The 72,089-nt window shown below is 43.4% G+C and overlaps 2 protein-coding genes across 3 annotated transcripts in view; both read right to left on the reverse strand.

The window, feature by feature from the left end:
* LOC311146815 (protein patched homolog 1) overlaps positions 1-7,143 on the reverse strand; it is a 28,471-nt gene extending 21,328 nt beyond the window's left edge. Inside the window, exons 1-2 of the mRNA XM_084183414.1 lie at positions 6,629-7,143; positions 4,806-4,998 (exon numbers count right to left, since the gene is read on the reverse strand). Coding sequence (XP_084039540.1) covers positions 4,806-4,998; positions 6,629-6,775 — 340 coding nt within the window. The 5' untranslated portion in view covers positions 6,776-7,143. The remainder of the gene's footprint in view (positions 1-4,805; positions 4,999-6,628) is intronic.
* A 6,688-nt stretch (positions 7,144-13,831) lies between these two features.
* Positions 13,832-58,308, reverse strand: LOC311147150 (translation initiation factor eIF2B subunit gamma-like). Of its 2 annotated transcripts, XM_084183783.1 has the most exons (12): positions 58,015-58,308; positions 57,528-57,689; positions 56,044-56,201; positions 42,605-42,764; positions 42,124-42,235; positions 32,037-32,126; positions 24,267-24,400; positions 23,901-24,091; positions 23,512-23,574; positions 22,218-22,366; positions 18,294-18,397; positions 13,832-14,049 (listed from the first exon to the last, which is right to left on the reverse strand). In XM_084183783.1, the coding sequence occupies exons 2-12, from the start codon at positions 57,673-57,675 to the stop codon at positions 13,997-13,999; spliced, it is 1,362 nt and encodes a 453-aa protein (XP_084039909.1). In that variant the 5' UTR covers positions 57,676-57,689; positions 58,015-58,308; the 3' UTR covers positions 13,832-13,996. The 2 variants fall into 2 exon arrangements, with proteins under 2 accessions (XP_084039909.1, XP_084039910.1); XM_084183784.1 differs by lacking the exons at positions 13,832-14,049; positions 18,294-18,397 and adding an exon at positions 18,805-20,309 and having other exon boundaries at positions 58,015-58,307.
* Positions 58,309-72,089: the final 13,781 nt, after the last annotated feature.

Genomic DNA, 72,089 nt, shown 5'->3' on the forward strand with positions numbered 1-72,089 from the left:
AAGAGGACACTTTGAGGTAAAAAAAAAAAAAGTGAGAGGATGAGAAATGATTGAGAGGAAGAACTGTAAAAATACCATTGAAAGTAAAAGGCAAAAAGAATCAGCTTCAGTTACAATCTATTCAGATCTTGATACTTCTGTCAGCATTGACATACATTTCCACTGGTGTTGGCATTTAGGCACTTCCCATTTCCATATGTATAGCCTTGCCTGTACTAATTATGCTAATCATCCCTAGTGTTGGCTGCTGCGAAAAATAGTCACATTAGGCACTCCACTGGCTGCTAATGCATTAGGCACTCCACTGGCTGCTAATGCATTAGGCACTCCACTGGCTGCTAATGCATTAGGCACTCCACTGGCTGCTAATGCATTAGGCACTCCACTGGCTGCTAATGCATTAGGCACTACACTGGCTGCTAATGCATTAGGCACTCCACTGGCTGCTAATGCATTAGGCACTCCACTGGCTGCTAATGCATTAGGCACTCCACTGGCTGCTAATGCATTAGGCACTCCACTGGCTGCTAATGCATTAGGCACTCCACTGGCTGCTAATGCATTAGGCACTCCACTGGCTGCTAATGCATTAGGCACTCCACTGGCTGCTAGTGCATTAGGCACTCCACTGGCTGCTAATGCATTAGGCACTCCACTGGCTGCTAATGCATTAGGCACTCCACTGGCTGCTAATGCAGCTTAATGTGTGGTTGAAACATACATTCATCCCATGGTGAAAGGCAAAAATGTCCCAAATTGCTGGTCTCATTCAGCCTAGAAATACATTTATTGAGCCCAATGACCATTTCTCCCCCCCTCCACCAAGTCCCCCCCCACCCCCCACACACACACCAAGTACAAAGAAAATGTTTTTCTTCATTCTTCTTTTTCCAGAGGGGGCAAAAGGAGAAGAAAATGGGCTAACTCTACCCAAAAAGGTGACTGGTGTCACTTTATTTAAAGTTGACCAAGGAGAACAATCTCTTTTGGCAGGATATAAGAATCTGTCCAAGTGAATGAAATAGAGATTATACAGGAGATGTGTGAGACGGCTTCCAGGAGGTCTGTAACAGAGATAGGCCTTCAGCACTCCCAAAAATGGACACCAGTGTCTGCAATGACTTTCAAGCAACATCAAATACAGGACGCTAAACAGGTCTACAGTTACATATAGTGCTGAAATGTAATGTACAATTATAAATGTAAAAAAGCCAAGTACAAATAAACACTACATAACTTGAAAAGATACACAGCTATGAGTCACTGCTTTAATACTGTAAATATCCAAAAAGGATATACACTTAGAAGCACTGTATATTATAATTCTGTCCACAGTGGATGGTTAATGGCGACTTCAATAATGGAGGGAGCTGGTGAGGTTTTGTATTCAGCTCATGTGTCTGTTCCTTGAGGAGAGCAGGAGGACTGCAGAGTGGTGGGAGGTGTGGGGGGAACGAATGAAGGGAGGGAGAGGGTTGGGGGGGTTGAAATAAACATTTTCAACTGACCCAGGTTGACTCTGGCCTTGTTTATTCTCTCTACTGGTGAGGTCTGAGGCTCAGCAGTTGGAGTTTATTTATTTAGCTGGGGCACTGTGGCTTGCCATTCACCTCCAATAATGCCTCATAGAGCTTTCTCTTGTAGCAGGCCCTGAACTGGAAGACTGTGTATTTTCTGATGAATTATAGCATTTACCTTGCATTTTTGTTTAGATAACTGTTCCAAACACTGAAACGTCCACATGTTCCCCTCGTGCTGCTAGGGCTCTGGAAGGTACCTACTGTTCGCCATGTGGAGTAGGTCATTCATGCTCTCTGTATATGTTACTTTCCCCACTTCTACACAGTCTCTTTCTAAAACACATATCCCAAGTCACTTTGCAATATTTGCACAGCTTGTCTGTGTGTACATGTCTGTCAAGATCACCAAAACTGTGTCAAGAAGGATGGGTTTAGTTAATGTGGGCTACAAGTACATACTTGTACATTACATGTAAACATTTATTTTCCACTCTAAATGCTCTATTCCAAAATGTTTGCTGCTCTTTGGTGGTATATTTTACCCACTACAAAATATCCAACCATTTGGGTAATCTACTGTTGCCATAGTAATAACACACTATAGCTAAACTTATATTACTTCCAGAAAAAACTACTCCCTACCCAGCGAATATACTTTTTCTTCTAAGTCCTGCTTGAACTGGTGAGAGAAATGTGTCCTGAGAGAGAAGCCATACTGTTGTTTTTAGGGAATGGGAAAGTGTATACCCCTAAAACCTTCACCCCTAATGCTCCCCACCCCCAACCTCATCTCCCTACACTTCACTTTATTATCCCCCTTTTCTTCCTCCAGACAATACACGCTAGGTCACATTCTCCCCAGGTCCCACCTATGACTGCTAGGCCCCTTTCCTGTGTTGTTGCTTGCTCTTCATTGCATCTGCAGTAGCAAAAAATGTCCAAAAGAAAACAACATATGACTAACAAAAAAAGGTTCCTTAGCTGAATTGAGTGTGTTTTATTAGTCTGCAGTGGAAGTAGTCTGTCCACCTAGAGACAGAGCCGTTTAGGCTTGTATCTGTCACAACCCCATATGAACACCTTAACTACCACACCTTTCCTCAGATTGAAGCAACCTTCTCCCATATGTTTCTGACTAGAATCAACTACTGGTTTATCTACCACCAATAGTCTATCAACATTCAGAACAGACAAACTAGTCCCAGCTAAGGCTGTAGTGACAGTGTACAGCATGGTTTGCATTATTAGGGTCAGAAAATATATTATCTCCAAAACACTATTTTCTACTGTCCTATGGCCCAAGTGTTAGCACATTATCCTGGGATAGGTTAGGGTTGGGTAGAATGAGGTAGGCCAGGTAGGGTAGGCTAAGGTAGGTGGGAGGAAACAATTCACAAGAGCCTGGTGGTCTGACTTCACAAGCAGCAGGACGTCTACACTAGCTCGGTGGCAAACATCACATTTGGGTGGGGGTTGAGTTGGGGACAAATATGGCCTGAGGATATATGACGGGGAGCATATGCTCTCAGGCACTCACAGCTGGCCAAGTGTGAGTCCATGAAGCCTAGTATCAACACCCTCATCTCTCATATGTGGTCAGAATACACCTCTGCATGTGTTGACAAGAAGACCCTATAGACGTACGTTCTGTATTGAGAAAATATTAAGCCTTCTACACTTGCTATTTTGAAAGTTTGAGTCCCAACTGTAAGCTGTTGAATAAAATAGTTGTTAACATGCATGTCTTCAAAATAAAAAGATACTGCTATGACTACTACTAACAAAAAATACTGTTCTCTGGACACTCATCTTTTCTTAGAGAGCAATGAACTTCTCTGTCCTATTAGGAAATATTTCCTCCCTTTTGTGAAAGAGTCTGTGTGTGTGTGTGTGTGTGTATGTGTGTGAGAAGAACTAACCTCTCCTTGTTACCAAACCACTTACTCTTCATTCAACTCTGAGCAGCTTTGTCAATGGGCTATTGGGGGAAACAACACAGGCAGAAACTTTAGAAACATGGGTACTGCCTCTTAAAGGAACAGCGTTCCTTTTCAGCATTTGGGCATTTCACTCTTGGAATGATTCCATGATTAGGCATAACAAACCCTATGGCTACATCTAACAACCTCCTTTCAGAAGACCAACGGTTAGCTTATTTAATGTGTATGAAATACACACCAGTACATTACCAAAACACTATGATCATGACAAATTACACTGCGATAATTTCATATCTTGTTTGTGAGTCAGACTCAGACAACTCAACTACAATCTGACAAGTAAATCTGAACATCTTTGGCTTCACCAATCTGACAAAAACTCAAACACAGTGTGTCAGACCACAGGCATTTCATTGACAACAACTGAGTAGCCCCCTTCCCAGCCAAAGTTTTGGGAAGGAATAAAATACCCAGATACTGAAAGATACAACCTTTAGGGAGTGTTTATACTTCAACTGCTGTGACTCTTTATAGAATGTGCAAAACAGGTGGGTAAACTTCAGTTGTATTAACATATTTTTGTAGGAAAGGGGGTGCCTTTATTGTTGAATGGAATCCAAGAATAGTTAAGGACCACACAGGGAGCTAGGGGGAGGGTCAGCGCCTCAAAGATGGCTAACGATTCACACAGCCCATCTGCTCTTGGGATCAGGAGTGCGGCAAAAGCCTAGGGGGCTTAAAAGGAATTTGGCAGTGTGAAAACCAAATAAAGCTGCCCGAATACGCACAGATAACCCAGCCTGCGCACAGAAAGGACGTCAAATAAAAAATGGAACATGGAACCACCATGGCAAACAACACAAGGCTGATGAGAACTCCTTGTTCAATAAAGTTGGAATTTCTTTAACCATTCTCCATTCCCAATGCGAAGCAACTTTGGCATCAGCAAACAACACACACAAAAGTGCAGAGCTTACAAAATATCACCACATTCAATAAATAAATAAATTACTAAGAAAAAACAAAACATTATTTTTATTTATCACCCAATCATGAATAACAACTTTAGAGCATTGTCTAAAAAAAAAAAAAACAGCCATCTCAACTGCTGATCGACAAATCAGTCAGACAGCACCCATACAGTTTCCTGTGCCCCCTCCAGCAGTTTAGATGGCAAAATGTCTACAACAAATTCATTTGGGAAAAAAAAGACCCTTCTCCCCTTCCCAGACAACCCCCCAAACCATATCCTCAAACTGAAACGCCGGACTCACCTTCCACCCATAGTTGCTCCATCCCAGACAACCCCCCAAACCATACACCGAAACTGAAACGCTGGACTCACCTTCCACCCATAGTTGCTCAATGTCCGTCTCAATGGCAGCGACCCGCAAACCCACAGACAAGGCACCGAACACAAGCAGTCCAATGAAAAGGACTTTTCCACAATGTCGCTGGATGTGACAGCCCAAAGAAAATAGAAGAGCCTGGAACCGCGCCCGAACCCACAACGGGGCTTTCTGACCCACAGCCTTCCCCTAAAGAGACAGGAGGAACATGGAGGGAGAGAAGTGTTATTACATTGTTATTACACATTAACAACAACACATAGCAACACATGAAATGTATGGCTATGGCATAGACAAGTACAAGTATTCACTAATGGAAGACTACATTGTATCTAACTGTAAGATTTAAAAAACTGTCAATACAGTGGTCTTTCTAGTATTACTAAGACTCAACTACAAGGGCAGAGAATGCTATGCTAATAAGATAGCCAACTTGAGTATGACTTTCATTGTGATAGTGTGGCATACTTAAGGGCATGTTCAACATTACAGTATCTACTGTATTAGTCAGCTACGTGATATCTTCATGTCAGTTGTCCTGTAAGCAAATCATATCTATGTGAAATACATCACCTAGCTAATGTCAGATCTAGAGACCATGTGAATATCAGAATTTAACCAGCCAGAACCCTAATTGATAGTAGGTCATTGAGGGCCCAACATTAAAAAGGGTAAAGCAATGGCCAGTCTTTGGAATGGAATTGGCCCTCACAGTTGGCATAAGCGAGGTCAGGGTGCCACTCATCACTAGAGGCATGGGGGTTTGCTATGGAATCAAAACCCATGACTTCACAATTATGGTTACATGGTTTGGATTTAACAAAAACAAACAGCATAGTTGTCAAATGGGATATCAAGTAATCTATGCTGTTCTGGTGTAGCCTAGTACACATGAATTATACACTATTAACAACTAGGATTAAATAAGCATCTACTAGGGGCTATCTATTTGACAACACATTTTTTTCATGCTCAGCCAGCTGCCCCTAACAACCTCCTGGTAAAACATATTAAACCTAATGCTGTTGGCCACTAATGCAACTCCTAGTTTTAAATGGAAGTTGAAAGATTACAAGATTGCACATATTTGAGTCAGGAGTGATGTAGACTATACCATAATTTCCTTTATAGGCTACATACCTTCTTCCAGGCTATGCAAGGATTTGACAATAAGCAGTTCCTATACCAAAAATCCCTACTCCTATAACTTAAAATTCAAACACTGTCTGAAGACCTTCTACTATACCCATTCAAACTTTACAAACAATGTCACTAGTCTAGTAGAGACACTGGACAGATGTTTTGGTTTCACTTAGGAGTTTTGACACATTTCCAAGCGTTCATGCAGTCCAGTGAGGCTTTGTCAGATAAAACTTAATCAGTGAATTCCTCTGTAAAACCCACTGCATTTTCAAACAAACTAGCCTAAAACGGGGACCCTGAGTCTAACTTCTTACAAATAGCGTTTAACAGATCCCACACACTCAGAAATAACTAGTGGGACTTCTGTTGCTTCTACAAATGAATGGAGAAAGTTATTCTCATTCATAGTGGGATCGGGGCTGGAAGTTTAAAATCAGTGCGTGCCAGTGATTCGTAAATGTTACAATGTAACACCGAAATATCACTAGAGTGTAATCCCTCACCGCGGCATATCACATTGAATGACATTTTGACATAAAACTCCCTCAATTGATATTCCTCCATTCGAGTAGTAGTAGTAACATCAACGTTTCCGCAAAAGTACCAGAACATAACACTCATTCACAGAGACGATGAATGAAACAGTAAGCATATTCCATCGAAAGCATTTCATCACCTTAGAAATCTGTTTTAATGCGAAAGCAGCGTGGCAGTAACTGGGTCTCCGGAGAACATCTGAGTTTACTGGCGGCGGAGAACGCATATAACTTGGGGGTAAATCTCCAAAAACACCGGCCCCTGGGACTCTGGGATCCGAGGCCATAGTCCAAACAAGAAAACGAAGCACAGAGCAAAGCAAGAGAGAAACAGTGCGAGTTCAGCAAAAGCGGCAATAATCCAAAATAGAATACTAGCGCATCCACCGGGTAAAAGTTTGGATAATATATTCTAGTCTTTCCTTGAGCCAAAGTCTTGCAACTCCATCCCAACATTATGTGCCCAAATCCCTATAGATCCTTCAGTCTTCATCCGTCCTAATAGCTTATAAAACAACGTTTCGAAGTAGGAAAGTCTCGATCAGATCTCTAAGTCTGCCTCTGATCCCGTAGCAGTAACATTTGGAGAAGTTAGCCCCTCTGCAAATCCTGAAAAGGGTGGTTTGATGGAAAAGTGCTCTGGTTCTCATTGGCCAAGGAAGAGGCAAATTACTTTGCAAACATCTCCTATTATTAGCTGCTAAGCAACAGCTCACCAAAGTGGAGAGAGGGGGAGACCACCCAGGCAGCCCTTCAAATCGAGGGGAGGGGGGAGAGCGAGGGGGCGTCGGAGAGAGGAACTCTTTCAATAAACTCAGCACACTGCTGCCTGCCCTGTTCTGCACACTCCCAATTGCCTTATCTCGGTTATAAGAAGCAATCACACATGCCATCTATTGATAAAAGATTCCAGAGTCGGATATAAACAAAAGTAGAAATTAATCGAGTAGTTTCTCACACATAAATACAAGGGACTGAATAGTCTAAATTGTGTAGTAACTAGCTTTATTTATTGGCATGAGGGTTTTTAACTTTATAAAGTAAACCCAGTATTATTAACTGTAAAACATTCAAGGTTACTTTTAAAGTAGGATTAAACAAATTCTAGAAACAAATTCTAACTCTCAGACTATGGTTCACACATTTAAAGTGAATTCATTTGCTTGACTTAGGCCTATACAAATCTCAAAATTTCATTAAACAAGGTATAATCCGTTTGTTACTGTACTATGTGTGCAGTGGTCTGTCTATTTATACTTAATTGCTAAGGATTTACAGACATGTTTAATTCCACTGTGCTGTGCAGTTGACCAAACAGCTGTGACGAGTGTGTGGTGTTGGTCTTCAACATTGACAGCTGCAGGCCTACTAGCCCTGGTGTAGGGCATTTCACTTCTAATGGGGTGTGAGTAGACCCTCCTACTATTGCCAGGTAGTTATTTGTTTCCTCTCTGTCACAACCCACTGTCAAGTACTTCCTTCTAACTTTGTTTACCTGAGTCTCAAGCCAATATAGTTTATTATAGAGTGAATGTAAGACATTTATACACCAGGTTGGTGTAGGCCTGCACAAAAGCAATATAAAGTATAGCTTATTTGTGCTCTATTGAATTAATAAATGCAGCAGGAGTGAAAAAATCCATCCACTTGTCTTTATAACCACTTTATTACAGAAAGTTAAATGACGACAAATGATTATGGCTGTCATACGTGACAATCAAGCTAGGACAACAAACTGCTGATAAATGAAATAAACTTGCCACTTGCATTTTGGATGTATAACAACAGCAATAGTCGCCACTTTATGGAACCATTAAAGGTATTTTCCCCCAGCTCTATAATCCTTTCATCTTGTACATTGTTCAAAAACTGTGAAGGGAATGACTTCACATTTAAATAGATTAGCACACACCTACATGACTGAGACTTACTCAGACTTTTAGTCTACGCATCATTTGGCCAACTTATAAAAACATTTCAGTTGGTGGATAACATGTAGGTAGAACACTTTCAACCCAGGCCTTCAAGATGACCATTGGACTGCCAATTTGATTTAGATTAACTTTTTTATAATGTGTGATACTTGAGAAGCATACATGTGCAATTGTAACTATATTAGTATCCACAATGTTACATACTGTAGGGGATTTTTTATTTAATTCAATGCAAACCTCAGACTCCAGGTCTAGCCTACATACCGTGTGTGAGCGTGGACAGAGATGAGTGGGAAAGGATATTCATATCATGGTGGCAGGCAGGGGTGGTACTAGTGATCAGCTAGTTACTCAATTTGTTCAATTGGATGAGGGGAAAAGGCAACTGGAAATTGGAGCTAATGTGGAATGTGAGGAATTGCCCTGTGCGGTAGGGGGCCCCTTGAAGCCTAACAAACTGAGGGAGGTCTGGTCCGAGGTCTAGAGACCTTGGATAAATAAACCCCAGAGATGACCATGCGCTGTCCAGATATCTGCCATCACACGGCCTCCCCAACATAAACCGCTCTCTCTCCGGCCCTGGCCTGCCTAGCCCCGGTTCTGCATGTGCAATCGCAAAGTACGGAACCTCTCTCGCACTCACGAATCACACGAGCTGTGCTGCAGTTGACCGCATTATTATTTATCGTAAACCTAGGCGTGCTTGCATTTCTTTCTCATATGGACCAGTGGAGACGGGCACACATTCTACTAGGTTAGAGTTCACATGAACTGACAGGGCCAAATAATTTGCAGTTTACGTTAGCACATAAAAAGTGTGATAAAATTGAGTTTCTTGGGGGTTTAGTTGTTATTTGTGAAATAATACATGCAGAGAAGTTCAAGTTTTAAACGCTAAGAAGGCTGGTTTTCTGGACACAGATTAAGCCTAGTCCTGGACTAAAAAGCATGCTCAATGGGAATTCTCCCTTGAAATAGGTTTGTAGTCCAGGACTAGGCTTAATCTGTGTCCGGGAAACCGGCCCTCAATGGATATTCTCCATTGAGTTTGCTTTTTAGTCCAGGACTAGGCTTAGGGACCGCACACGCCACACCAAATGTTGATCTGCCGTTCATCTGCAATTCTTTCGCCGTTTGTTCGGCCCGGTGTGTTTAAGGGACCACCCGCCGGTAGGCATCTGACTGCTGACATTTTCGGCCAGTTTTCACTTGGTTTGCAAATTATGCCAGCAAATTACATCCGGACCGGCACTCTGTTCAGAGGTGCTAAGTACTCTCAGCTGGCAAACTCTACTGGTGTGTCCGTGCCTTTAATCTGTGTCCAGGAAACCAACCCATAAGATTAGAACTTGGCATATTGGCAATTTTTGTACATCATGTGAAAGTCAACAAAATAAGTAATTTTAAAGTTCTGTAGATACATTAATTTCCATTTTCTTAACAACAGTGCAACTACTTGTAACTTCATATGGCTGATAGGCTACATATAACTTCATTGCTGTTATGTGTGAATACAGCATTTTGGTAACCAGAATAATTACAATGTTCAACATGGTATAAGGCAGTGGTAGTCAAACTTTTTCAGCAGGCACCCCATTTTTCAGCAAAAATGTCTGGGGACCCGATTTTTTCCCCAAGAATTTCTCACACGCCACCCACCCCAAATCTAATGACAACCTTCAAATTAGTAAATTTCGACTTTTACATCAACAAATAACCTTCAATTAATTGCATTTTCATCTCTTATCAAAATTCAAAGAAACCAATAAATACATTTACTCAATACATTTACATTTACATTTTAGTAATTTAGCAGACGCTCTTATCGAGAGCGACTTACAGTTAGTGAGTGCATACATTTTTACAATTGTATTTTTCTAATGAACTTTTTCAAAAACGTTTGTATATTGTCCAATACAATAATCAGTACTCTTGATTTGTTCCAAAAATAAATAAACAAATAAAATTGGCGACCTCGCTGCAGTTCTCCGCAAACCCACTAGGGGTCGCGACCCCGACTTTGAATACCACTGGTATAAGGGGCAACCCACATTTGTCCACTTTTAAACAATATTTGTCCAAACAGAACCCATTACAATCTATTACAATCACTATGAACTAAATGGATTTCAGGTTTGATTAAATCAAGAACCAAAACACATCACAATCATGTATTTGAATCAACAAGTGCCAAACTGTAATGATAACAGTATAACAAGTAATAACAGTAGTATATTTACACACAGTAATGAGCACACAGCACAAATATACGTGTACAATCCATGGAGGGACGTATTTACTCTTAAGTCATCCTCTTTTCTTAGGTAATGTTTAACGTTGCTTCTACCATTTACTCTTAAGTCATGTTTTTACTGCTGGCCTCGTGTTTGAAGCAACAAAAAGACAGCGAACTAAACCAATATTCAGTGAGCACATGTTAAATGAACATTTACAAAGGTCTTTCTTAAATATTTGTCTGCCAAAAGGTGCATTGTAGCAGAATGACTTGTACATGTAGGCATTGTAAGGGCTCTGTCTTTAAAAGAAGAGACCTGCCACACACAGCCAGAGATAAGATGTATTATGATAATGTATTTCTTTCCCCCTTTGTCATCATAATGAATGGTTTGGTTCCCTTAAAGAGGTATGGTCAGAATTTGGCAAGTGGCAACGATGGCAGAATCAGACTTTGTTTATGGTGCTCTCATCAACGTATCATTTATGAATCTAACTATTATGTACCTATATTGTGAGGTGGGTTCTGGTTGAATTGAGAGAAAGCCAGGAGAACAGACTATGCATAAAATGCATTGACATGTGTACTCAGTGCTCTGTGACATCATTGCATCACGATCCATTGAAACGTAATGTGAAATAATGCACTGCTTTGGTCTTTGCGAGTTTAAAACTACAAACTGGTACACATAAACAAAGAGCATGTATCATATATCTTCTGACAGGAACAGTTCAATAATCTAGAACAGCTTTGCATCCATAAAAGAAAACACATCACATAGGGGAATACATTTTATCTGGCAAAACTAAATAGAAATAGCCGGTTCCCAGACTGTCTGACAGACTCAATTAAATACATTAACTGGTGACAAAAGCTGTGCACATGGCCCAACATGGCTTTGTCTGGTCTACTGACTGTGGTGTAGATCATTTATCAAGCCTCTAACCTGCTGTAAAGCTTGTTTAGCTAGCTGAAAGCCACAGTGGTGTACTACTGAGATATATCTGAGTTGGTGTGCCTCATGTTCCTATAGGTTATTATGCTATACATGGATCTCTTACTGCCCCCACACACACCCTTTGTTAAAGTAGCATAAGCAAGTGTTCTTTCTGTTGAGCTGCTTAAAAAAGACACTGTGTGTGTTTCTGTGCGTTGGAGGTGGGCGTGAGGGTTGGACGGAGGCATGGGGGACACAGCAGTGTCTTAAAAGGTAGGGCTGCAAAAAAGGGAGGAAATTAGTTTGTGCCTCAAGAACAGAGAAGACAAATTGAGGAAGTGTTCTGTTAATGTGTAGAGGTCAGCAACAGACATGCAGGTTTTTGCCACTTGGGTGGCCTAGCCAGTCTCTCACCCTCCAACACGCTCAGCCCTCCAGCCCCAAAACCACCCACCTACCCTGCACCCACCCCAAAAGTCCCAAACTCCACCCCACCACACACACTCCACCTTTGGAGCAGAGCGGGTGACTGCCTCTTTTGCTCCAAGCCTTGAAACTTCTCATCCCTCTCCCCCTAGCTGTCATTTGGTCAGTGTGACCAGGACCCCGTATTGGCCTGGAAGTCAGGGCAGGGTACTCCTCCACCAGAACTGGTGTCAACCAGCTCTCTCGCCTAGTCTGCATCACAAATGGCACCCTATTCCCTATTTAGTGAACTACTATTTAGGGAATATAGTGCCATTTGGGACACAGCCTCTTGGAACAGCTCCTGGACAGTATTTATATTACCGTCTACATGTCGTCTCCATTGGCTTCGCAAGGACCACTGCACTTATACTACTTCCTGTAACTGCCAAAGGCACATTAAACCACTGCCTGCCTGTTAACATTAGTATCTTTATTTGGATTAGAGCCTGCCAACGTTCACGGCTCGCCATGCAGCTGAGCTGACACAGAGGTACGGAGAGGTGTAGACAACAATCATAAACAATAGCAGTGGTACATCTAGAAGACATTAAACATGGAGATTCAATTTCTTTTCATCACTTTGAAAAAGTTCCCAAACTCTGTTGAGTGACCACTCTAATTAATTTAAGCCTTTATAGTCTGTCCATGGTGGTGGGGCCTGTTTTATCATAGTAACAAATAGCCCTATGGAGACTAAGCCAGAGACGAGAGCTGATATATGATCTGTTGGATGACATCTGATCCCGAGCCCTGGAAAACACAAGCATCTGTCACATTCGGCCCAGAGAGGTGGGGACTGACACTGAACACAGAGCTGGTTAGCTCCTAACCTAACTAGCACAGCCACGGGGACTCAGGAGTTGGCTGCTGTATAAATATACAAACCTGGCTTTCAAAAACAACCCATGCCAGATCTCATAAACTGCTCTCAGGTCAGAGGCTGCTGAAAGGGTTAAAGTTTAAAACAGGAAGAAAAATAATTCAAAATAAGTTATCATCTTTATTTTATGGTTACCATTTATCTATGTATGCAAGTCTTTAAATGGCCACAAAATAGTCCTTCTAAGATTGTGGATGGCAATTTAGATTCCCTCCCCAAATTTTTTTTGAAGAACTTTTCTATCGGGACTCGAATCTATTTTCTATATGAAAAATATAAAAAAGCAACAGTGGTGTACTTCAGTTACTTCAGTTATTATTCTAGCGTCACTAATGACAAAAACAAAAGAATAAAGATGAGAAAAGACAGACAAGATAATTACTCTGCCAATGACGATAAATGACTTTATTGGTCATGGACACAATATGAAGCAGGCCACTGTAAATCACACAACAGACTTAGAATCTTCCTGGAGATCTGTCGTCGTTTGTGACTAAGGAACTTCAGACCTGTAATTTAAGAAATGCGCTGGCGAAGGTTTGCAATAAATCTTTGGACAGCAAAGAAGAAGAAATAAATCAAGAGAGCAACTCCTACATTTCTAGCAGTTTGTGAACGTGGGAGGGATTGTGTGTTACTTGATGAGATCTCACTGGGTGGTCCAGCCCACCATTTTTGTGTACAAATAAACTTAACCCCCATTGTGCTGCTCTGGTCCTCTGCTGCACCACACGGCACGGACACAGACTACCAGGCTGTGTAGTCGTGTGAAGAAATGTATGTATAGACGACAACACACGGAGCGAACAAACACCTAACAAAACTTTATAGAATCACCCAGAAACAACAGACAAGATTCACACAAAGAACACCACTGAAACTGAGCCTTGGGATAAATAAAATTGCTTTTATTTGGACACAATGTAAAAAAAAAAAGACAATGGAGATGGTGGGGTGATGTGTGGAACTGCCTGGTGGTCATTTAGTTTGGCTCACTGCTGTGGTCTGTTGGATCGGTCAATAAGGTGTCGGTCTGGTCGATCTCCCCGTGGTCTAGATCTCCATCAACTGGTCAGTTCCAACGATCACCTCGTTAGTCCTTTCAGCTGCAGATGAGAAGAAACCACTCACAATTAGACATCTGAGTTAGAAGATTATGAAACGTTGTTCTTCTGTAGAACCTAGTATTTGAGGTGAACTGTATAATTAAGCAGGCCTAGGACCCCTAGACCTAGCGAGTGGTTAATTGGTTTCGTAAAACAACAGTGTTTGATAGACTGAAGTCAAGTTCAGGTCTTTGAAGTGCTTTTCAAGCAGAAATTAAATGTCACAAGGCAGTTAACATGCTCAACTCAGACAAAAAGTATACAGTGCCTTGCTAAAGTATTCAGAACCCCTGGATTTCTTCACATTTCGTGTTACAAAGTGAGATTAAAATGGATGTAATTGTAATTTTTTGTCAACAATCTACACAAAATACTCTATTGTCAAAGTGGAAGATTATTTATATATTTTTTATATAAATAAAAAGTTAATAACTAAAATAGTCGTTGCATAAGTATTCAGCCCCTTTGTTTAAGCGAGCCTAAATTAGTTCAGGAGTAAAATGTAGCTTAACAAACCACATAAATTACATGGACTCACTCTGTGTGAAACAATAGTTATTGACATGATTTTTGAATGACCAAAAATACAAATATGTTTTATTGTCACACGCCGGATAGGTGACTAATGCTTCCTCTGTCCCCCATACACACATCTGCAAGGTCCCTGAGTCAAGTTCTGAATTTCATACACAGATTCGACAACAAAGGCCTTATAAAGAAGGGTAGATTGGTAACAATAACAAATCAGACATTGAATATCTCTTTAAGGATGGTCTACTTAATAATTATGCGGTGGATTATGTATTAAACCACCCAGACACATCAAAAGATACACATCAAAAGATCTGAACTGAGCTTAAGGACCCGAATGAAACTGCTCAGGGATGTTACCAGGAGGATATTTAAGCAATAAGGTCAGAGGGGGTGTGGTATATGGCCAATATACCACGGCTAAGGGCTGTTCTTATGTACGACGCAACGCGGAGTGCCTGGACACAGCTCTTAACCGTGGTATATTGGCCATATACCACAAACCTCACAAGCAGTAAAAATAATTTTTGGTCATACCCATGGTATACGGTCTGATATACCATGGCTGTCAGCCAATAATCATTCAGGGCTCGAACCACCCAGTTTATAATGGTGATTTTAAAACAGCTACAGAGTTCAATGGCTGTGATGGGAGAAAACTGAGAATGGATCAACAACATTGTAGGTGACTCCACAATAATGACCTAAATGACAGAGTGAAAAGAAGAATACAAATATACAAAAATATGCATCTTGTATGCAACCAGCAACGGAATACACTTTTTGGCCTAAATGCAAAGCTTTATATTTGGGGCAAATCCAACACAGCACAGAGTAAATGCCTCCTTATTTTCAAGCATGGTGGTGGCTGCATCATGGTATGGGTATGCTTGACGTCGGCAAATACTGGGGAGTTTTTCAGGATAAAAATAAACAGGACGGAGCTAAGCAAAGGCAACATCCTAGAGGAAAACCTGCTTCAGTCTGCTTTACTCCAGAGACTGGGAGAGGAATTCACCTTTCAGCAGGACAATAACCTACAACACAAGGCCAAATCTACACTGGAGTTGCTTATCAAGAAGACAGTGAATGTTCCTGAGTGGCCAAGTTACAGTTTTGACTTAAACCTGCTTGAAAATCTATGGCAAGAAAATTGCTGTCTAGCCATGATCCCCAACATCTTGACAGGGCTTGAAGAATATTAAAAATAATAATGGCCAAATATTGCACAATCCAGGTGTGCAAAGCTTTTATATACCCAAGAAGATTCACAGCTTTAAATCGATGCCAACGGATTTTCTAACATGTACTGACTCAGGGAGGTGAATACTTATGCAACAACTACATTTTAGTTATTTCATTTTTATTTATCTTAAAAATAATTGCATTTTTCTTCCACTTTGACAGAGTATTTTGTGTAGATTGTTGACAAAAAAAAGGCAATTCAATCCATTTGAATCCCACTTTGTAACACAATAAAGGGAATAAATCCAAGGGGTCTGAATACCTTTACAAGGCACTGTATATTTTCATAATGTGCCAAATCATGCTCAATACAGATCATACACATTTGTAGGATTTCAACACTTTCCCTCTCAATGACAGATGGACCAGGATTTCAGGACAAAAACAAGGTGATTCCTTCCCTCACATAAGGGCGATGCCTAACAGTCTATTGAAACAAACACGAGGAGAGCCTGCTATTCATCCAGAGCAACACAGCTAATCCAAACTAAACTGTGGGGAATGTGATTCATGATCCATAAAAATAAATTTGAGTGTGAAGGAATCCGAACAAAGGCTCTGTTTTTGCATTCAGAGTTTGGAGGAAAGAGAAACAGAGCATGAAACACCAGGAGAGCAGTGTATTTCTAAGACACAGTGAGGTAGAGGGCGAGGAGGAGAGGAAGAGGAGAGAAGAGTGTGTCTGTGTCCCTGAAGCCTGGAGAACAGTCTGCTTCCTTTATGAAGCAGCAGCAACACCTGCAGAGTCCCACCACCACCTGAATGCATGTGCAGTCAGCAGACGTTTGTCTGTCTGTGGCTGCCTGACAGGGTGGTCTCTCTCCACAGACACTTCCATCTAACTGCTTCGTGAGCGGAGGCGTAATGCTTTTACCAGCCATGCGCCTCATTTATCCTCTGACGACAGAGGTGACCCACCTGATACGGATGGTGTTCAAAAGCAAACTGAGCCCCGTGAGGAGCAACTGCTCTTTGCTTCATATGGATAGCATTTCTGTAAAAGAGAACCCACTGTTCACAGTATGCACGTAATATTTATGTATACACAGTGGGCCAATAGCTTGGGGTGATAGTAGTCAAAGCTGTATGTCTGATGGATAGCCATGAATAAGACCACCCTGTGAAGCCAGATTGAAAGGGAAAATAAATGCCTTTTACTTCAAAACGAAGTGTTAGTATATCAATCCCAGGCAGTCACTATAGTAGAGAAGGCTGTATCTAAGCACTATAAAACCTTACGGCAAAGGCAAGGTTCAGGGTTAACATCTAATTTGGCCTTAATTGTCCATATCAGGTAAGAAAAAAAAAAAGATTAAGAACATTTAAATTGAAGGGCAACTTGGCACTTTGATATGATGAGTCAAAGTGCTTTTGACTTTAGAACTTAAAAGAGAGCGGTTGTTGGCATCCTCCGGGCTATTTCAAGACATTTAAGGCAGTTATTATAAGTGATGCTTTTATAATGATAGGTTACATTAACCTCTGCTCTGTGGCAGACTCTGTTAGCCTTTTTTCAGGGCTATCTTTGAATTGTGCTCTCTTGCTGTGCTTTAAGCTTATAGGAGTTAGGTGGGGGGTTATGCTGGGCTGGGGGCTGAGTGTATGGGAAGTACAAGGATCTAGCTTGTAATTTGGGATTTCTGGGAGCCGCTCCATAAGCCAGTGCTTTCCAGGTTACGGCAGGCTAATCAGGTCCAGTCGCACTCCGATAACCATGCCGGGCTGGGAAGTTGGATGGGGAGGGATGGATGGGGGTTGGTTGGGAGGGGGGTAAATGTTGTAGTATTTGGTGCAGGGGGCCGTGGTGAAGCAACACCCTGTTGTTCAGTCAATTAGGCTGAGCAGGCCCTGGACATCTTAGAGGCACCCCTGACAGTGTCATTGATGGAGAGGTTAGAGAGCAGGCCAGGACCACCCGGAATTCAACAGCCACCAGACACCCCCCTCCAACCCTACCCCACAATCCCCAAAACACACACATACAAACACAGGAACACACACACAACCCCCCAGCTTGATCAAGGACTATGGACCAGGGGATTAGGAATATTCCAAAAATAGGGTTTGGTTTTAATGCGCTTTAAGAAGGAGAATAAAACGCATGGCACACGCCACACACATAAATATTGACCCACACAAGTTCACACCCAATACTCCCTATCTCAACTTTTGGAACATTCCTCCCGGCTACAATACTACATGACAAGTAGCATGTGTAATTTCCTCCTGCTGAGGGACACAAAATTCAGGTACCTTTCCCAAACTTCCAACGTTTTCCAGAAATCCCGGATTTTCAACTTATTCTCTCCTGAGTCGAGGAATCTTCCAAACAGGATTTCTGGAAAACCTGGGACATTTTGGGTCACCAGAATCTTGCAACGTGGTATACTACTGCTGCTAGATACAGTAGAGGGGAGTGGGACTTGAGTGTGTGATAGCAAGGTGAGGTGAGGCAGTAGTATGCTCACCATCTGGCTCTATGCGCAGGGCACTCCCCACCAGGCAGTATTTGATGTCTGCACCTCGGCCAATCACAGCATTACTGCAGATCACACTGCCCTGGATGTTACACCTGTAGAACAAACACACAGCACCATCAACCAGCAGTCCCCTTGACAACTAGTACACTATCACTCTGTGTAGCTTGTGGGTACCTGTGATGACATCGCAGCAGAGTTGATTTCTGGCCAGTGGACACTTGCTCTCTGACTTAATGCAGTCAAAATCCTGGTTTTATGTACTATGTTTAAACATCTACTCCAATTTCAAGGAGGTTGTTTTCTGGATGAACAGTGTAACATTGTCACCTGTTGTCTGGGGCTGCTTTAAACTGCACAGGCTTTCACACACACACACACACACACACACACACACACACACACACACACACACACACACACACACACACACACACACACACACACACACACACACACACACACACACAGAGAGAGAATAATATTTTCCTGGGATCACTTTGGCACCATAAAACTGTATAACTTTATTAGCACAGTTTGATGTTTACTTGACATGCCTGGGCCAGGCCAGCTTTTTTTCTGAGTGGAAGAAGAACATATTTACAATGAACATTTCTCTTTCATGTCTTCAGCTAATTGCACAGTAGAGGGAGGTCCTTGTCCTTTCCTGCCTCTGACCCCCCCTTAAAGGAAACATGATCCCTCAGAGTTTTCAGCTGTATTGTTTGATTTTCCTAAAGAGACTAGATTAGCGTCAGCGTTTCCCCTGTATTCATTCATTGTTGCCGCCACACCAATTGTTTTATTTTTTTATGGAAAAATGCTTTCAGTCTAAACTTAAATTACAAAAACCAGACAAAGTATGCAGAAAAGATAATAGACCTATATATTTTTTTATTATAATCTTTGAGAAGTAAAAATCACCAAACAAAAGCTAGACAGTCTGGGAAAATAGAACATTCTAAAAATGATGAATTTAGGAGTATATTTGTCATGGCTGGATTACTGACGGGCATGCAGGGCACATGCCCAGGGGCCCTGATTGGGGTCCCCATTTGTTTTGTTAGAATGGTTGAGCATAAGAACATAGAATAAGCCATGGCAAAATGCATAGAATTGCAGGAAATTAGATTTCGCACTGCACAATTTCCTCTCAGCTCCATGGAAAGATTTATAGAATTGCAGGAAATTAGCTGAAAACAGCATTTCTTTCTCTCCACCACCAATTCCGGAAAGATTTAAGCCGCACAAACGACCACGCCCATTACCACACTGCCCGAGACAGCCACCACCTAAAACCCTATTTGATCCAGAAAAACCTGGACATCCCGGCCCCCAATCCCCCCCAGAGGAAAGACTGAGCATTCATATTAAAGAACAACACCAGCCTCTACCTCGTGTGTGCGAATTATACACTGTCAACATTTCGAATACAACAATGGCATTCGATACCGTCAGGTTTGTTTTGTTGAGGGCATGGGTTGACGAAACATTACAGACAGGTGTTCATCAAAGCTGAGACCAAGCACACCCCCATGTCGAAATAAAACCCCCATGTTGTAATCATTACTAGCACTGAGCTCAGTCTAAACAATGGATTGTTTGGGGTCCAGGTAGGCAGTATAGTCATTCATTTGAGTGGTGTAGAAATTCTCTATTTACTCTTTATCAAACATCCTAATTGTTTCTTCATTCCCTTGATTGTGCAGTTTAAGTTTGATCAATAAAAGAGAGGAAATCCTGAATGAATCAAATGAACCTCAATTCAGGATTTAATCTCATCTTCCCATATGTAACTGCCATAGTGAAACTCCAGACCCTGGGTGGCAGGCAGAGGCATGCTAAAACACTACCAGCAGTTGGAAAGTCTCTGAGGTGGTGGTAGTATGTTGGGTTAGGGTTAGTCAGGAGAGCTGGGGGAACCAACAACCCTGCCTGGGGATGGATGCTGCTCTGCTCCCCCTGGGTTGGGTTGGCAGCCAGGGCTGAGGCTGAGACCATAACGTCCTGGAGGAGAGAAACAGATTGAGCTCTGTGGGGCGGGTTGAGGAGCAACATGCATGTTTCTCCCTCCCAGAGCCTCTGACGTGCTAGGCCCTGCGGCCACTAACACAGGCAGGTTTGTATTGGCTGCTGTTGCACAGAGGGCATTCTATTCAGGTGGTGGTGGTAGGGTTGAAGGGAGAGGGGTGTGGTGAGGAGGGAGGGAGGGGGGGGGGGGACCGGCTGGGGGGTGGATGGCAACGGGAGATTACAAGGATTGGAGTTTTAAACAGAGAGACCACCAAAGAAGCCCAACTGAAACACCACTAATTACTGACACTACACTCCTCCTTGCTGTGAGCCCTCCCCCACTCCACCCCCCCAACCACCCACCTCTTCCGCCTGCCTCCCTCGACCCCCCCCCAAATATCCTCGGCTTTGTAAACAAGCACTCCTACATGCAAACAAAGGGCCCAAAAATGCAAGTGCCTTCCTTAACATGCCAGGGATTTACTAATCCCCTCTTACATTTTTTTTATGTTTTGAAAGAATTGCTATTTCTTTATTTTCCTCCTTTTCTTTCTTTCCTTCCCTTTATGCGTGCACTAACTTGGACATGAGGGTACCCCCACTGGCTCTGGCCTCCCTGTCTTTAAGAGGGACTGTGCTAAAGCCTAACTCTGCCAGATAAACTCTTCCCCAGGATTTGAGGATGTCTGAATTTAAAATAACACCCCTTTTCTACTTCTCAGTGGTCTCTCTCCTGCGATTCATGTCATGCTTGCAGTTTTCAAATCACCAGCCAGGACATCCTTTCAACCGACCAGCACGAGTGAAAATACTTTAATTAAAAATGTCTCCCAATGCTAGACTGAAAAAAGAAAAAGATTCATAGTAGATTTACTTTCCATAGTCAGCAATCCACCCACAATAAATAGTTGAATATGAAACTTTCAAGGTATTTTTTGGTTTTGGTGCAAATATGTTCACAAGTCTATCAACTCACTGTGTAACAACTTGTGAGTTATATGGATGAAGTGAAATACGTTGTTGCTGAGAATCCAGAAGTTTAACCATGTATATTCGTCCCCTATGTGTTTATGTATTGCATTGTAAGCATGCTCTGGTTCACTGCACACCAATGGACATTGTCAACATGGAGTTCTCCACTTTCCCCACATATCACATAAAACAAGCCTCAGTCAGTCAGCCAGTCAGTCAGTCAGTCCCCTCGCGCTGCAGCCATCTCCCTCCCTCCCTCTGAAACCTACTTGTTCCCCTTTGTCCTCTCTCCCTCTACACTGGCCTCTGAAACCTACTTGTTCCCCTTTGTCCTCTCTCTCTCTCTCTCTCTCTCTACACTGGCCTCTGAAACCTACTTGTTCCCCTTTGTCCTCTCTCTCCCTCTACACTGGCCTCTGAAACCTACTTGTTCCCCTTTGTCCTCTCTCTCTCTCCCTCTACACTGGCCTCTGAAACCTACTTGTTCCCCTTTGTCCTCTCTCCCTCTACACTGGCCTCTGAAACCTACTTGTTCCCCTTTGTCCTCTCCCTCTCTCTCTACACTGGCCTCTGAAACCTACTTGTTCCCCTTTGTCCTCTCCCTCTCTCTCTACACTGGCCTCTGAAACCTACTTGTTCCCCTTTGTCCTCTCCCTCTCTCTCTACACTGGCCTCTGAAACCTACTTGTTCCCCTTTGTCCTCTCTCTCTCCCTCTACACTGGCCTCTGAAACCTACTTGTTCCCCTTTGTGGTTCAACACTATACTAGGCTTAATTGGTTAAGGGAGTTGACTGCCCTGCCTGTTTCTTACACTGCTTTCTCTCTACCATAAAGTATAATCTGTGACTATTTGGTAAAATGACTGTCCTCGGGTCTAAGGGCTCAGTGGTGGAAATGGTCAAAATCTGTATACAGTAGGCTCTACTCACCCCTCCTCGATGGTGACTCCATGCATGATGATGGAGTTGGTTACTTTGACCTTCTCCCTGACGGTGGTGGACGCTCCGATCGTCGATCTCTTTATGGATGTCTTGTCTGAGATCTGACAGGAAGCTCCTATTATGCTGTCTGCACCAATCTAACAGACAATAGGCAGACATGGTAGAACATTGTCAGTAAAAAAAGCAGAAAAGACCACACCAGAATTTACACTTCACTCTGATCCCTTCCTACACTTCATTAGTGAGTCAAATTCCAGTGTAGAAATGTAACTCTTTATATGTCTGTTAATGAGAAGAAAGCAACAGAAAAACTATAGGATGATATTTTAGAACTGAAATGTGTACGACAGTTGGGAGAGCAGTTTAAACATTAAGGTAATGGAGAGGCAACCTTAATTTGAGCCAGTTTGCAGTCACCTGACCTCAATCCAATTGAGATGGTTTGGGATGAGTCGGACTGCAGAGTGAAGGAAAAGCAGCCAACAAGTGCTCAGCATATGTGGGAACTCCTTCAAGACTGTTGGAAAAGCATTCCAGGTGAAACTGGTTGAGAGAATGCCAAGAGTGTGCAAAGCTGTCATCAAGGCAAAGGGTGGCTACTTTGAAGAATCTCAAATATTAAATATATTAACACTTTTTTGGTTACTACATGATTCCATATGTGTTATTTCATAGTTTTGATGTCTTCACTATTATTCTACAATGTAGAAAATAGTAAAAATAAAGAAAGACCCTGGAATGAGTAGATGTGTCCAAACATTTGACTGGTACTGTATATGTTATGGTTGGCTACAGTCAGACATGTACACGTCCGCACAACAGTGTTCTAGAATATTGGACTGTTGGCTTTCATAGTTTTCGAATTCTCAGAGTGGCTCAAGCAATTTCTCCAACAATTGCCACAAATGAATAAGAGCCGTGTACGCGGAGCCGCGTTGGTTGGACATTTTGGGGAGGTGCGAAGGTCGGGCTGTGCGTCCCCAGCTGGATATGTCACAATGGGCAGCCGGACTATTGCGGCTCCCAATCTGAATTGAGCTGTATTCATAAGTCCTCTATGACACCTATAGCATCTTACCTCATAGACAACTAACAACAATACCATGTGACTCACCAAAGCACACTCACTCTAATGACACCCTCACTCACCAGACAACTCTCATTCCTGCTAATGACTCACTCTCAGACTCAGTCAGAAAATACACATTGTATCAGACGTCTAAGAAAACCACCCATCTATCTACTCTTAGTGCATTCCTTATTGGTCATAGTAGCTACTCACCAGACAGCGCTCAGAGATCACTGCTGATGGATGGACTGCTGGCTCATCAAACAGCTTAGGGGCCTGGAAAACAGGAGAGAAGATGGGTGAGGATAAAGCAATAATGTCAGTAATGTTCAGTGAGCATCCTTATCATTGACATTTATTAAAATGTTTTGTATAATTTTTTTAAATTGTAATTTAGCAGACACTCTTATCCAGAGTGACTAACAGTAGTGAGTGCGTACATTTTCATACTTTTTTTCATACTGGTCCCCCGTGGGAATCGAACCCACTACCCTGGCGTTATGTTGCTGACAGAGCCTGCTATTAAACTAATTTAAGTTTTCCGTGAGTAAAATAACAAAAGGGGATCACATTTTCTACACAGTGTTACTTCTCTCACTCACCAGGCGATTGGCTTCGATGTAGGCCGCTATCGTGTTGACGCGGTAACATATTCCCTCGTCCATGATGTGCACGTAGCATCGTAGGCGTCCTCCGTGGTAGGCCTCGCTCATGTCCCCACGGTGGTCATTCCAACAGGACCTCTCCTGGGTTAGACGCAGCAGCTCCTCATCCCTGGACGAGATCTGGATCTCTACACACACACACACACACACACACACACACAAACAGCAGATACACACAGGTGAATGGGTGTGTGTGTATGTATGTGTCTGTGTGTGTGTGTGCATGAACATGAATGAGTTACAACCTAGCTATGGAAAGTCTCCTAAAATGTTCAAGCATACTCTATTTGGAATGTTCATTACCTAAGTTTACATTGCCATCGTTTTTATTTAGGTTCTGATGAGTTTCATCGTTGACCTTCGGAGAGTTGGTGGATTTAGAGAACTGTTTGTGGACCAGATACGGGACTAACTCTCCCCGAATCGAAGAGATTGATCTTTGAGAGAAAAACAAAACAAAATACAATAGTTACTCAATTGCTGAAATAGTACATTCACTGAAAGTAAAAAGGTACATTTTACCCTCATGAAGTGTGTAACATTTGACTCACTAGCACGATCCCTTTCCCTTCAAATATAAATGTTAACCGGGGGTTTACATAAATATACTGCAATGCAGCCGCTTGTTCCTGCTGCTTCCCATTGCTTTGACATTTTTATTCACCAGTCCTCCTGATATAAATATCATTTAATTTACTCTGCCGTCCAGACTCAGGAGACCCCAAAAGCGCTACCCCCTTTTCTCTTTCTCTTTCTCATCAAAGTAGGTTTACTTTTTTTAAATTCAGCCCCCTTTTCTTTCACGTTCTACCTTTTCTCTCTCTTTTTCTCTCTCTCTCTCTCTTTCTCGCTCTCTTTCTCCCTCTCCCCCTCTCCCTCCCTCTATTTATCCCTCTCCCTCTCTCTCTCTTTCTCCCTCTCCCCCTCTCTCTTTCTCCCTCTCTCCCTCTTTCTCTTTCTCCCTCTCCCTCTTTCTCCCTCTTTCTCTTTCTCCCTCTCTCTTTCTCCCTCTCTCTTTCTCCCCCCTCTTTCTCCCTCTCCCCCCTCTTTCTCCCTCTCCCCCCTCTTTCTCCCTCTCTCTTTCTCCCTCTCCCCTCTCTCTTTCTCCCTCTCCCCCTCTCTTTCTCCCTCTCCCCTCTCTCTTTCTCCCTCTCCCCTCTCTCTTTCTCCCTCTCCCCTCTCTCTTTCTCCCTCTCCCTCTCTCTTTCTCCCTCTCCCCTCTCTCTTTCTCCCTCTCCCCTCTCTCTTTCTCCCGCTCCCCCTCTCTTTCTCCCGCTCTCCCTCTCTTTCTCCCTCTCTCCCTCTCTTTCTCCATCTCTCCTCCTCACTCCTGCACTGCACTCCATGTCCCTCTCCATCTCTCCTCCTCACTCCTGCACTCCATGTCCCTCTCCATCTCTCCTCCTCACTCCTGCACTGCACCATGTCCCTCTCTCCTCCTCACTCCTGCACTGCACTCCATGTCCCTCTCCATCGCTCCTCCTCACTCCTGCACTGTACTCCATGTCCCTCTCCATCTCTCCTCCTCACTCCTGCACTGCACTGCATGTCCCTCTCCATCTCTCCTCCTCACTCCTGCACTGCACTGCATGTCCCTCTCCATCTCTCCTCCTCACTCCTGCACTGCACTCCATGTCCCTCTCTCCTCCTCACTCCTGCACTGCACTCCATGTCCCTCTCCATCTCTCCTCCTCACTCCTGCACTCCATGTCCCTCTCCATCTCTCCTCCTCACTCCTGCACTGCACTGCATGTCCCTCTCCATCTCTCCTCCTCACTCCTGCACTGCACTGCATGTCCCTCTCCATCTCTCCTCCTCACTCCTGCACTGCACTGCATGTCCCTCTCCATCTCTCCTCCTCACTCCTGCACTGCACTCCATGTCCCTCTCCATCTCTCCTCCTCACTCCTGCACTGCACTCCATGTCCCTCTCCATCTCTCCTCCTCACTCTCTTTTAGTTTCTTTGAAGGGAGATTATAATTTCCATCTGAATGCAGAGAAAGAAACAGTTACTCTATCCATTTTTCTCTGTGAGCGCTCCACAGCTGAGCAGCTTCAAAAGAGAGAGAGGGAGAAAGAGAGAGGGAGAAAGAGACGGGGGGAGAGGGAGAAAGAGAGAGGGAGAGGGAGAAAGAGAGGGGGGAGAGGGAGAAAGAGATGGGGGAGAGGGAGAAAGAGATGGGGGAGAGGGAGAAAGAGAGAGGGGAGAGGGACAAAGAGAGAGGGGAAAGGGAGAAAGAGAGAGGGGAGAGGGAGAAAGAGAGAGAGAGAGGGAGAAAGAGAAAGAGGGGGAGAGGGAGAGCGGGAGAAAGAGAGAGGGGGAGAGGGAGAGGGAGAAAGAGAGAGGGGGAGAGGGAGAAAGAGAGAGGGAGAGGGAGAAAGAGAAAGAGGGAGAGAGGGAGAGGGAGAAAGAGAGAGGGGGAGAGGGAGAAAGAGAGGGAGAGGGAGAAAGAGAGAGGGAGAGGGAGAAAGAGAGAGGGAGAAAGAGAGAGGGAGAAAGAGAGAGAGAGGGGGAGAAAGAGAGCGAGAAAGAGAGAGAGAAAAAGAGCGAGAAAGAGAGAGAGAAAAGGAACGTGAAAGAAAAGGGGGCTGAATTTAAAAAAAGTAAACCTACTTTGATGAGGGAGAGAAAGAGAAAGAGAAAAGGGGGTAGCGCTTTTGGGGTCTCCTGAGTCTGGACGGCAGAGTAAATTAAATGATATTTATATCAGGAGGATTGGTGAATAAAAATGTCAAAGCAATGGGAAGCAGCAGGAACAAGCGGCTGCATTGCAGCATATTTATGTAAACCCCCGGTTAACATTTATATTTGAAGGGAAAGGGATCGTGCTAGTGAGTCAATGTACTCCCCAGTTAATGCCACCTGCGCTTATTTTCAACACCACTTAAAGGAGCTGTTGGGTCTCCTCACAATACCAGTTTAACAAGCATAAAGGGACTGGGGGACTAGGGGTGGGTGGAGGAGGTGGTGCTTCTGCTTTTGGTCTTGCTGCTGGTGGTGGCGGGAGGGGAGGGGGGGGGGGGTAAGGACAGGACGGTGGGGGCTAGCAATTACTGGACCGGTTTCTTATTCAAGCCCTGTTCTGTCCCCCTCCTAGTTATGAAGTATCCCCTGCCTAGGATGTATGGGCTGGAGAATGTGAGTAGATTAATGTAACACCATTAGAAATATAGGCTACATCAATAGGATGTACATTTATCAAAGTGGGATGCATTTCAACTAAGTGAGGCATCTAACAATGTATTCAATTGGCCTTGATTTTAATGATCAGGTGTATATCTTTTAAATTGTGGATCATTTGATCTGGTGTATATCTTTTAAATTGTGGATCATTTGATCTGGTGGTGGTGGCCAAAAACATCCTATAAATTACTTCTATATGTTATAAGCTTTAAGTAAATCTATGGTGGTGGCCCTATTATACAGTGCATTCGGAAAGTATTCAGACCCCTTGACTTTCTCCACATTTTGTTACGTTACAGCCTTATTCTAAAATGGATTAAATAGTTTCCCCCCCTCATCAATCTACACACAATACCCCATAAAGCAAAAACAGGTTTTTAGAAATTGTTGCAAAAAACACAATATAAAAAATTAAATATCACATTTACATAAGTATTAAGACCCTTTACTCAGTACTTTGTTGAAGCACCTTTGGCAGCAACTATCTTACACAGAAAGCGGCACAGGTCCTAATCCAGGCACTTGTCATCTCCCGTCTGGATTACTGCAACTCGCTGTTGGCTGGGCTCCCTGCCTGTGCCATTAAACCCCTACAACTTAACCAGAACGCTGCAGCCTGTCTTGTGTTCAACCTTCCCAAGTTCTCTCATGTCACCCCGCTCCTCCGCACACTCCACTGGCTTCCAGTTGAGGCTCGCATCTACTACAAGACCATGGTGCTTGCCTACGGAGCTGTGAGGGGAATGGCACCTCCTTACCTTCAGGCTCTGATCAGACCCTACACCCAAACGAGGGCACAACGTTCATCCACCTCTGGCCTGCTAGCCCCCCTACCTTTACGGAAGCACAGTTCCTGCTCAGCCCAGTCAAAGCTATTCGCTGCTCTGGCACCCCAATGGTGGAACAAGCTCCCCCACGACGCCAGGACAGCGGAGTCACTGACCCCCTTCCGGAGACACTTGAAACCCTACCTCTTTAAGGATTACCTGGAATAGTACAAAAGTAATCCTTCGACCACCCCCCCCATAAAAAAAAAAAGTGGTTGTCCCACTGGCTATCCTAAGTTGAATGCACCCATTTGTAAGTCGCTCTGGATAAGAGCATCTGCTAAATGACGTAAATGTAAATGTAAATGTAGATCCTCTCAAGCTGTGTCAGGTTGGATGGGGGAACGTCACTGCACAGCTATTTTCAGGTCTCTCCAGAGATGTTAGATCGGGTTCAAGTCCGGGCTCTGGCTGGGCCACTCAAGGACATTGAGACTTTTCCCCGAAGCCACGCTTGCGTTGTCTTGGCTGTGTGCTTAGGGTTGTTGTCCTGTTGGACGGTAAACCTTCGCCCCAGTCTGAGGTCTGGAGTAGGTTTTCATCAAGGATCTCTCTGTACTTTGCTCCGTTCATCTTTCCCTCGATCCTGACTAGTCTCCCAGTCCCTGCCGCTGAAAAACATCCCTACAGCATGATGCTGCCACCACCATGCTTCACCGTAGGGATGGTGCCAGGTTTCCTCCAGACGAGATGCTTGGCATTCAGGCCAAAGAGTTCAATCTTGGTTTCATCAGACCAGAGAATCTTTTTTATCATGGTCTGAGAGTCCTTTAGGTGCCTTTTGGCAAACTCCAAGCGGGCTGTCATGTGCCTTTTACTGAGGAGTGGCTTCCGTCTGGCCACTCTACCATAAAGGCCTGATTGGTGGAGTGCTGCAGAGATGGAGAAGGTTCTCCCATCTCCACAGAGGAACTCTGGAGCTCTGTCAGAGTGACCATCGGGTTCTTGGTCACCTCCCTCACCAAGGCCCTTCTCCCCCGATTGCTCAGTTTGGCCGGGCGGCCAGCTCTAAGACGAGTCTTGGTGGTTCCAAACTTCTTCCATTTAAGAACGATGGAGGCTACTGTGTTCTTGGGGACCTTCAATGCTGCAGAAATATTTTGGTACCCTTCCCCAGATCTGTGCCTCGACACAATCCTGTCTCGGAGCTCTACGGACAATTCCTTCGACCTCATGGCTTGGTTTTTGCTCTGATATGCACTGTGAACTGTGGGACCTTATATAGACAGGTGTGTGCCTTTCCAAATCATGTCCAATCAATTGAATTTACCACAGGTGGATTCCAATCAAGTTGTAGAAACATCAAGGATGATCAATGGAAACAGGATGCATCTGAGCTCAATTTCGAGTCTCATAGCAAAGGGTTTGAATACTTATGTAAATATTTATTTTTATTTTTTTCATTTGCAAAAATGTCTAAAAACCTGTGTTTGCTTTGTCATTATGGGGTATTGTTTGAAGATTGATGAGGACATTTTTTTTATTTAATCAATTTTAGAATAAGGCTGTACTGTAACAAAATGTGGAAAAAGTCAACGGGTCTGAATTCTTTCCGAATGCACTGTATATGGGGAGAACAAGTATTTGATACACTGCCGATTTTGCAGGTTTTCCTACTTACAAAGCATGTAGAGGACATAAGTATTTGATACATCAGAAAAGCTGAACTTAATATTTGGTACAGAAACCTTTTGTTTGCAATTACAGAGATCATACATTTCCTGTAGGTCTTGACCAGGTTTGCACACACTGCAGCAGGGATTTTGGCCCACTCCACCATACAGACCTTCTCCAGATCCTTCAGGTTTCGGGGCTGTCGCTGGGCTATACGGACTTTCAGCTCCCTCCATAGATTTTCTATTGGGTTCAGATCTGGAGACTGGCTAGGCCACTCCAGGACCTTGAGATGCTACTTACGGAGCCACTCCTTAGTTGCCCTGGCTGTGTGTTTCGGGTCGTTGTCATGCTGGAAGACCCAGCCACGACCCATCTTCAATGCACTTACTGAGGGAAGGAGGTTGTTGGCCAAGATCTCGCGATACATGGCCCCATCCATCCTCCCCTCAATACGGTGCAGTCGTCCTGTCCCCTTTGCAGAAAAGCATCCCCAAAGAATGATGTTTCCACCTCCATGCTTCACGGTTGGGATGGTGTTCTTGGGGTTGTACTCATCCTTCTTCTTCCTCCAAACATGGCGAGTTTAGACCAAAAAGCTATATTTTTGTCTCATTAGACCACATGACCTTCTCCCATTCCTCCTCTGGATCATCCAAATGGTCATTGGCAAACTTCAGATGGGCCTGGACATGCGCTGGCTTGAGCAGGGGGACCTTGCGTGCGCTGCAGGATTTTAATCCATGACGGCGTAGTGTGTTAATAATGGTTTTCTTTGAGACTGTGGTCCCAGCTCTCTTCAGGTCATTGACCAGGTCCTGCCGTGTAGTTCTGGGCTGATCCCTCACCTTCCTCATGATCATTGATGCCCCACGAGGTGAGATCTTGCATGGAGCCTCAGACCGAGGGTGATTGACCGTCATCTTGAACTTCTTCCATTTTCTAATAATTGCGCCAACAGTTCTCACCAAGCTGCTTACCTATTGTCCTGTAGCCCATCCCAGCCTTGTGCAGGTCTACAATTTTATCCCTTATGTCCTTACACAGCTCTCTGGTCTTGGCCATTGTGGAGAGGTTGGAGTCTGTTTGATTGAGTGTGTGGACAGGTGTCTTTTATACAGGTAACGTTCAAACAGGTGCAGTTAATACAGGTAATGAGTGGAGAACAGGAGGGCTTCTTAAAGAAAAACTAACAGGTCTGTGAGAGCCGGAATTCTTACTGGTTGGTAGGTGATCAAATACTTATGTCATGCAATTAAATGCAAATTAATTACTTAAAAATCATACAATGTGATTTTCTGGATTTTTGATTTAGATTCTGTCTCTCACAGTTGAAGTGTATCTATGATAAAAATTACAGACCTCTACATGCTTTGTAAGTAGGAAAACCTGCAAAATCGGCAGTGTATCAAACACTTGTTCTCCCCACTGTATATGGTAACCAGAAAATGTTAAATGGGCAATACACAACAGAATTTCTGATTGGTCCAAATTGATTGCACTTGAAAAGAAGTAGTACCAGAAGTATGAAGAAGTGACATGATCAACACAGTTGTGATTGAGGTGTACTTCTGACACTAACGCACAAGGGGGGTAAAAGCCTAATAAACTACTCAAGTGGCACATTGTAAAACAAATTAACACCTAACAAGAATACCTCCCAGCCTCAAAGCCTTTCCAGTCACAGCCTGTTCTTATATTAACAAAAATTCTACACGCATGCAACTTGGCAAGAAAGGTGCTGTTCGCTATTTCACCTGTATCTAGAAATACATTAAATTCAAATGTATATGGACGGTTATTGGTACCTTTTAAAAACTAATTCGATATACACTGAGTGTACAAAACATTAGGAACACCTTCCTAATATTGATTTGCACCACCTTTTGGCCTCAGAACAACCTCAATTCGTCGGGGAATGGACTCTACAAGGTGTCAAAAGCACAGGGATGCTGGCCCATGTTGACACCAATGCTTCCCACAGTTGTGTCAAATTGGCTGGATGTCCTTTGGGTGGTGGACCATTCTTGATACACACCGGAAAGTGTTGAGCGTGAAAAACCTAGCAGCGTTGCAGTTCTTGACTCAAATCAGTGGATCTGGCACCTACAACCATACCCCGTTCAAAGGCACTTAAATATTTTGTCTTGCTCATTCACCCTCTGAATGGCACACATACACAATCCATGTCTCAATTGTCTTAAGGCTTAAAAATCATTATTTAACCCATCTCCTCCCCATACACTGACTGAAGTGAAATCAATAAGGGATCATAGCTTTCACCTGGATTCACCTGGTCAGTCTATGTCTAATGTTTTGTACACTCAGTGTACATTTAACATAAAACACAAGCACATTTGTGAAAAAATGACATGCAAAAGTTCATACACAAAGGCTACGTCCAATTTAGGACGCAACCAAAGTCAAAACATGCGAAAAGGCCTCACTTGTTAACAGCGAGGAAGTCGACCACAGACTTCTTCAGGCAGTACAGGTGGGCGTCCACAAGGCCAGTTTTGATGTGCATCCTTGGATGTCTGAATGAAAAAGAGAGAGAGAGAGACGTGTGGGGTAAATCAAATCACATTCAAAAGAAAAAGCTAGCGGAGCTGGGGATGTTCTACATGACATTGCTCTATACCTGTGTAAAAACACAGTAGTTGTAATAGAAACATTGTAATGGCATGTTCTATGACATACTCTAACAATTACTTTGGAGTTAAAGGGATTTTTATTATTACCCAGGTGGATTAAGGATTAGTCCCAATTTCCCTTTAGTAATTCTACTAGAGTTGTAACTGTGTTACTTACTACACAGGTATAACTTTGTGTAACTGTATGTAACGTAATCTTCATGTCAATGTTCATGGCACAACATACTATAAAGTACCCTGTAGCAGACACCATGCCTCCTCATGAGCAAAACCAATGTTTTCATCTCAAAATGCTTTTTTAATTAGATGAGAGTTAAAATAACTACAGCCTTTAATTTTGCTTTTTATTCGGCCCCTTAATTACTCAGTTGAAAGCAGTATGTGACTGAACAAACAGAACATCTGCTATGAGGAAAAAAATAGGATAGGTGACAAAAGTCCCTGGGATGTCATGGCACCTGTGTATTGTCCCCTGCCAGCCTCCATCCGCATGCCCTGCCCCAGAAGCCTGGCTGCCATGGTAACAGTGTCCAGTCTGGACTGCAGTGAGTGCTGTACTAAATGGTCAGATGCCAACACAAGCGGACCACCCAATTGTTTTACAGCCTGCGATTGACATGACAATGCTCTGGGTATAGAGCCTCTGTCCTAAATGGCACCCTACTCCCTTTATATTGCACCATAGGGCTCTGATCAGAAGTAGTGCACTATATAGAGAATAGGGTGTCATTTGGGACACAGTCCCGAGCTGGCTGCCTGCCCTGGAGGCCAGTGTAATTCATCTGAGAGCAGAGCCACAGCAGCCTGTGAGAGTGATGTGGGAAGTGTCTCAAATCAAAATCAAATAAAATTGTATTTGTCACATGCGCCGAATAAAACAAGAGTAGACTTTACTGTGAAATGCTTACTTACGAGCCCCTCTTCAAACAATACAGTTCAAAAGTAGAACATTAACAAATAGATAAAAAGAAAATACACTACGTGAACATCTCATTCCAAAATCATGGGCATTAATATGAAGTTAGTCCCCCCTTTCCTGCTATAACAGCCTCCACTCTTCTGGGAAGGCTTTCCACTAGATGTTTCAACATTGCTGCAGGGACTTGCTTCCATTCAGCCACAAGCGCATTACTGAGGTCAGGCACTGATGTTGGGCGATTAGGCCTGGCTCGCAGTCTGCGTTCCAATTCATCCCAAAGGTGTTCGATGGGGTTGAGGTCAGGGCCCTGTGCAGGCCAGTCAAGTTCTTCCACACCAATCTCCTCAAATCATTTCTGTATGGACCTCACTTTGTGCACGGGGGCATTATCATGCTGAAACAGGAAAGGCCTTCCCCAAACGGTTGCCACAAAGTTGGAAGCACAGAATCGTCTAGAATATCATTGTATGCTGTAGCGTTAAGATTTATCTTCACTGGAACTAAGGGGCCTAGTCCGAACCATGAAAAACAGCCCCAGACCATTATTCCTCCTCCACCAAACTTTACAGTTGGCACTATGCATTGGGGCAGGTAGTGTTCTCCTGGCATCCGTCAAACCCAGATTTGTCCGGCATACTGCCAGATGTTGAAGTGTGATTCATCACTCTTAGGCTTGTGTGCGGCAACTCGGCCATAGAAACCGATTTCATGAAGCTCCCGACGAACAGTTCTTGTGCTGACGTTGCTTCGAGGCAGTTTGGAACTTGGTAGTGGTAGTGATTTTTTTTTACACGCTACGCACTTCAGCTCTCGGTGGCCCCGTTCTGTGAGCTTGTGTGGTCTACCACTTCGCGGCTGAGCCGTTGTTGCTCCTAGACGTTTCTACTTCACAATAATAGCACTTACAGTTGACCGGGGCAGCTCTAGCAGGGCAGAAATTTGACGAACTGACTTGTTGGAAAGGTGGCATCCTATGACGGTGCCACGTTGAAAGTCACTGAGCTCTTCAGTAAGGCCATTCTACTGCCAATGTTTGTCTATGAAGATTGCATGGCTGTGTGCTCGATTTTATACATCTGTCAGCAACCGGTGTGGCTGAAATAGCTGAATCCACTAATATGAAGGAGTGTCCACATACTTTTATATTTTTAGTGTAGTAACACAATAAAACAACAATAACGAGGCTATTTACAGGCTATATACAAGGAGTACCAGTACAGAGTCAGTGTACTGGGGTACGAGGTAGTTAGGGTGATTGATTGAGATAATATCAAATCAAATTTTATTTGCCACATGCGCCGAATACAACAGGTGTACATGCTTACTTACAGCCCTTAACCAACAATGCATTTATTGTACATGTAGGTTTGGTTAGGTGATTTATTGAAGTACTATGTACACGTAGGTAGTAGGTGAAAAGCAGAAAGTCTGGGTAGCCGTTTAATTAACCGTTCAGCAGTTTTATGGCTTTGGGGTAGAAGACATGGCGCTCCGGTACCGCTTGCCATGCAGTAGCAGAGAGAACAGACTGTGACTTGGGTGGTAGGAGTCTTTGACCCTTTTTAGTGCCTTACCTCCTCTGCCTGGTATAGAGGTCCTGGATGGCAGGGAGCTCAGCCCCAGTGATGTACTGGGCGGTACGCACTACCCTCTGTAGCGCTCTGCGGTCGGAGGCGGAGTAGTTGCCATACCAAGCGTTGACGCAGTCAGTCGACATGCTCTCGATGGTGCAGCTGTAGAGGTTTTTGAGGATCTGAGGGCCCATGCCAAATATTTTCAGCCTCCTGAGGGGGAAGAGGCGTTGTCGTGCCCTCTTCACGACTATGTTGGTGTGTTTGGACCATGATAAGTCCTTAGTGATGTGGACACCGAGGAACTTGAAGCTCTCAACCGTCCCACTATAGCCCCGTCGATGTGAATGGGGCCGTGCTCGGCCCTCCGTTTCTTGTAGTCCACGATCAGCTCCTTTGTCTTGCTGACGTTGAGGGAGAGATTGTTGTCCTGGCAGCACACTGACCTCCTCCCTGTAGGCTGTCTCATCATTACATTTACATTTTAGTCATTTAGCAGACGCTCTTATCCAGAGCGACTTACAGTTAGTGAGTGCATACATTATTTGTTTTATTTTTTTATATAATTTTTTTATACCCTCCGTGGGAATCGAACCCACAACCCTGGCGTTGCAAACACCATGCTCTACCAACTGAGCTACATCCCTGCCGGCCATTCCCTCCCCTACCCTACCCTGGACGACGCTGGGCCAATTGTGCGCCGCCCCATGGGTCTCCCGGTCGCGGCCGGCTACGACAGAGCCTGGAATCGAACCAGGATCTCTAGTGGCACAGCTAGCACTGCGATGCAGTGCCTTAGACCACTGCGCCACTCGGGAGGCAGCACATCCGCCATGTTGACCCTCAACACGTGGGCCCCTCAGGGGCCATCATCGATAATCAGGCCTACCACCATCGTGTCGTCAGCAAACTTAATGATGGTGTTGGAGTCGTGTGCGGCCACGCAGTCGTGGGTGAACAGGGAGTACAGGAGGGGGCTAAGCACGCACCCCTGAGGGGCCCACGTGTTGAGGGTCAACATGGCGGATGTGTTGCCTACCCTCACCAGCCCGTCAGAAAGTCCAGTATCCAATTGCAGAGGGAGGTTTTTAGTCTCAGGGTCCTTAGCTTGGTGATGAGCTTGGAAGGCACTATGGTGTTGAACGCTGAGCTGTAGTCAATGAACAGCATTCTCACATAGGTATTCCTTTTGTCGAGGTGGGAAAGGGCAGTGTGGAGTACAATAGAGATTGCGCCATCTGTGGATCTGTTGAGACGGTATGCGAATTGGAGTGGGAGGTGCAGCTGAAGGAAGAAAGAGGGGGAAAACTCAGAGGATCAGAAGGTGTGTGGGCAATGTGTTAAAAAGCTTTGATTGAGTGGAGAATAATTGCTTATTCTGAAGTGCTCTGGTGAAATTGTCATGATAATATAAAGTTGCCGAATGGAGTGGTTACATAATTAACTCTAAACCTGAAGTCAAAATGGACTACAATAGCCTACATCAGGGGTAGGCAACTAGTCAGCCTGCGAGCGGATGGTCGGGGGACCGGAACAAAATCATTTTGACACTGCAAATTGAACACAAGTAAACACAAAAAGAGATTGTATTTGAAAATAACAATAATTTCATACCTTGATTACAGAAACACGATCACGTCTCTTTTAATCTGTAAGAAATACAACAACAAAAAAACACTTGCGGGCCTTTTTGGTCCCTCGGGCTGCCTGTTGCTGACCCCTGGCCTCTCCAAGACTGTGGTGTCAGTTAGAAAAGCTGGTGTTCTGTTCACTGCAGATCTGGCCATGGTGAATGCAGGTCTCATCCTCTGAGAAGGCCTCTATAAGCACTGCTCACATAAAAACATCTATCAGAGTCCAAAACGTGTACGGGTACGCACAGCAGTGTTCTAGAATATTGGACCACTGGCTTTCACGCGTTTGGAATTCTCATCGCAGCTCAAGCAATTTCTCCAACCGTCACCACGTTCAAATTAATAAAGGACGTGGACCTGGCTATATAGCCTGCCTGGTGGTGTTGCAGTCAACTGGGCCCCCCATTCCCTCCTCCTCCCCTAAATGTGACATTTATGAAGCGAGACTATAAGAAAACCATCTCATCTCCGGGACTTTATGTGAGAGCCTCCTCCGCGCCGCCTTTTCTTGGGTGAAGAATGAGATTTGAAGCATTGAGAATGAGTCAGCTCTGTTTGGCCATGCAGACTTCAGAACCAGATGCCGGGCCGTATAAATCACGTTTTCAGGGGGAAGAAGGAAGGCGGAGGTGGGTAAACATGCAAGAGGTAAATTACTACAACTTTGAGCCATTCCATTAACCAGCTCACAGAGGGGCCATGTGTTGAACCCACCAACGAGGGGCTAAAAACAGAAACAGGAATATCCTAGCACACCACCCGCATGTGGTCCTAATGTGCTCCTCCGGTCCACACACAGACCAGAGTAGAGAAAACAGGTTGTCATATCCTGTGTGTCTTTGTGTGTGTGTGTGTGTGTGTGTGTGTGTGTGTGTGTGTGTGTGTGTGTGTACTGTACGCCAAATGCAAATGGAGGTGAATGGGATTTAGAGGAACAACCAGCATCTGACATCATTGTTTGGCACCTGTGGGGCTGGGCAGGCAGGCAGGGAGGCAGGCCAACGAAGGGGTCAACGGGTGCCCTATATGGAGAAGGGCACCATGGTTAAACAAAAGCAGGAGCGGCAACAGGCCTAGTCTGTCCATCTACTAGGAAGGCCTACATGCTGATCATTTTAGTAGAACTACAATACACATTGTTAGGCCATAAACCACTGCATTTGCCAAACAAGTCTAATGTGTAATTCCTGGTAGTCTAGAGCAGAGGTTCACAAACTTTTTCACTCAGGCCCCCGTTCCAGCATTGCGCCCCCCCGCGCACATGCGCCACGTCTTTTTCTATGGGCACAATCACTGTTCCTGACACAAACTGTTCACACCCCTCTTGTTGGTGGAGTGAATTTAGCAGGTTTAAAGCTTATTTTCTGCAATTCTACACATTTTGTCATGGGGTGCAAAGAACATTTAGCAGTTTTAAAGCTAGTTTTCTTGCAATTCTATACATTTTGCCAGGTCTAATGTGTATTCATGTGATATGAGTGAAAATTACAACAATATCTATGGGCAAAAGAAAACGAAATAAAAAAACGTTAGCTGACATGGGCTAGTTGATCTGGACATTTCTGACAAGTTATAAATAGCTCTCGAAGGTATGCAATGACTAACATGACAACAGGAACTGATGGCACACTATCAATTTTTGAAATTGCACCTTGTGCATTCTACTATTACAACTTTCAAGAGTAAGTATAACACCGGACTGAGTTCCTTGTGCTTCTCTCTGAAGGGACAGTTATAACTGCTATTCTGGACCTAGTCTGTGTCAACACCACCGCAAAGCCCAGGCAAATTTGCTCAAGCAGCTAGCTACACTGAGCTTTACTATAAAGACCTAGGCTCTTTGTATTCTCTCTTGTCTGAGCACAGAAAGTAAATATGAAGGGACAAAAAAATTCCAGACTTGGGTTGATAGTTGGGAAAACGTGCAGTTAAATGTATAGCTTCCCAAACTTTGCCACCTGCCATTGGACAATAGATTGACGCTATTTAAAGAGAGGAATGTTTGAGGAGTGTGCTTCATTGCACACAGGGGACAAGACACATGCTACTTGTTTTGCAATGGTACTAAATTCTTCAAATATATTTAGTTTAGCGGGAACCAGATACTGTAGACCTCAAGTGATTGACCAAATCCATGATTTGATCCTAAAAGAGAATTAAACTATGGTAGTTCAGTAAGGACTCTGACTTCACCTCTGTTGGATTTACAGTGGAAAGTGGAGCAACATTGGATGCGAGGAATCTGCAGGAGCCACACTGTCAAATAAATTCAGGGGCCAACTCATATCACATGTGTAGCATGTTTTCAGCTTGCATTTAGCTCACATGTGGAAATGGGTAGTGAAGGGTGTCACCACTCACAGACTACTAGCATGGGAAAATGTGGTGGTAATCTAGGACAGGGGTCAAGAACATGCAGTTTGTTGGACCTGATGGTAACCAACAAATACTGGTTATCAAACAATACCTTTATAAATTTATCAAAATAAGAGTCTGAAGAATATTGACCATACCCTTCTGTAACATGTAGGCCAAATATTCAGTTTATCAAAGAAAGCAAGGGATGAGGGCATTAGAACAGAAGAGAAAGTTATCTTTAAGGGCTGAATACCAACTTAAGATCCTAACTCAAGATCTGCGTTTGTAACTTCATATAACTCATGCATTGATATCAATGGGAAATGTGTACAAAGGAATTGAGTGGCCCAAAGTGAGTGGTGGCTAAGCCATTGGTCCCAGGTTAGCCGTACCACAGTATAGGACAGCAGCACAGCGTTCCCATTCCATACGTCTCCCAGCCTATGTCTGTATAAATACAACGGCAGACAAGTAAAGAAAGACTTTGGAGACAGCTTAGACAAACAGCCAGGGAACGACTTTCAGACGTCTCAAACTTCCTACGCTCAGGAAAAAGGTGGTTAATGGGGGGGAAACAGAGACCTTTGACAACTGGGGCTGAAATAAACGACCAAGCATTGATACTTAGGCTAGCTTTAAGATATCACAAGACTGACTAACTCAATACACCTCAGTCTCTCAACAAGTGGCCTAGGGCTCATTGACGACTTCTCTTTTAAAGCTCAACTAGGTGAAGTTTCATTTGTTTGGGGAAAAATGGTTAAAAAACTTCAGGCCTGTGAGGCTTTTGAGGTTGTGCATGTTGTGACTGTTCATGTGGAGATACAATTTGCCAGTCTTTCAATGTGCATGTGCAGGCCAAAATGTTCAGATGTTTCCTATATACAAGTATTTTAGTGTAAGTATGCTCAGTATGAATGTAGTGCCACAAGCCCACAACTGCGTGTGATATGGTGTGTGTATGTGTGTGTTTGCTACATGCATGTGTGTGCGTATCTCACATTAGCGCGTGTGGCCAATTTCCTTTTGCAGGGAAGCGTGCTTACAGCTGCTGCGGCCCCTCTCTTATTGGGCAGGATTTACAGTGGCCCTAGCTCCCTGAAGTATTTATGTGCTCCCAATAGACCAGCTCCCATAGCCCAGGACCAGAGTCCACAACCTAGAACCTAGAGCATAGAACCCGCAGCCCAGAGCCCATGGCCCAGATCAGTGGACAGGACCAGTCCACAGACCAGAAGCCCAGGACCAAGGCCCAGAACCCCAGGACCAAGGCACAAGACCTGGGCCCATCTTCACAAAGTGTCTCGTAAGAGTGCTGATTTAGGATCAGTTTTGCCTTTAAGATCATAATGGATAAGATTATATGGACAGGGAGGATGTGATCCTAGATAACTACTTTATGAATATGGGCCCAGGGCTGCAGTCCAGGTCCAGCCAGGATGTCGACAGCTTCAGCTCTTTCAGCCCAGACATCATAGACACCACACAGGGGACTCAAGATAATGCTACTAATGGGTTCATACGTTTTGTGCACACTAGACGTACGGGTATTTGATGAGCAAGTTAGTATTGAGATTGCCATTTCTTTCAAAAACTAATATGACTATCTAGTTCATTATTCTAGATCCTTATTATTCAAATTCCTTATGCATGACGTTTTATCAGCTCTAAATGGCCTAAATACCTAGATTTATTTCATAGTGGACAGTACATTAGCAAGTATTTTACATCAATAGGTCATTTTATTGATCTGGTCAAGTAGGATTTACACCTTTGGCAATTGAACAAACATGAATTCTGCTTTAAATCTTTAAAAGAGGCAATCAGCAGTTGCAACATCCATTGTTGGCCTTATAAATAATACCATCATAATAAGTACCATTTAGCAGACGCTTTTATCCAAAGCGACTTATAGTCATGCGTGCATATATTTTACGTATGGGTGGCCCCAGCGGGAATCGAACCCACAACTCACAACCTTTGGCGAAGAATAGAACTTATAAATGCCTCATGAGCGTAGTTCAACTGTCATACCCCATCAGAACCCAAAATATAAGCTTGTTTTGCTCCAATGTTTGTAAACAAAGCAAATGTACACAAACACTATTTAGCCTCAAAACATGTTTAAAACTATACTTTTGATATCATGGCATGTCAGTCCTTGTATCCATAGCTCTGTCTATGAGTGGTTACATTTCTCCAGCCCCGTCCCTCAGCTTTTTACCAAAAAAAGGGCGGGGAATATGTGTTGTTATTGTTTCTACTGCTGATTGCTGCTTTAAGACATAGGGTGGCGATGAAATAAGAGCTTCAATAGAAGGCTTAAGAGCAGCCACATGCAAGCACACACACACACACAACCACCCAGCACAATGCTAAAGCCTACATGGATGTTTGAAAAAGAGAGAGAGAACAAGTGAAAGAAAAGGAAATAGGACCACAGCATGCGCTAAGCTGGAACAGGTCTGCTGTGGAAAAACAGCAGAGGACTGCCAAAGCAGGAGCAAATCCCTGTATAGCTGGAGTAATTGGTTAGTCTCATGACAGCCAAGGCTGGGGAGAGCTGTGTTTCTATTAGCAATCCCACACAAATGCAGGGTCAGATCTGAGCAAGTTTGCATTGTTCCCTTCAACACTCCACTCCCCGCATTGTGCTGTGCTCACACACACACACACAAAACCTGGTGGCTTGATAAGACAGACATGGGTCCAAATACTATTGAACTCTTTCAAATGCGTTAAGCATTTGCTTTTTCCTGCCTGGAGAGCCAGTTGAGTGTTGGTTGTGCCAGGCAAGCTCAAACATGCAAAGATAAAGTATTTGAAATAGTATTTGAACCCAGGTCAGTTGATAAGACAGCCCAGTGGAAAGACTTGGAGAAAACGTACAAGCTAGTAGTCAGACTCAAAAGAGAAGTTATAAAAGATGTATCCCTGTATTGTTAGACCCGGGAGGTGTTGTTGTACCTGACTGCCAGTTCCTACCCAGACCAACTCGGTCACATTATTTGTAAGGTTATGAAAACGTCACATCATTAATAGTGAGAACGGCAATTTAATTTCACACGGCAATGAAAATATTTGAAATAAAAAAATATTTTATACGTTTAAATGTATCATCTCCGGCCAAACAATAGGCATTAATGGGTTTGAGGGGAGCACATTGTTAAAGGTAGACTCAACAACTAAGAGCGGTGAAGCGTGAGGCTAAACTCCCCCACTGTTTTGGTCCCATACCTACCATGCTCTAACAAGCGAACCTATGCACATGCACAGATATTGTGTGGGAAATAAGTCTTGCATCTTGTTCATCGCAATATCTGCAGTGCTGCTCGTGGCAACGTAATTTAGTAGAGTCTACCTTTAACCACTAGATGTGCTGATTCAGTAATACTCACTTTCTCATGATGGACTTCCTGATGACCAGACCTTCGTCCAGGTCGGCCTCGTTGGCCATAAAGAGGAGCCTCTTTCCTGTGCCGTCCACCCCAACAAAGTCCCTCTGCTCCCCTGGGAGAAGGAAGACACCAGAGGAACAATCGCATATAAATGGCTAAGATCTCACCACACGGCTAACAAGCTAGCCATCTGCCTGGCTTGTAAACTAACATCTAGGCCTACAGACATTCACTCGGTTTAATAAGACAGATTTAGAAAAAAAAATGTTGATTGCAGATTGTTACATGCGAATAAACAGTTGCTAACCGGGGAATATCCTTTTTAGGGAATGAAGCTTTGAAATGTACCATTTTAACATCCATAAAATTACTGACAGATGACATGAAGTAGTGTTGTGCATTCCCTATTTTTGGTTGACTCAAACTCAATGCAGGATCTGGTGTAATAATGCTTGTTGTGCTATAATCATCTGAATCATACCAGTTTTTTTCTTTCCCTTCTGTCCGGGGACGGTCTCGGTGAACTCATGGGCTTTGCTCATCAGCATGGAGAGGGTGGCGTTGTGGGCCCGGAACAGGTCGACCACCTCGTGGAGGGCAGCGTCCGTTATCAGGTCACAGCTCACCACCAAGATGTCCGTCTGGAGGGAGACATGGAGGAGGACCATACATTCATCAGAATTTGAGAGAGGGAGGATGAGGACCACAGAGTCTCTTTACCTCAAGACACGGAGCAGAGTTCTGTTGGTATGAAACAATACTAATGTTAAGGCAGTTAGTGGGCTTGAGAAGACTATGGGTTTTCACACGAGGATCAGGCCCCATTAAAACAGTTGTAATGTAGCACTGACACTGAGAATATCATAGATGGTATTAGTCAAAAAAGGGCATACCCGTTACCATTAGTTTATCGCCAAACTTTAAAATGAAACAAAAACAGTGATGATCTATGACAATATCCCCTTCAACTTTTTCTAAAGCATGCCCAGGACCCTTTCACATTAGAGTCCATGACATTATTCTGCCTAATAGGAAGAACACCCTTCTAACGAAATTGAATAGACATTAAGCTGTCCCTTGGCAACGCTCAATAAGTTATCACATACTCCAGCTTTGAAATAGTTTATTCCATCCAGCTTTACATTATGCTCAAAACACCCGAGCTTCTTCGCAGCTGTGACATTCATCTCGAACGATGTGCATGAACATATGAGGCAACGATGCTCCATAAAAAGTCCTTAGCGCCTGAAAAGTTTGGTCGTGTTTTTCTTAACGACAGTCACAACAAAAATGGGTTCATAAGGGGGGGGGGGCGAAGTGGAGACAGAGATCGAGAGAGTGAGGGAGAGAGAGAGAGATCGAGAGAGGAGATAGAGGTGAAGAGAGATCGAGGGAGCGGATAGGGAGGGTGAACCTCCCTGATAAACATGGTGCTCTCCTAACTCCTAGCGAGGCAGCCTAGCGTAGTGTAGCAAGGGGCACGGGGGAATCAAGCGATAAATCCTACGCTGCATTTGCCATTGTTTCTGTTTGAGATGTCTGGTTCCCATCTGCTCTGGCCATCTTGGGCCTGTGGATAAATAAACAGGGAAGGCGAGTGAGGAGCGGGTCCTGTTAATGCGTGCCTGGCTCTATAAAGGCTGCATGCCTCATTGGGGAAGCCTGGGGAGAGGCCCTGCCGTAACGTTCTACACACGGGGCATGCAGCTCAGCAGTCTGGCTCTGCTCTACTCCACGGTAGCACACATGGCCAACAGATAACAACCAGGCCAGAGCCAGGGCCCCTCAACCCCACTGTCTCTGTCTCGCACTGCTACTGGAAAGAGACTACAGGAGCATCTTCTTCTGCTAATCCCTAAAACTATGGTCAGGCTATTTATTTCAGACCTCAAAATATAGGTTTTAATTGTTGGAACAGATGTGTGGGGGTGGGGGTTTGGTTTCAACACTGGTTTCAACACTGAAACCATAGAAGCCTTCAACATAGAAGAAAGATTTTGTGAAGCTCTGAAAAAAAAACATTCACAGTAAATCATCACAAAAGTAACTTAAAAAAAACATATATATCCTTTTGAGTGTCCCTTAGCGGCATCAGTTACATTACCACAATGAAAATAGGCTACTTTTATCATATTCAGTTCATATACAGTGGGGAAAAAAAGTATTTAGTCAACCACCAATTGTGCAAGTTCTCCCACTTAAAAAGATGAGAGAGGCCTGTAATTTTCATCATAGGTACACATCAACTATGACAGACAAAATGAGAAAAAAAAATCCAGAAAATCACATTGTAGGATTTGTAATGAATTTATTTGCAAATTATGGTGGAAAATAAGTATTTGGTCAATAACAAAAGTTTCTCAATACTTTGTTATATACCCTTTGTTGACAATGACACAGGTCAAACGTTTTCTGTAAGTCTTCACAAGGTTTTCACACACTGTTGCTGGTATTTTGGCCCATTCCTCCATGCAGATCTCCTCTAGAGCAGTGATGTTTTGGGGCTGTCGCTGGGCAACAGACTTTCAACTCCCTCCAAAGATTTTCTATGGGGTTGAGATCTGGAGACTGGCTAGGCCACTCCAGGACCTTGAAATGCTTCTTACGAAGCCACACCTTCGTTGCCCGGGCGGTGTGTTTGGGATCATTGTCATGCTGAAAGACCCAGCCACGTTTCATCTTCAATGCCCTTGCTGATGGAAGGAGGTTTTCACTCAAAATCTCACGATACATGGCCCCATTCATTCTTTCCTTTACACGGATCAGTCGTCCTGGTCCCTTTGCAGAAAAACAGCCCCAAAGCATGATGTTTCCACCCCCATGCTTCACAGTAGGTATGGTGTTCTTTGGATGCAACTCAGCATTCTTTGTCCTCCAAACATGACGAGTTGAGTTTTTACCAAAAAGTTATATTTTGGTTTCATCTGACCATATGACATTCTCCCAATCCTCTTCTGGATCATCCAAATGCACTCTAGCAAACTTCAGATGGGCCTGGACAAGCAGGGGGACACGTCTTGCAGTGCAGGATTTGAGTCCCTGGCGGCGTAGTGTGTTACTGATGGTAGGCTTTGTTACTTTGGTCCCAGCTCTCTGCAGGTCATTCACTAGGTCCCCCCGTGTGGTTCTGGGATTTTTGCTCACCGTTCTTGTGATCATTTTGACCCCACGGGGTGAGATCTTGCGTGGAGCCCCAGATCGAGGGAGATTATCAGTGGTCTTGTATGTCTTCCATTTCCTAATAATTGCTCCCACAGTTGATTTCTTCAAACCAAGCTGCTTACCTATTGCAGATTCAGTCTTCCCAGCCTGGTGCAGGTCTACAATTTTGTTTCTGGTGTCCTTTGACAGCTCTTTGGTCTTGGCCATAGTGGAGTTTGGAGTGTGACTGTTTGAGGTTGTGGACAGGTGTCTTTTATACTGATAACAAGTTCAAACAGGTGCCATTAATACAGGTAACGAGTGGAGGACAGAGGAGCCTCTTAAAGAAGAAGTTACAGGTCTGTGAGAGCCAGAAATCTTGCTTGTTTGTAGGTGACCAAATACTTATTTTCCACCATAATTTGCAAATAAATTCATTAAAAATCCTACAATGTGATTTTCTGGATTTTCTTTTCTGAATTTGTCTGTCATAGTTGACGTGTACCTATGATGAAAATTACAGGCCTCTCTCATCTTTTTAAGTGGGAGAACTTGCACAATTGGTGGGTGACTAAATACTTTTTTTCCCCACTGTAACTACATATGTACAGTGCCTTCAGAAAATATTCACACCCCTTGACCTTTTCCCCTTTTTGTTGTGCAACAGCCTGAATTTAAAATTGATTAAATTTAGATTTTGTGTCACTGATCTATATACAATACCCCATAATGTCAAAGTGGAATGATGTTTTTAGAAATGTTCACAAATTAATAGAAAATGAAAAGCTGAAATGTCTTGAGTCAGTAAGTATTCAACCCTTTTGTTATGGCAAGCCTAAATAAGTTCAGGAGTAAAAATATGCTTAACAAGTCACATAATAAGTTGCATCTGTGCGATAGTAGTGTTTAACATGATTTTTGAACGACTACATCATATTTGTACCCCACACATGCAATTATCTGTAAGGTCCCGCAGTCGAGCAGTGAATTTCAGGCACAGATTCAACCACAAATCCCAGGAAGGTTTTCCAATGCCTCGCAAAGAAGGGCACCTATTGGTAGATGGGTAAAAATAAAATAAAAAATCAGACATTGAATATCCCTTTTGAGCATGGTGCAGTTATAAATTACACTTGGATGTTGTATCACTACACCCAGTCACTACAAAGATACAGGTTCCCTTCCTAACTACGTTGCCGGAGAGGAAGGAAACCGCTCAGGGATTTTACCATGAGGCCAATGGTGACTTTAATGGCTGTGATAGGAGAAAACTGAGGTTGGATCAACAACATTGTAGTTCCTCCACAATACTAACCTAATTGACAGAGTGAAAAGAAGGAAGCCTGTACAGAATAAAAAATATTCCAAAACATACATCCTGTTTGCAATAAGGCACTAAAATAATACTGCAAAAAATGTCGCAAAGACATTATATTTTTTATCCAGAATACAAAGTGTTATGTTTGGGGCAAATCCAACACATCACTGAGTACCACTCTTATATTTTCAAGCATGGTGGTGGCTGCATCATGTTATGGGTATGCTTGTCATTGGCAAGGACTAGGGAGCTTTTTAGGATAAAAAGAAAGGGAATAGAGCTAAGCACATGCAACATCCTAGAGGAAAACTTGGTTCAGTCTGCTTTCCAATAGACACTGGGAGACAAATTCACCTCTCAGTAGGACAATAGCCTAAAACACAAGGCCAAATATACAATGGAGTTGCTTACCAGGACGATATTGAATGTTCCTGAGTGGCCTAGTTAGGGTTTTGACTTCAAATCTGCTTGAAAATCTATGGCAAGACTTGAAAATGGCTGTCTAGCAATGATGAACAAAAAACTTGAAAGAGCTTGAAGAATATTTGAAAGAATAATGGCCAAATATTGTACAATCCAGGTGTGCAAAGCTCTTAGACTTACCCATAAAGACTCACAGCTGTAATCGCTGCCAAAGGTGATTCTAACATATATTGACTTAGGGGGTTGAATACTTATCTAATCAAGATTGTATTTATTTATTTTATGTATGGAAAATAAAACACTGAGTATTTTGTGTAGATTGTTAACAAAAAAATGACAATTAAATCCACTTTAATCCCACTTTGTAACCGAACAAAATGTGGAAAAAGTCAAGGGGTGTGAATACTTTCTGAAGGCACTGTGTCTAATACACGGGTAAGTACATCTGGCCGTACAATGATGTATGCTGTCAACAGCTGGGATAATCCCCCATTAGCTGAAGTCACAATGTCAAAGTAAACCGATCCACTAGGCAGGTCCTAATGGTTAAACATATAGCACTAATTTCTATTTTTGAGTCCCAAGTTAACCAACCATAAAAAGTAGCAAACATCCCTTTGTTGCAGCCGGTCGTGAGGGAGCTGTCTGTCTGTCGCCCCACACGCTGTCCGGTCGGTGGGTTGGTTGGTGGGTCGGAGGCGCACTGACGACTGAAGGTAGTCTGAGCCCTATGTGTTGTTCAAAAGTAGTGAGCTAGATAGCGAGTAGGGTGCCATTTGGGCCGCAGACTGTGTGACACTGGAATGGTGTCAGCTGGAGGATCATCTGACAGGGTTTGTGGCCATTCAGCAGGCCTGATCTCTGGTGGTTAGGTCAGGGCCACCCACACACTGCCTTCCTCCCCTGCCTGGTTCTGCCTGGCTGCCCCAAGGCCCTGCTCCCCTCCCAGACTCCCTCCCAGCCAGGTGAGACCACCCTGAATGTAGCACACTGCAGAGAGGAGAGGAGAGAGGGTGTGTCTATCTGACAAGAGGGCTGTCTCCACACAGTCCATAGACAGACACACACACACACCGCAAGCACACACGCTCACTGAGCAATCAGCCAGACACCTCTGGTTTCAGCAGTTAGGCTAAGTCTCTGCTGAGCACTGTCAACTTGACATTTACAATTGTAGCGAGACATTCCAGTGACAACTGATCTCGATTTAACAGTTTGGGTTATGTGTGCGTTTGACATGAAGAAAATGTTTATACTATTAAAATGAATAATGTGGAGGGATGCCCTCTTCAATATGCATTTTGTACATACTATACAAATCATGTAGATGAGGCTACGGAGTCTTTCCATGTCATTACAGCAAGCCATGACACCCAACATTATAGCTTGTTTCTGTATTTAGAAACAGGTAAGATTGGCATTCCTGAAACATTTTATTTCATTACATTTTAATCTCAGAGAAATTAAGCTAATAGATTGCACCCAAATTGGCCATTTTAATTTATAGGATTCAGATAATATCCAATAAATATAGTACCCAACTTCTTCCTACTGAGTAAGAGCTGAGGAATCCCCCCAAATAATCAAAAGCCACCCACAGACGCCCCGCACCCCATGCCTATCCCACTCCGCAGTGCATTCGGAAAGTATTCAGACCCCTTGACTTTTTCCACATTTTGTTACGCTATAGCCTTATTCTAAAATGGATTAAATCTACACACAATACCCCATTATGACAAAGCAAAAACAGATTTTTAGAAATTTGAGCCATTTTTTTTTTTTACTCAGTACTTTGTTGATACACCTTTGGCAGCGATTACAGCCTCGAATCTTCTTGGGTATGACGCTACAAGCTTGGCACACCTGTATTTGGGGAGTTTCTCCCATTCTTCTCTGCAGATCCTCTCAAGCTTTGCCAGGTTGGATGGGGAGCGTCGCTACACAGCTATCTTAAGGTCTCTCCAGAGATTCCCGATCCGGTTCAAGTCCGGGCTCTGGCTGGGCCACTCAAGGACATTCAGAGACTTGTCCCGAAGCCACTCCTGTGTTGTCTTGGCTGTGTGCTTAGGGTCGTTGTCCTGTTGGAAGGTGAACCTTCACCCCAGTCTGAGGTCCTAAGTGCTCTGGAGCAGGTTTTCATCAAGGATCTCTCTGTACTTTGATCCGTTCACCTTTCCCTTGATCCAGCCGCTGAAAAACATCCCCACAGCATGATGCTGCCGCCACCATGCTTCACCGTAGGGATGGTGCCAGGTTTCCTTCAGACGTGACACTTGGCATTCAGGCCAAAGAGTTCAATCTTGGTTTCATCAGACCATAGAATCTTGTTTCTCATGGTCTGAGAGTCCTTTTGGTGCCTTTTGGCAAACTCCAAGCAGGCTGTCATGTGCCTTTTACTGAGGAGTGGCTTCCGTCTGGCCACTCTACCATAAAGGCCTGATTGGTGGAGTGCTGCAGAGATGGAGAAGGTTCTCCCATCTCCACAGAGGAACTCTGGAGCTCTGTCAGAGTGACCATCGGGTTCTTGGTCACCTCCATGACCAAGGCCCTTCTCCCCCGATTGCTCTGTTTGGCCGGGCAGCCAGCTCTAGGAAGAGTCTTGGTGGTTCCAAACTTCTTCCATTTAAGAATAATGGAGGCCACTGTGTTCTTGGGGACCTTCAATGCTGCAGAAATATTTTGGTATCCTTCCCCAGATCTGTGCCTCGACACAATCCTGTCTCGGAGCTCTACGGACAATTACTTTGACCTCATGGCTTGGTTTTTGGTCTGACATTTATAAAAACCTGTTTTCGCTTTGTCATTATGGGTTATTGTGTGTAGATTGATGAGGAAAAAAAGTTATTTAAATCAATTTTAGAATAAGGCTGTAACGTAATAAAAATGTGGAAAAAGTCAAGGGGTCTGAATACTTTTCGAATGCACTGTAGACAAATCAATTCTCTATGTTTGACAAGTATACTGAACAAAAATATAAACGCAACATGAATATAAGGAAATCAGTCAATTGAAATAAATAAATTAGGCCATAATCTATGGATTTCATATGACTGGGAATACAGATATGCATCTGTTGGTCACAGATACCTTTAAAAAAAAAGTAGGGGTGTGGATCAGAAAAATCACTCAATATCTGGTGTGACCACCATTTGCCTCATGCAGCGTGACATCTCCTTCGCATAGAGTTGATCAGGCTGTTGAATATGGCCTGTGGAATGATGTCCCTCTCATCTTCAATGGCTGTGCGAAGTTGCTGGATATTGGCAGGATCTGGAACATGCTGTCGTCCACGTCAATACAGAGCATCCCAAACATGCTCAAATGGGTAACATGTCTGGTGAGTATGCAGGCCATGGAAGAACTGAGACATTTTCAGCTTCCAGGAATTGTGGACAGATCCTTGTGACATGGGGCTGTGCATTATCAGGCTGAAACATAAGGTGATGGCGGCGGATGAATGGCATGACAATGGGCCTCAGGATCTCGTCATGGTATCTCTGTGCACTCAAATTACCATAGATAAAATTCAATTATGTTCGTTGTCCGTAGCTTATGCCTGCCCATAGCATAACCCCACCGCCACCATAAGGCACTCTGTTCAGAACTTTGACAGCAGAAAACCGCTCGCCCACACAACGCCGTACACGTGGTCTGCGGGTGTGGGGCCAGATGGACGTGCTGCCAAATTCTCTATAACGACGTTATGGTAGAGAAATTAACATTAAATTCTCTGGCAACAGCTCTGGTGGACATTCTTGCAGTCAGCATGCCAATTGCACTCTCCCTTAAAACATCTGTGGCATTGTGTTGTGTGACAAAACTGCACATTTTAGAGTGGCTTTTTTTTGTCCCCAGCACAAGGTGCACCTGTGTAATGATCATGCTGTTTAATCAGCTTCTTGATATGCCACACCCCTGTCAGGTGGATGGATTATTTTGGCAAAGGAGAAATGCTCACTAACACTTTACATGTTGTGTTTATATTGTTGTTCAGTGTAGTATGAAGCTTTGGCTTAAAATATTGCTTATTTTTACTATGTAATGTATCTGGTGATGTTTTTTTCCCCCTGTTCAGAGAAATTAGTAATTGAGGTCGCTTGCATTATTTACCATCAACCGGCCGTGATTGGGAGTCCCATAGGGCGGCACACAATTGGCCCAGCGTCGTCTGAGTTTGGCCGGTGTAGGCCGTCATTGTAAATAAGAATTTGTTGCCATAAAGGTAAAATAACTAAAAATAAATATAAACAGTCCAGAAATGTAATGGCATGGTGCCCCCATTGATTTTGTTATAATAAGAACATGGCATAAGCCATGGCAAAATGTGTAGAATTGCAGGAAATTAGCTTTAAAACAGCAACATTTTGGGGATGGTAAACCTTTTATGACAACTGATGCTTCCTCTCCTTCAGTTTCGAACTAAGCATGTAACTGTGTTGACAGATTGATCTACAAGTCATTTTGCATGCCTAACAACCCCAGGGAATATCAGTAGCCCAGTCAAAGTGCTCACTATGTCCAGCTTCGCGCGCTGACCAATGCGAGGTAGGCAGTCTGTTCCAGATCTTGCACATCCGCGCGGCACCTAAAGCATTCAAGTGTTAAAATGGCTTGCGTGATATTAGGCTTTATTAGTGGAGTGATGCCAAGAGTGTGCAAAGCTGTCATCAAGGCAAAGGGTGGCTATTTGAAGAATCTCAAATAGAAAATATATTTGGATTTGTTTAACACTTTTTTGGTTATTACATGATTCCATATGTGTTATTTCATAGTTTTGATGTCTTCACTATTATTCTACAATGTAGAAAACAGTAAAAATAAAGAAAAACCCTTGAATGAGTATGTGTGTCCAAACTTTTGACTGGTAGTGTATATTTTATTGGCTATGTCATAGCTCATTTGTAACGATAAATATTGTTACATTACTAGCTCAAACACTTAATCTGCAAAAATGACAAGTTCATTAGTGGGTGATGGTGATTTCAGGTGATAGATGCCTAGTCTCCTTTAAGGCTCAGATCAGGTGCCTACATAGTACATACATACAGTACATATTTTACACACAAACACAAACTCACTATATACATACATCATTTACACACGTCAGCTCAGACAGATCCTGCTCAGAGAGGCCCAGCTCTTGAGCACCATCAGAATGGAAAATTAATGTATTTATGCAACAAATATTAGTGCATCGAATCATATCGCATCGAATAGCATCGATTCATTCTCTAATCAAACCGCACCGAATCGTTTCAAACTAAAACATATTCCTGTGTCGTATCGGATATTGGGTACTATATTTATTGAATATTATCTGAATCCTAGAAATTAAAATGGCCCATTTGGGTGCAATCATTTAGCGTAATTTCTCAGAGATCAAATGCTATTTCAGGACAATCTGAGATGGTGGGGGTCAAAATCCTCATGCTTTTTAAGGTGGAACGACCTTACTAATAGCCTACAATAGTAAGAATTGCATTGAAATTACAATTCGTATATAATAATTCTAATTTATACCTCATCTCCAACACATGTAATATCAGAAAACGAAGATTCAGTGGTTTAAACTTATTTAAGCCTAATTCTAATTGTGATTATACAGAGTGTAGTCTCTTCTATTGTATGCACTTACGACAGAGGGGAGCTCTACCAAAAGCTGTGTGTGTGTGTGTGTGTGTGTGTGTGTGTGTGCGTGCGCATGGTAGGGAATAGCAAGAACTCCTGACCTCCCACTCTCACTCAACCATGTCTCCTGTGTCCCCACTCACATGAAAAGCATGCTGCTCTGTGTCATACATACTGGTCTCACTGCTGCTTCTTCCCCAGAATCTCCAACCAAGTAAATAGGGGTAAACGTCAATGTGGCATAATGCTTCATCACTGCATTGAACACAAAGTGCTTGGACACTAATCCTTTTTCAATAGGTGACTTTAGGCAAATGGAACAGTATTTAGTCAGATACACCCATCATTCTCCAGGCGCAGTGTGTTCGTGTGAGGAGGCGGTCTGGGAGTGGAGAGACGACAGAGTGATTCCTATGCAGGGATTTGGAGCCCCGTTGCCAGGTTTCTTCTCTCATCACCTCAGTGTCTGTTTGTGTGCTGTGCAATTCAATGCCTTTAATCTACGTGACTCTGGTGGATTAGGAATAAAGGCATGTGGAGGCACTGGGAGGGAAGGAAGGGAGCATGCTGGAGCCAGTCCTATCCTCTCCCTGGAGGCCAGCTGAGCCCGGTTGGTTCTGTTTGCCCCCAGACAGTCAATGGATCTGTATTTGCTTTAGTAATGTGGCTTTACTGTAAGTTTTAACGCAAACAGGGAGTCTGAATAGGGACTCATGATGAGCCACACGCTCACTCTTAAGTCTGAACTTGTCTTAATAATTACAGTTGAAGTTGGAAGTTTACATACACCTTACCCAAATACATTTAAACTCAGTGTTTCACAATTCCTGACAACTCAGCTGTTCACAATTCCTGACATTTAATCCTAGTAAAAATTCCCTGTTTTAAGTCAGTTAGGATCACCACTTTATTTTAAGAATGTGAAATGTCAGAATAATAGTAGAGAGAATGATTTATTTCAGCTTTTATTTCTTTCATCACATTCCCAGTGGGTCAAAAGTTTACATACACTCAATTAGTATTTGGTAGCATTGCCTTTAAACTGTTTAACTTGGGTCAAATGTTTCGAGTAGCCTTCCACAAGCTTCCCACAATAAGTTGGGTGAATTTTGGCCCATTCCTCCTGACAGAGCTGGTGTAACTGAGTCAGGTTTGTAGGCCTCCTTGCTCGCACACGCTTTTTCAGTTCTGCCCACACATTTTCTATAGGATTGAGGTCAGGGCATCGTGACGGCCACTCCAATACCTTGACTTTGTTGTCCTTAAGCCATTTTGCCACAACTTTGGAAGAATGCTTGGGGTCATTGTCCATTTGGAAGACCCATTTGCGACCAAGCTTTAACTTCCTGACTGATGTCTTGAGATGTTGCTTCAATATATCCACATCATTTTCTTTCCTCATGATGCCAACTATATTGTGAAGTGCACCAGTCCCTCCTGCAGCAAAGCACCCCCACAGCATGATGCTGCCACCCCCGTGCTTCACGGTTGGGATGGTGTTTGTCGGCTTGCAAGCCTTCCCCTTTTTCCTCCAAACATAACAATGGTCATTATGGCCAAACAGTTCTATTTTTGTTTCATCAGACCAGAGGACATTTCTCCAAAAAGTACGATCTTTGTCCCCATGTGCAGTTGCAAACCGTAGTCTGGCTTTTTTATGGCGGTTTTGGAGCAGTGGCTTCTTCCTTGCTGAGCGGCCTTTCAGGTTATGTCGATATAGGACTCGTTTTACTGTGGATATAGATACTTTTGTATCTGTTTCCTCCAGCATCTTCACAACGTCCTTTGCTGTTGTTCTGGGATTGATTTACACTTTTCGCACCAAAGTACGTTAATCTCTAGGAGACAGAATGCGTCTCCTTCCTGAGCGGTATGACGGCTACGTGGTCCAGGGTGTTTATACTTGCGTACTATTGTTTGTACAGATGAACGTGGTACCTTCTGAGGTCTTGTCTGATTTCTTTTGATTTTCCCATGATGTCAGGCAAAGAGGCACTGAGTTTGAAAGTAGGCCTTGAAATACATCCACAGGTACACCTACCAGAAGCTTCTAAAGCCATGACATCATTTTCTGGAATTTTCCAAGCTGTTTAAAGGCACAGTCAACTTATTGTATGTAAACTTCTGACCCACTGTAATTGTGATACAGTGTGTTAACAATTGTTGGAAAAATGACTTGTGTCATGCACAAAGTAGATGTCCTAACCAACTTGCCAAAACTATAGTTTGTTAACAAGAAATGTGTGGAGTGGTTGAAAAATGAGTTTTAATGACTCCAACCTAAGTGTATGTAAACTTCCGACTTCAACTGTATATAGTTACAATACCAACTAGTATAAAACCATAACAAAAATCATTGAATATCATCTAATTTTGACAACCAAAAAATAAAAAGAATATAGACCCCTCTGGGTCCCAGCGATCCCAGACCCAGATTCCCCACATGTATCCCTGTACGGGCTCCAGAATGCTACAGACCAGGGTGGGTTTCAGTGATCCGCTCAGTGCATTGGACAGCAACGGACTGCTTCTGACATCATCTGTTTGGAGAGCAGCGAGGGGAGGGGGAGGGAGGGGAATGGTTGGCGGGAAGGGATGGGGGAGGCAGGTTTTCAGCAGGTGAAATGAGGCCCTTCGCTTAGCCAGGGCCAGGAACGCACGGATCAGTGGTCGCCCAGCGGCACACAGGATCTCCTGCTTCAATAGCCTCGCTGACCTCAGTCTTTCCATACTGTGTCCAGGTGAAACATGGGGCGCCTGTCTTCTATAGGCTCATTCAGGGGCTAGTAGTACCCTCGCTCCCTCACTGGATGAACCACCCCCACCTCCCCCCTACCCACATGGCCCGGTAAAAATACTGACACACTGTGAGAACATTTGTGCAGGCATTTTTTCCCTTTCCTTCTTTGAAATAATCAGTCATCCGTAGAGCCTAAAGCTGACTCTGTGGCCCCCCAAATGTCAAAGCAATTAATCATTGATTCCACTTTATCTACGAGGTGCTCTACTATGAGACAGTGTTGACTTGGACTGTTGGACATACACTAATATGGTCTGTATTGATACACCTGTACAGTATATTGATACAAAGCCTATTCAAAATGTAATTAAAAGCGTATTGAAATCTCAAGTTTAGGGATGATACACTAAATTGTAATTAATGTTGAAAGTCAAATCTCAACTTGAAATCAGTTTATCCAACGCCAAGTCTTCTAGCAAATCTCCCATTGACTTCAATGCATGATTTACATCAAATTTCAAGTAATACACCCATAACTCAGTTAGGACGTATCCATCAGGTGCACCCACAGTAGATCCAGGCAATACGGTGGAAGAGAGAGCAGCCAATCTGGCTATGAGATCAACTGTCTATGTATGCGTCCCAAATTGCAGGGTGCCATTTGACCCACCTTGACTTTCTGCTGGATGTGTCTGAGGGCGTCTGCGGTGCCCATGTCAGCATCCTCCTGGATACACACCACGTCTAACTTCATCTTCACATCCAGCTTCATCTTGGGGTCTGTGCTGATCATCTTCTGCACCTCTTTGGTTGTGATGACAATTACCTCTATAGAGGACAAATAAAGACATTTAGAAAGACTAAACCCAGTCAAACAAAATGGGACAGATGACCATGACCGAACATATTAGACAATGTGCTTACACTTAAAATGGAAACCATGCTTGTGAGGTATTTTCTAAAGAGATTTATATACACAACGAGAACATTACAAGGAAGTCTTGTAAGGGAGTCTTGACTGTATAAATGTTTCATCCAAACTAGTTTGCTTACTGTTGCGTTATTTAGCCTTGTAAAATCTAATTGCAGGGCCTTACTAGTTGGCTTCTCACAGTAAGTACTGCCACACATGAAGTTACTATAGGGACTGGAAGGGCTCTGACTAGACTAAGTATTCCAGGTGGGATAGTACGTAAACTTTCGCTACATTATCTCCATTTGCAAACTCCCTATAGCCTATTTGTCTGCACTAATTAGTGAAACTGGACTCCTATTAACAACAATAGCAGTTAGCTTGAGCTTTTTTTGTAAGATAAAACCTCACTGTAGGCTACTTCAACACTAAGGATAATGAGGAACTCAAAAAAAAATCCCTCAAAAAACAACTCACTCCTAACCAGACACACCACACCTTCTAGAAGATTGATACTCCAGTGGAGGGCCCTGACGTACACTTTACTGAAGCACACAGGTGGCAAAGAACAGCTTTCCCAGACCACAGTGGATGGCTATGAAAGTTACAACTAGGCCGAAAGGAGTCCTATATCAAGCCCTGAGGCATATGATTAGAGGGGAAAATAGTAGTCTCTATAACAATCTGTCATTTATCCCCCAACAATTACCTTTGACTTATCATTACCCAAATGTAGCCTGACTGGTGAGGCCTGGCAGCAAACTGACCACAGCCTGGACCTATAAACACTGTAAATAGGTCTACAGTACCCATGCATTCACTTGGTCTTAACTGCAATGTTTAAGTATGTTAGCTAAACTCACGTACACCAAAAAACATGTTAGCTAGGCTATAGGCCAACTCCTCCTTATGTGAAACAAATACTATGTAACGCATCTAGGAGTAGGAGGCCATGGTATTGTAAAGGTGGTATATGCCCTTTTAGAAATAATGGCTCTGCAACTGAGAGCACTAGAGCAGTACTTTTTATTGACAGTCTCTAAGTGACATTTAATGGGCCATTGCTTACAAACTACTGATACTGCCCACACACATGCAACTCTTATTCTGAAAACGGGAAGCATCTACCAGTGAGGCTGTCTAACTGGTTGTTGTAGTACACAAAACCATGAAAAAATGTGCAACTGTAATACACCAAAGTGGGTTTGATTGGATCAAGCCATAAATGTAGAGAATATTACCTTCAAACCCCACTCTCTCCAGCAGGTTGAGGGGGTACCAGATGAGGGGCTTGTTCCCTACAGGTAGCAGAGGTTTGGGGGTGTTGTAGGTCAGGTCCATCATACGAGACCCACCACCAGCGGCCATCAATACCGCCTGCAGCTCCATCTGCTGTTATACACCTGGAACACACACACACACACACACACACACACACACACACACACACACACACACACACACACACACACACACACACACACACACACACACACACACACACACACACACGGGTCCAATTTATGTGACCACATCAACATGATTGTACTGATAACCAGACTTGCTCTCTTGTTGACACCATACAGTTAGCAAATTCTTGCATTATCCCAAAAACGTGATCCGGCCAAAGCAAGCACACAAATTGATTCAATACGTGCAAAAAGTAATACCAAATTGTCAGGTTATGACTCCTAGTAGTAGATTAAGCAAATCACATGCGTGACCTACCTGTTGGATAACGTCAACTGGTTTATTCAGCAGCAACACGCTTGTCACCCAAATGACAGCGCTGTACTGTCACTGTTTACAAGCTAGCTACCCAAGAGCTCTTAATCCTGAAAGGTTACACAGCCTCAACCGAGATATAAAATATCGTGATCTTATTATAATATGTAAAGACCTTCACCGATACGTTGTAATAACTTTTAGTCAAATAATAAAACAATATTAGAGACAGTTCGATAAACTGACTAGCGGAATGCAAGCTTGTATGATGACACTTTGCTACCATTGATGAAATCAGTCCGTGAGAAAACTAGAGCCGGTGTATATACAGTTCCTACCTGCAGTCATTGGTCAGAATATAACAATTCAGGATTTACACAGTAAAAAACAACGCTAGCGTCATTATCATTACCATCATCATCATCATAACCATCATCATCAAGATGTTTGTAGTTTGTTTTTGTGAGAATGAGATCACTTTTGGCTTTTTCACATTTCTGCTGTTTTACATTAGATCCTATCACAGATTTTTATCTAGGCTATCACCATGTTCATTTGCTATTTTGTTGACCTGCTCATTTGAAAACGTTGATGTTTTTAAATGTTTCTATTAAGTTTATTATCATGATTTTATCATTTAAAAAATCTATTTTTAGGAAAGGAAAGCTGAACATGTACTGTGTGTGTCTTTACATGGAGAGCATTCCTACAGATGTAGGATATTAATTGGAGCCAGTTTGCTACAGCAGGAAAATATTCCTGCAGCAAGACGAAATGTGAATGATTATGTGGATTATAATGAATGGACATTTTTCTAGGGGTTGATACATTTTTCGTAAGGGCAAATCCAGTCAGAATTTTCAAAGTAGAACTTTAGAATACTTTTTAAAACTCAAATACACTATACATTTGTATTTCCTGTAGTGCAGGACAATTCTCAGCAACAAAAGAGTGATCAAGTTAAGATCCTACATCTGTAAGGATTCACACCAGTAATTTCCAGGCCAGGCTGAGGCCCCCACCAGTGCAGATTACCAGCCACCCAGCTCCTCCAGACAGAGCCCAAACCCCAATTCACAGACCTCCGATGTAACAGCAAATTGAACGCTGGGAATGTGGCTTGGCTTTGTTTTCTCTGGACGGGAGATGAGCTTCATTGGTAGCTGCCTGTAGAGGAAACATTGGAATAACAGGACAGGCTGCTGCAGTTCACTCTGAAGAGAGGGAGAAAAAGGGAGAGAGGGAGAAAAAGAGTGAACACTAACAGACATTGCTGTTAAATGGACATTTCTTACCTCTCGTCCAGCACCTTTGCTGTTGTTCTTCATTTATACAGTGTAACTTTGTAAATGTTCAGTGACTTAACTATGAGAAAACATTTGAAACTCCTTCTGGTCACCTTGACATAGCGCTGCTCAGACACAAGAATGTTTACTGTGGTGAAAAACAGCTATTAGACCACCCGGATAATCATGTGTTGATGATGGGAGCAAAGTTTGCCAACTGGCATATAATGTAGTAGTCTACCTCCTCAATAGAGAGGTACACAACTGAACCACTGATATTTTGCCAACAAAATCCCATTTAACGATCACAAACAAATATTACTAGTACAGTATTAACATTTTTATCACAAGCTAAACACACATTTAATTTTAATGATATGGAAGGCATAAATAATTAGTTTATCCCTGAAAAATATTTTCAAAACCACCTTATGGTAGCCTATCAAAAAGGGACAGTTAACCTTGTTTCATCTTAAACTTTCAAGTGTTTAACTTTGACATGCAAATAAATTAAAAAAATATATAGTACAACTCTGCATAACATCCAAGTATGACTTTTTACTTTGTCTGAAATTTTATAAGAATCTGACCCTGATGATCCCATGAGAGGCTAACTTTGGACTGGCTGTGTAACTCAAAATGGGTGTAGAATACAGGAGCATGTATTCATCTGAGAGGGTATACAAGCCATGGACAAAAGATCTTCATTATTCAAACCTGGCTAACATGACATGCTCCTACAAAAAATGGCCCTTCCCATCAACCACCCTTTACTAGGTGTTTTCTACATGCAGGTGGCATCACTCGTCATAAAAAAGTGTTCTGGCTGAAATTAAGGCTGTCATAAAAGTCAACCCATAGCACTGACACTCTGTGAGATAACCCCCTTACCTTTTTACAACATGATCATGATATTCCACATGTCTGCCCCAAAACAAAAGGAGGTCCTGTTGATACACTATATACAAAAGTATGTGGACACCCCTTCAAATTAGTGGATTTGGCTATTTCAGCCACACCCGTTGCTGACAGGTGTATAAAATCAAGCACACAGCCATGCAATCTCCATAGACAAACATTGGCAGTAGAATGGCCTTACTGAAGAGCTCAGTGACTTTCAACGTGGCACCGTCATAGGATGCCACCTTTCCAACAAGTCAGTTTGTCAAATTTCTGCCATGCTAGAGCTGCCCCGGTCAACTGTAAGTGCTGTTATTGTGAAGTGGAAACGTCTATGAGCAACTCAGCCTTGATGTGGTAGGCTACACAAGCTCACAGAACGGAACCGGCAAGTGCTGAAGCGTGTAGCGCGTAAAAATCGTCTGTCCTCGGTTGCAACACTCACTACCAAGTTCCAAACTGAAGCTGGAAGCAACTTAGCACAAGAACTGTTCGTCGGGAGCTTCATGAAATGGGTTTCCATGGCCGAGCAGCTGCACACAAGCCTAAGATCACCAGGAGCAATGCCAAGCGTCAGCTGGAGTGGTGTAAAGCTTGCCGCCATTGGACTGTGGAGCAGTGGAAACACGTTCTTTGGAGTGATGAATCATGCTTCACCATCTGTCAGTCCGACAGATGAATCTGGGTTTGGCGGATGCCAGGAGAACGCTATCTGCCCGAATGCATAGTGCCAACTGTAAAGTTTGGTGGAGGAGGAATAATGGTTTGGGGCTGTTTTTCATGGTTCGGGCTAGGCCCCTTAGTTACAGTGAAGATAAATCTTAACACTACAGCATACAATGACATTCTAGATGATTCTGTGCTTCCAACTTTGTGGCAACATTTTGGGGAAGGCCCTTTCCAGTTTCAGCATGACAATGCCCCAGTGCACAAAGCGAGGTCCATACAGAAATTGTTTGTCGAGTTCGGTGTGGAAGAACTTGACTGGCCTGTACAGAGCCCTGACCTCAAACCCATCGAACACCTTTGGGATGAATTGGAACACCGACTGAGAGCCAGGCCTAATCGCCCAACATCAGTGCCCGACCTCACTAATGCGCTTGTGGCTGAATGGAAACAAGTCCCCACAGCAATGTTCCAGCATCTAGTGGAAAGCCTTCCCAGAAGAGTGGAGGCTGTTATAGCAGCAAAGGGGGGACCAACTCCAAACTAATGCCCATGATTTTGGAAGGAGATGTTCGACGAGCAGGTGTCCACATACTTTTGGTCATGTAATGTAACTTATATTAATGTGACTAGTAGAACATGTGTTTTTCAGTATTCTGGCACAAAGTACAGACCAAGGAAGTGTCTTAAAATGGTAAATTAATGTTTATAAAAGGTATTATAAGACCATGCTATTTTCTTGCTGTGCTATACCTCCAAAACAAATGTGAGTGCTTTGAAAATATCAGATATGTTTTTTATATGGTTATCCAATAGACACCCTGGATGCAGGGCAATGATTCCAAGACTGATTGGAATGACCCCATGACTGACTGATTTAATAACTTATTTCCAAAAGTTAGATCTACTATGTTGGCATACTGTGCAACTTGAGAGTATTAGTATTTTCTTACAGATCAATTTCAACCTCTACACACAGACTCCACACATGGCATTCTATTTTCAGAAAGTACAAGAAAAAAAACTTGTCACTAATAAGATTTGTCTTTCATCTTTCTGTGGGAAATTAGTTAGATGCAAAATTATGGAAATGCAGATGCAAGACTTCACAACTTCATAACCCATTGCAAATCCACTGAGCCCTGGATCATGACAATCAAAGACTGACCATTTTGTCAATCAAAGGTATTGATGTAAATAACTATTTTAGGGTCATAATGAGAATAAAGAGATAGAGAAAAGGCCCTGCCTGAACCAGAAGGCTGCCACAGACTTGAAGCTCTACTGTGATTTCCTCTGATTTCCTTTTCCTAGCTGTAGCAGCTCTTGTAAATCATTCCCAATTCCCTTAAACAAGCCAGTTGGATTGGGTTGGGTTATATCATAAACATTCACCGGCCAGACCACCCAGGGAGTGTGTCTTGGGCACGACCGCCGCCTCCCTCTGAGTTGCAGTGCGGCCGAAGCACAACATGCTCAGTGTGGTTTGTGTTTGCGCCACTTCCAGGGCCAGTGCTGGGGCCCCAGCTGCCATGGAAACAAAAACAGGCCCATTCACGGTCATCCACCGATGACATAGATAAACATACTATCTGAGCCTGTCTGTTTGTCCCACACATTTCAGATTTTTTTCTCCTACAGGAAGCAGCGAAAGGACGTCATTCACAGGATTTCCTGACATGATAGCATAGTACAAAGCATGAGATTCTTGTTGGGACAAGTTGAATAGTATGAAAACACTTTTATCATCTGCCTGAAAGATTAAGGATTAAGGGAAAAGTGATGACGTGATATGTAGGTTAACTATATAAAACTCTTGAATTCTTCAGAAAAAGGTGGTGTATTTAAAATAAACATTTAATGATATTGATCAATTGTTTATGAATGTAGAAAGAATTTCCAAGAGATAAAGGGTAAAGAAAACAATTTGTATTTTATTTTTCACTTGCATACTCTAATTCTAGAGCCTGAAACAAGACAATTTCCATTCCAAGACATGGTAATCATGGAGTTTATACTGTTATTAATACGTTTAAGGCATATCTGCTCCAGCACTATAGCTTACCCCTCCAGCACCGTGGAGTGTTTTGACAGTTTGGAAAAATCTTTGACTGCCTTCTCAGAATGCCTCACTCGACATCCAGTAAACTTCGATTGATTTCAGTCAACTTCAAACATGCTGTAAACTTCAAAAGTCAAACTTTCAGTAAACATTCGAACTTTTTAATTTCTCTGAATAGGTTTATTGTCATGCAATGTGGTTACATTGCTATCTATTATACTCTGATTTGGGATTATGAGAAATGAGAGGAAACTCTTTGAAACAGTGAAACTAGCCATTGACACAATCCTTTAGCTTACGTGTATCATATTTTCTAGCGGTTGGTAATTATAATTACTGTAATTGCAATGATCTGCTTCATAAAACATTATTCTCGTATACATTCTTTTCACATTTACGTAGGCAAAGCACCATTGACCTCAACATGAAAAGGTCCAAGACACAGGTGGTAGACACAGGAAATATCTCGACTGCATGGTTTTGATGAGCCAAAGCAATAAACAGTGGGCAACTCCCTGCCGGAAGGGTCTGGCATGTCTGTGCGCTGTGCTGTGTGAGTGCTGAGTGCATGTGTCAAGTCTGTGACTGTTTTACACATTTCTGGCATTGTTCATATTTCTACTGCTTAATGATTCCCATAACTCCGGGCAGCTTGTAGTTTGGCTAGTTTGGTATAAAAAGGACCAGTGGATGAAGAGATAGGAGTTTACTCTACTGTAGGCCTAGATTTACAGTAAAAGTCCCAACCAAACAGGGATGAGGGAGAACGGGGGGGTATGTTGTGGGTTTTATAATCGTATGAAAACATGAAGGTTGTTCCTTGGTCGTGCCAACAGAAATTCCCCTCCTCTGGCACCAATTGTGGTTTATACAGCAACATCTACAGTATGTACCTAAAACATAAGCACATCATCACCCTTTATAGTTGATCCTATAGGAGGTTGATTGAGTGTGTGATTCTGTGCTTCTTTGTGTATGTGTGCGTGTGTGTTTATGCGTGCAGACATCTGTGTGTGGTACAGGCCATGTTGGTGACAGCCCTAACTCTACTGGGGCCTGTTTTTGGGGGGTGCCCAGCGAGGCAAAGCCACAAGAGTGCAAACAGCACCCTACCCAGACCCTCTGATCTCTGTGTGTGTCTCCTCTCCTCTGGCTGTGTCCGCCCAGCAGGCCTCTGTCTGTCTGTCTGTCCGTCTGTGAGGTCCTTTAACCACCATGATCCCCTTAGCCTCCCCACACTGCAGACAGCCACAGCTCCACTGGGTATCCCCATGCACACACACACAGTGGTCAGCCAGAGGCATTCTGGGGCAGAATCCACACTGACTCACTCATTACATGTCGCTGACTGTCCTCCTGTTACACAGCATATGTTCCATCTCTCTTTTGGGCTGAGTCCCAAATGGCACGCTATTCCCTAATCAGTACACTACTTGGGCTCTGGTCAAAAGTAGTGCACTATATAGGGAATAGGGAGCCATTTGGGATGGGCCCCATGTCCATTATTCTGCCTGCCTGGGTCCCTCTGCTCTGTGGTCTGGCATGTGGCCTTGAGCTGGCCAGAAACATTCACATCGTCATTACAGATGAAGGGAAGCAGTACATCTAGGCCTCGGGCTAAAGGGGAGGATATAAAAGTCTGGAATCAGGTCCAGTAACATGCTGTGATTTATCCCCGGATTATCCCTGGATCTTGTCGTGATGTGCGTTTTGTCCTATATTTTTAGTTTTAATCCCAGCCCCCGTCCTCGCAGGAGGCCTTTTGCCTTTCGGTAGGCCGTCATTGTAAATAAGAACTTGTTCTTAACTGACTTGCCTAGTTACATAAAGGTGAAATAAAATAAACGTGAAGGAGAGTGATTTGTGATTTGACTGATGTTGAAATGTCTTGGAGAGTGTATAGTTGTAGAATAACTATTATGCGTTAATCTAAAGTGTTGTTCATGCCATGATATGTTTATCGAAAAGGATCAGGGGAGAGAATTACTGAGATAAATATGTAATGTTCACAATCATGCTGATTATGAGATCCATCTCAATTTTTATAAAAGCGCTACTATATTCAGTGGTAGTACATTACTGTGAGCCCGGTAACTTGACTGAATTAAAGATGGCACCCAAACACATACATTATATGAGTTAGGCCTTACTTAAATACTGAATAATTCCCAGACTAAGAGGGAGGTACGCTGGCACACATCCCCCTGAAGAGAAAGACTTGTCATCGAGACAGATATCCAGCTGTCTTAATCACAGCTTTAGTGAGAACATTACTCACCGGGCTTTGGGCTAATTTGGCCATGCACAGTAATTCGGCAAAAAATTCCTCTGTTTCCCTGAAGTGTCTGCCAGGCTTGCAGTGAAGTCGGAAGCAGCACTGTGGCTTTGGCTTAGCACTGTGTGAGGTCCTCCTCCACCTTCACAGGGTGAGCAGTCTGCTGGCAGAACAAACATGGGTGGGACTACACCATATACAACCATGCTCAAATCACACACTCTGATTTCATTAAACAGAGGAAGGAGGCCAACAGAGCAGGGCCTGGGCTGAGTCATGGACCTTGCATCTCTCTCTCTCTCTCTCTCTCTCTCTCTCTTTTGCTCTCTCTCAAAAACATAAACACAACATGTAAAGTGTTGGTTTCATGAGCTGAAATAAACAAAAATCTTATTTCTCTCAAATTTTGTGCACAAATTTGTTTACATCCCTGTTGGTGAGCATTTCTCCTTTGCCTAGATAATTCAGCCACCTGACAGGTGTGGTATATAAAGAAGCTGATTAAACAGCATGATCATTACACAGGTGCACCTTGTGCTAGGGAACAATAAAAGGCCAGTTTTGTCACACAACACAATGCCACAGACGTCTCAAGTTTTGAGGGAGCATGCAATTGGCATGCTGATTGCAGGAAGGTCCACCAGAGCTGTTGCCAGATAATTTAATTTTAATTTCTCTACCATAAGCCGCCTCCAAAGTTGTTTTAGATAATTTGGCAGTTTGTCCAACTGGCCTCACAAATGCAGACCACGTGTAACCATACCAGCCCAGGACCTCCACATCCAGCTTCTTCACTTGCGGGATCGTCTGAGACCAGCCACCAGGCCTGCTGATGAAACTGTGGGTTTGCACAACCAAAGAACTTCTGCACAAACTGTCAGAAACCATCTCAGGGAAGCTTATCTGTGTACTCGTCTTCCTCACCAGGGTCTTGACCTGACTGTATTTCGACGTTGTAACCGACTTCAGTGTGCAAATGCTCACCTTTGATGGCCACTGGCATGCTGGAGAAGTGTGCTCTTCACGGATTAATCCTGGTTTCAACTGTACCGGGCAGATGGCATGTATGGTGTCGTATGGGCTTATGGTTTGCTGATGCCAACATTGTGAACAGTGTGCCCCATGGTGGCAGTGGGGTTATGGTATGGGCAGGAATAAGCTATGGACAACGAACACAATTGCATTTTATTGATGGCAATTTGAATGCAAAGAGATACCCTGAAGAGATCCTTAGGCCCATTGTCGTGCCATTCATCCGCTGCTATCACCTCATGTTTCAGAATGATAATGCACGGCCCCATGTCGCAAGGATCTATCCACAATTCCTGGAAGATGAAAATGTCCCAGTTCTTCAATGGCCTACATACTCACCAGATATGACACCCATTGAGCATGTTTGGGATGCTCTGGATCAACGTGTACGACACCGTATTCCAGTTCCCGCCAATATCTAGCCACTTCGCACAGCCATTGAAGAGGAGTAGGACAACATTTCACAGGCCACAATCAACAGCCTCCTATGCGAAGGAGATGTCACGTTGCATGAGGCAAATGGTGGTCACACCAGATACTGACTGGTTTTCTGATCCATGCCCCTACTTTTTTTTAAGGTACACTACAATACCAAAAGTGTGTATACACCTGCTCATTACAAAATCATGGGCATTAAAATGGAGTTGGTCCACCCTTTGCTGCTATAACAGCATCCACTCTTCTGGGAAGGCTTTCCACTAGATGTTGGAACATTGCTGCGGGGACTTGCATCCATTCAGCCACAAGAGCATTTGTGAGGTCGGGCACTGATGTTGGGAGACTAGGCCTAGCTCGCAGTCGGCGTTCGAATTCATCCCAAAGGTGTTCGATGGGGTTGAGGTCAGGGCATGCTGAAACAGGAAAGGGCCTTCCCCAAACTGTTGCCACAAAGTTGGAAACACAGAATCACCTAGAATGTAATTGTATGCTGTAGCATTAAGATTTCCCTTCACTGGAGATAAGGGGCCTAGACTGAACCATGAAAGACAGCTCCAGACCATTATTCCTCCTCCACCAAACGTTACGATTGGCAGTATGCATTCAGGCAGGTAGAGTTCTCCTGGCATCCGCCAAACCCAGATTCGTCTGTCAGACTGCCAGATGGTGAAGCGTGATTCATCACTCCAGAGAACGCATTTCCACTGCTCCAGAGTCCAATGGCGGCGAGCTTTACACCACTTCAGCTGACGCTTGGCATTGCTCCTGGTGATCTTAGGCTTGTGTTTGGCTGCTCGGCCATGGAAACCCATTTCATTAAGCTCCAGAAGAACAGTTCTTGTGACGTTGCTTCCAGAGGCAGTTTGGAACTCGGTGGTGAGTGTTGCAACCGAGGACAGACGATTTTTATGCGCAACACGCTTCAGCACTCGGCGGTCCTGTTCTGTGAGCTTGTGTGGCCTACCACTTCGCGGCTGAGCCGCTGTTGCTCCTAGACGTTTCCACTTCATAATAATAGCACTTACAGTTGACCGGGGCAGCTCTATAAGCGCAGAAATTTGATGAACTGACTTGTTGGAAAGGTGCCACGTTGAAAGTCACTAAGCTTTTCAGTAAGGCCATTCTACTGCCAATGTTTGTCTATGGAGAGTGCATGGCTGTGTGCTTGATTTTATACACCTGTCAGCAATGGGTGTGGCTGAAATAGCAGAATCAACTAATTTGAAGGGGTGTCCACATACTTTTGTATATATTGTGTATGTGACCAACAGATGCATATCTGTATTCCCAGTCATGTGAAATCCATAGATTAGGGCCTAATGAATTTATTTCAATTGACCGATTTCCTTATATGAACTGTAATTGTTGCATGTTGCGTTTATATTTTTGTTCAGTGTAGATTAAGAAAAGCATTATTACGTTAAGCCGTGCAGTAACTCAAATCATCAATATGCCTGGGTTACATGTTACAGTGTAACGCAAGACAAGACACAAAAATGGCCGCAAATGGTGGGGAGTTGTCGTGTTCCTCAGAAATCCCTTGAAAATTAACAGCCAATAGGTCGCTATGCCTGGTTTTCACATTTAAACATATCCAGACTTTGGACAACACATCCAAAATATTTACATTTATTGGTCATGTTTTATCCCTTACTACGGTGTATGGTGTATGTGTAGTTACACTTTCCTTTAAGACATGTTCTTTTCTGTTGAAATAAATGTTTATAGCATTCCAAACATTTTGTGTGAGAGTATGTGTGGTCCTGTCAGCACCTAGTGTGGTGTAATGTGGGCAAGGTGTGTGTGTGTGTGTGTGGGTGGGTGGATGCATATGTGCATGCATTTGTGTGTGTGTGTGTGTGTGTGTGCACACATTTGTCTGTGTGCGATGTGGCTATCTCTGCAGGAACACCCATGGCTAGCTAAGGCCACGTGAGATTGTTGAAATGGAGTAACAACTCAAGCAGATACAAACAAGCAGAGCTCCACCCTGGCTGTTCCTTCACCACCAGAGCTGTTTGAATGTAAACAGGCATAGCTGCAGATCTGATCTGTGCCCCAAATGGCACCCTATTCCCTATGTAGTGCAGTACTTTTGACCAGGGTAGTGCACTACATAGGGAATAGGGTGCCATTTGAGATGTAGTACTGCATCAGGACCTGCTGGAGCCACAGGGGCCCCTGAGACTACTAGGGTCACAACCCTGACACCTTTTGGTTCACCACTCACCAGATACTCTCAAACACATCATGTTACAGATGTAGGATCTTAATTTGAGCCAGTTTGATACAGCAGGAAAATAATCCTGAAGCAACAGGAAATGTGAATTATTATGGAGATTATAGTTAATGGACATTTTGTGTAGGGGTTGATCAATTTTTCTATAGGGTAAATCAAGTCAAGTCTGACATTTTAAAGAGGAAATTACAAACTATAGAAGCATTTTTAAACCTTGAATACAAACAACAAGTTTGAATTTCCTGCCATGCAGGAAATTCTCAGCAACAAGAGTGATCAAATTAAGATCCTACATCTGTATTATCATAAGACAATTTTATATTGCAGCATGCATTTAACATTTACCTTACCTGAAAACATTCAAAGAATTGAACATGTTGAAGAAACAATGTTTGACTTATTAGATTGCACGGTTATTTAAATTCAATTTTCCACAAGGTAATAGGGTTTCACTCCAAATAAAATGGTCTCACACCATAAAAATAATTATGCTATCACTATTGTAAATGCATTCTCTACTAAGTGATACTGCAGCATGTTTCAGCATTTGCTAATTTCCCCATAGGACTGTAACTCCAAGCACCATCAAATGTGTGGAAATAATTGTATTAAGAGGCCTATATAAAAGTAAACAACACCCCTTATTCACTTATTATTATTTATATATATACTTAGATCTGATTTGAGAATTAGATTTGACTCTCTGTAACAGCTCCCCCTTGTGGTAATTATGGGGAATTTCTGGATTCATACTTAATCTCGGTCAGTGAGACGGGGCTGTTACGTTACCATTTAAACCCCATAAGATCAGAAGCAAACAGGTAGCTCCCTGTACCCTGCCCTGATTCTGTCTGCCTCCCTCCTACCCCCCTCCAGCCTGAAGGGATGAGATTTCCTGCCTGCTGTGGCTGGTAGCAGCTTCCGCTGGCTCTGGGAAATCAGTTGAACTGGAGGCATCCTGTGAATCCCAGAATGGGAGTAAATCATCCTTAACTAGCCCCCTCACACACCACACTGCACCCAGGCCAGAAAACCAGCCACGTGTTTCGCTTCTCCAGTCATGTGTGTGCGTCTGTGTGTGCGTCTCCACTCCGTGTGTGTGCGTGCGTTTGTGTGCGTGCATTTGTGCGTGTGCTAGCATACGTACGTGTGTGTGGGTGCGCGCACGTGTGTGTGTGTGCAGCTGGATCCATCTTTCTCTCCAAACCTCTAGAACAATATTCCCCCTCCTACACAAAACTATTTCACAGAAAACAGGGAGACTTTTAAATAGGGGGTCTGACAGTCGGCCTAATGGAGACAGTAGTTACGTCCCAATTGGCACCCTATTCCCTACATAGTGCACTACTTTTGACCTGAGCCTTAGTATTCCCTCCTAGTCCAGATGTCCTGGTCCCATCATACAGTGAAGGTAACTTCACACACAGCAGGGATAAATAACACACATTTGACGTGAAGACACTTTTAGTAGGTTTCATAAGACACCAGTCATCCCGATTGTTCCCACAGTGCTGTATTTAAAGATGGTTGTTTGGAGGTACTGACGCTCATATACAGTACTGTAACATCCCTAGTCCTTGCCGATGACAAGCATACCCATAACATGATGCAGCCATCACTAGGCGGCTTCCACCCGGTTACGTAACCCTGCACCTTAGAGGCTGCTGCCCCATATACATAGACTTGAAATCACTGGCCACTTTAATAATGGAACACTAGTCACTCTAATAATGTTTACATATTTTTGCTTTACTCATCTCATATGTACAGTTGAAGTCGGAAGTTTACATACAGTGGGGAAAAAAATTATTTAGTCAGCCACCAATTGTGCAAGTTCTCCCACTTAAAAAGATGAGAGAGGCCTGTAATTTTCATCATAGGTACACGTCAACTATGATTTTTAATGAATTTATTTGCAAATTATGGTGGAAAATAAGTATTTGGTCACCTACAAACAAGCAAGATTTCTGGCTCTCACAGACCTGTAACTTCTTCTTTAAGAGGCTCCTCTGTCCTCCACTCGTTACCTGTATTAATGGCACCTGTTTGAACTTGTTATCAGTATAAAAGACACCTGTCCACAACCTCAAACAGTCACACTCCAAACTCCACTATGGCCAAGACCAAAGAGATGTCAAAGGACACCAGAAACAAAATTGTAGACCTGCACCAGGCTGGGAAGACTGAATTTGCAATAGGTAAGCAGCTTGGTTTGAAGAAATCAACTGTGCTAGCAATTATTAGGAAATGGAAGACATACAGGACCACTGATAATCTCCCTCGATCTGGGGCTCCACGCAAGATCTCACCCCGCGGGGTCAAAATGATCACAAGAACGGTGAGCAAAAATCCCAGAACCACACGGGGGGACCAAGTGAATGACCTGCAGAGAGATGGGACCAAAGTAACAAACACACTACGCCGCCAGGGACTCAAATCCTGCAGTGCCAGATGTGTCCCCCTGCTTAAGCCAGTACATGTCCAGGCCCGTCTGAAGTTTGCTAGAGTGCATTTGGATGATCCAGAAGAGGATTGGGAGAATGTCATATGGTCAGATGAAACCAAAATATAACTTTTTGGTAAAAACTCAACTCGTCGTGTTTGGAGGACAAATAATGCTGAGTTGCATCCAAAGAACACCATACTTACTGTGAAGCATGGGGGTGGAAACATCATGCTTTGGGGCTGTTTTTCTGCAAAGGGACCAGGACGACTGATCCGTGTAAAGGAAAGAATGAATGGGGCCATGTATCGTGAGATTTTGAGTGAAAACCTCCTTCCATCAGCAAGGGCATTGAAGATGAAACGTGGCTGGGTCTTTCAGCATGACAATGATCCCAAACACACCGCCCGGGCAACGAAGGAGTGGCTTCGTAAGAAGCATTTCAAGGTCCTGGAGTGGCCTAGCCAGTCTCCAGATCTCAACCCCATAGAAAATCTTTGGAGGGAGTTGAACATCCGTGTTGCCCAGCGAAAGCCCCAAAACATCACTGCTCTAGAGGAGATCTGCATGGAGGAATGGGCCAAAATACCAGCAACAGTGTGTGAAAACCTTGTGAAGACTTACAGAAAACGTTTGACCTGTGTCATTGCCAACAAAGGGTATATAACAAAGTATTGAGAAACTTTTGTTATTGACCAAATACTTATTTTCCACCATAATTTGCAAATAAATTCATT

Source organism: Coregonus lavaretus (assembly GCF_964263955.1).
Source record: "Coregonus lavaretus genome assembly, chromosome: 19".
Taxonomy (NCBI): Eukaryota; Metazoa; Chordata; class Actinopteri; order Salmoniformes; family Salmonidae; genus Coregonus; species Coregonus lavaretus.

Excerpts from the sequence above, each read along its gene's own strand:
- LOC311147150 (XM_084183783.1), bottom strand. The coding sequence starts at position 57,675 with ATGGAGCTGCAGGCGGTATTGATGGCCGCTGGTGGTGGGTCTCGTATG. Across the intron at positions 22,367-23,511 it reads TGATCTCTGAGCGCTGTCTG|ATTGGTGCAGACAGCATAAT; the intron begins GTGAGTAGCTAC and ends ATTGTCTGTTAG. Across the intron at positions 18,398-22,217 it reads GGAGTCACCATCGAGGAGGG|GTGTAACATCCAGGGCAGTG; the intron begins GTGAGTAGAGCC and ends TTTGTTCTACAG.